At 34.5% G+C, this 72,089-nt stretch overlaps 4 protein-coding genes and 2 long non-coding RNA genes across 7 annotated transcripts; 3 read left to right on the top strand and 3 right to left on the bottom strand.

Annotated features, from left to right (window-relative positions):
- Positions 1 to 3,093: 3,093 nt before the first annotated feature.
- Positions 3,094 to 5,809, bottom strand: LOC140010980 (uncharacterized). Its single transcript, XR_011818180.1, has 3 exons — positions 5,589 to 5,809; positions 4,169 to 4,227; positions 3,094 to 3,440 (listed from the first exon to the last, which is right to left on the bottom strand). It is a non-coding gene; the product is annotated as an uncharacterized lncRNA (long non-coding RNA).
- Positions 5,810 to 16,472: 10,663 nt separating this feature from the next.
- LOC140011003 (uncharacterized) lies at positions 16,473 to 19,407 on the top strand. Its single transcript, XR_011818218.1, has 2 exons — positions 16,473 to 16,740; positions 19,138 to 19,407. It is a non-coding gene; the product is annotated as an uncharacterized lncRNA (long non-coding RNA).
- A 3,381-nt stretch (positions 19,408 to 22,788) lies between these two features.
- LOC113700882 (protein FAR1-RELATED SEQUENCE 5-like) lies at positions 22,789 to 23,829 on the bottom strand. Its single transcript, XM_027221311.1, has one exon. The coding sequence runs from the start codon at positions 23,827 to 23,829 to the stop codon at positions 22,789 to 22,791; it is 1,041 nt and encodes a 346-aa protein (XP_027077112.1).
- A 16,473-nt stretch (positions 23,830 to 40,302) lies between these two features.
- Positions 40,303 to 49,096, top strand: LOC140004174 (uncharacterized). 2 transcript variants are annotated; one of them, XM_027221552.2, is made up of 16 exons: positions 40,303 to 40,528; positions 40,625 to 40,692; positions 41,203 to 41,465; positions 42,111 to 42,235; positions 43,663 to 43,897; positions 44,465 to 44,674; positions 45,069 to 45,323; positions 45,445 to 45,693; positions 45,804 to 45,947; positions 46,072 to 46,270; positions 46,461 to 46,615; positions 47,756 to 47,963; positions 48,082 to 48,172; positions 48,367 to 48,408; positions 48,539 to 48,587; positions 48,705 to 49,096. In XM_027221552.2, exons 1-16 carry the CDS (start codon positions 40,504 to 40,506, stop codon positions 48,781 to 48,783), a joined length of 2,397 nt encoding a protein of 798 aa, XP_027077353.2. In that variant the 5' UTR covers positions 40,303 to 40,503; the 3' UTR covers positions 48,784 to 49,096. The 2 variants fall into 2 exon arrangements, with proteins under 2 accessions (XP_027077353.2, XP_027077354.2); XM_027221553.2 differs by having other exon boundaries at positions 46,075 to 46,270.
- A 2,779-nt stretch (positions 49,097 to 51,875) lies between these two features.
- LOC140011387 (cell wall / vacuolar inhibitor of fructosidase 2-like) lies at positions 51,876 to 52,469 on the top strand. Its single transcript, XM_072060176.1, has one exon. It carries the CDS (start codon positions 51,876 to 51,878, stop codon positions 52,467 to 52,469), a length of 594 nt encoding a protein of 197 aa, XP_071916277.1.
- Positions 52,470 to 53,622: 1,153 nt separating this feature from the next.
- LOC113698558 (probable pectinesterase/pectinesterase inhibitor 41) lies at positions 53,623 to 55,900 on the bottom strand. The gene is made up of 2 exons (XM_027218423.2): positions 54,744 to 55,900; positions 53,623 to 54,461 (listed from the first exon to the last, which is right to left on the bottom strand). Exons 1-2 carry the CDS (start codon positions 55,798 to 55,800, stop codon positions 53,767 to 53,769), a joined length of 1,752 nt encoding a protein of 583 aa, XP_027074224.2. The 5' UTR covers positions 55,801 to 55,900; the 3' UTR covers positions 53,623 to 53,766.
- Positions 55,901 to 72,089: the final 16,189 nt, after the last annotated feature.

Consider the following 72,089-nt stretch of genomic DNA (forward strand, 5'->3'; position numbering starts at 1 on the left):
ACTCTTTGATACTCGGGTACAAGAATCCGAAAATATGATAATTCACAACTCAAACTGGTCAGGCTCAAGAGCAAATCACCCGTATTAGAGATTCCTACCCAACATCATATCTAAGGTCCCCAACAATAGACAATTATTCCATACTTAACAAGCCAATCCCCACAGTCCGAGAACCTTTTATCGGCACGAGCTCGATAGGAGCTTTGATACCATCTGCGACGGTCCCACCTCCCCCTAGGGCGTACCCCAGGGTTTAGCAGACCGCCTACCCAACTCTTGTCAGGACTCACTCACTCATAGCTCAAGAAAAAAAAACTAATAACGTATATCTATAGAAAATAAATAACACATCCACTTCAACTTAATATATACATTGATGCTCAAATCCAGGAACGAAACTTCTACATACCAAAGTACTTCAAAGTGTTTACATTTCGAGTACAATCAACCCTAGTCGGGTACTAGGGTGAGTACAATTACAAAATTTGAAACAACTAGACTACGCTAGTTTGTGTAAGTCACAAGCCTCGCTCATACCCCCTGTAAGGAAAACAAATGACGTGGAATGAGTTAAAAGCCCAGTGAGGTTCCAAATAGCAAATTGGCTATCAAATAAAATAAAAATAGCATGATAGTGAAATAGCGAGCATGCCAAGTTTATGAAAGTGAGCAATAACACGTCTAATAGCAAATGTCAAAATGAGTTTGTTTTCCAAAAAAAAAATAATACTTCGAATAACAATCAAAGTATAAGGATACAGATGGCTCTCAGGAGCCAAATTCCCATTGCATCACCAGGAACTTGATCACGTAATAGTTGACACTCCATCAACTTTCAAGTAAAGGAACCAATCCAATAGAGCACCACTTAAACTACTCTCCGTCCACCATTCAAACCCCCTACTGGACCCAAAATCCTCAATAAACACTGGTGGTAATACTCGAGTATACCGATTAGTCAAGGAGATATCACTCCACTCGACAAAACAAAAGACCCATGGTTCGTTACCCAATCGACCAAGCCCTTGCTGGTTCGACTCGAGTAATTCGCCAAAGGATTTCTGGAATTCCAAGAAGTGCGCACCATATACACAAATATATCAAATCCATTGCAACAATAAAAGAAGTATATCTCATATTAGAGCAAGTGCGATAAAGTACACTCTTGCCCGAGCAAACTAATGACATGTCATTTAATCATATTGATCACGTATTAGAAACAAGTGTCTAGTCCAATCAGGTATTTGGAAGCACTCACCAAAAGTAGTGCCTCTAGTGATCGTGTTTGGGTTGTACTCCGGGTTTGGAGTCCAAATCTGCGATAAAACTTTGTTTAAGAACTTTAAAAATCGACTAAGGTTCGAAACGGAGACGTTTCGTTCAACAAGAATCAAGAAATGGAAATTCACTTGGAGAATATTCGTGAAACACTCGCTCGCTTTTCAAACTATATAACTTTGTAACATTTATACTTGGAAATGTCATTTGAGTCGAAAGTACAAGGAAAACGTATTCCTTAAGTCATGATTATATTTCTCAAGGGTACAAGTTCGGCCAAATCCTCACTGATGTACCTCGATAAAAGAAGACGCAAATATCCTGGATAGTTCAAATGGTAATTGCTCTTAACCCTTACTCAAGTTGCAAGTATGTCTACCTAGCCCTTGAGCGTAAATTTGGGCAGTACGCCCTTTGCACTTTCCTATTTCCAGCTATTTATGGCTTCATTCTTTTCCTCAATCAAACCCAAAGTTACAGACAAAATAATCTCATTTCAATAGCCATTCAATAGACTCAAGGTCACGCAAGTACAAAATCAAGCTAACGACATGTGCGGAAATGAAGTTTAGCAAAAGACAGATTTGACGTTGTTTTGCGTAACAGACACAACCGAAGCTATGCTTATCAGATTGGGGTGAAATTTATACCGTTTCGAAGCTAAGGCAGAGAGATACAACTTTGATGAAGACCACCTAGTCCAGTTAGTAGTGTATTTAGGTTAAAATTTTGAATTACTAAACCAGAAGCGCACAAACAGGTCAGTTAATCGTACTATGTTTAAACAACAATAACTCAGGCTACTGAAGTCCAAACGAGGTGATTCCAGGGGCGTTAGAAATCTAAAACATAGCACTAGAACTTTTGTGTTTTGGCTAAATGCTAATTCAGTACACATCAGGGTAAAAAGACACGGTTAGTGTTGTGAAATATCAAAACTGTCCGTTGGACTAAACCTATGAGAGTCAGGGGTATTTTTGTCTTTTCATGGGATACATTGCTCCGATTGAGTTGAAATTTTGTGGGAAACTATAAAACATAATTCTCTACAACTTTTATGTTTTATGCTAAGTCTAATTTGGCCTCTAGCATAATGAACTGGAAACGGCAGAACTGAAGCTACAATTTCCAGAAATCTGGAATTTTGTTATATTCAAGCTATAATTCACATTTTTATCTTAAAACTACCACTACTTTCTCCTTTACAAGATTATATACCATATATATACATCATTTAACACCTAACCCATAAGAAATATAAGTGAATCAATCAAAACCCTAACTCAAAATTCATCACTCCAACCATCAAAAGCAGTTGAAACAAGCATCACAAGCACAATTCTAACATTAATACCCAACTTAATCATGATTAATGGAGAAAGAAAGGTTGATAAGCCATTATACCTCAAGACAAGAGCTTGCAAGAAGGATCCTCCACTTCTCCTTGAAATTTTTTTTTCCTCAAACTTCCCAAGCTTCCAAACTAGTGATTAATCGGTTTAGTTTTTCTTTTTCTCACTTAAAAAGGTTGGATTCAAGGTTGGAAATGGAAAACTCTCTTCACTCTCCTCCCTCTCCTTGCTCTCGGCCAAACCAGAAAAAAATGATGAAGAATGAGCTCAAATGAAAGATAAGAAGGCAAGACAAAAGGGTTTGGTCAAAGGGCCATAGATGGCCAACAAGTGGCACCACTAAAATCCATCCAATTTTGTTTTCTTTTCCTTGCATTTTGGGTCAATAATTTCGGCTATAAGGGCTGAGGATGACGAAGATATTTTGCAACAATATCAAGGATATGTGGTGGTAGGGAAGTGGTAGTCAAGTGGTGTGTTCAATCGGTAGTGAATAGTGTGACGACCCCACCTCCCCCTAAGGCGTACCAAAGGGTTCGACGGACCGCCTGCCCAGCTCTCGCCAGGACTCACTCACTATCTCAATCGAGTCACGTACACACATTCATGAACCATAAATAACATTCCCAATTCAAGCTTATAATTTACATTAATAGAAATCGAAGTACGAAGTCTCAATACACCAAACTAGATCAAAACGAATACAATCCAAATACAACATGTTCCATCCGAGGAATAGCGTGAGTACAAGTCAAAATCAAACAGCTAGTCTATGCTAGACTTTACATATCTCACACCTCGCTCGTACCCCTGAAAGGAAAACAAATGGAGTGAAATGAGCTAAAAGCCCAGTGAGGTTCCAAATAGCAAATTGACCATTATTTATAAGTACGAGTTTTCGATATAGCAAAGTAACGAGCATAAAGTGTTCATAAATGTGAACAGTAACACGTCAAGTAGCAATCTTAAAATGAGCGAATGTAGAAAATTTTTCAAAAGAAACAATAATCCAATAAACAATAATTACTCCAAAGTATAAGGATACGGATGACTCTCAGGAGCCAAATTCCCATTACATTACCAGAAGCTTGATTCCGTAGTAGTTGACACTCCGTCAACTTTCAAGTAAGTAACCAATCCAGTAGAACACCACTTAAACGACTCTCCGTCCACCGTTCAACCCCCAGCTGGGCCCAAAATCCTCAAGAACACGGGTGGTAATACTCGAGTATACCGATTAGTCGAGGAGATATCACTCCACTCGACAATACAAGAGACCCAGGGTTCGTTACCCAATCGACCAAGCCCTTGCCGGCTCGACTAGAGTAACTCGCCACAGGGTTTCTGGAATTCCAGGAAGTGCGCGCATCATAAACAAGGATATCAAGTCAATTGCAACAATAAACAAGTATATCACGTAAGGGCAAGTGCGATAAAGTACACTCTTGCCCTTACAATTCACGTATATAACATGTAATCAGATTGGTCACGTATCAAGTTCAAGTATCAAGTTCAATTCGGTATTTGAAAGCACTCACCCAAAAGATATAGTGCTACTGGTCACTTTCAGGTTATACTCCGAGTTCGGAGTCCAAATCTGCGATAAAACTCAATTTGAGAACTTTGAAACATGACTAGAGTTCGAAACTTAGACGTTTCGTTCAATAAGAATCAAGAAATTGAAATTCACTTGGAGAATACTCGTGAGATACTCGCTCACTTTTTAAATGATAAAACTTTTTAACATTTATACTTGAAATGGTCATGCGAGTCGAAAGTACAAGGGAAAACGTACTTTGAGCAATCATTATTTCATTTCTCAAGGGTACAAGTTCGGCCAAGTCCTTACTTATATACCTCGGAACACGCAGACTCAAGTACCCTAGATGGTTCAAGCAGTAATCACTCTTAACCCATACTCGAGTTGCAAGTAGTTCTCTAGTCTTCGAGCGTAAATTTGGGCAGCATGCCCTTTGTGTTTACCTAATTTTCCAGCCATTTAGGCTTCATTATTTTTCTTCAACACCACCCAACATCATACATATCAGCAATTTATGTCAAGAGCCATTCCATAGGCTCACAATATCATAATAGTAAGATTCACATCAATAGCAAGTGCAGAAATTCCATATAGCCAAAAGACAGATTTGACGTATAAAAGAGGAAATAACTTATCTGAGGCTACGCTTATCGGATTAAGACGAAACCTATGGCGTTTCGAAGCTAAGACTCAGGGCTACAATGTTCATGAATATCACTAAGTCCAGTTTCTAATGTAACTTGGTCAAATTCGCCAATTACTAAACCAGAAACCAATTCATCGGCTGTTTAAACGTATTATGCTGTAGCGGACCTAACTCAGTGTACACAAGTCCGAATCAGGTTTTCTTTGAGGCATTTTAAAGCTACTTCAGAACACTACAACTTTCATGTTTCGGCCCAGAGCTAAATCAGAATGGATCCTGGTCAAAAATCGTGATAAACTGGACTGAACTGAAGAAACGGACTGCTGGGAAATTCTTAAAACAGTAGGGGTATTTTGGACTTTTCACGTTCTGCGTTGCTCCGATTGAGTTGAAATTTTGTAGGAACCTATAAAATACCATTCTCTACAACTTTTATTCTTTAACCTAAGGCCAAAACAGCCTCTAACATATAGATAAAAATTCGGACAGAATGTTGGGACCATATTCCAGATTTTGGAAATTTTGAGTTTCTAGTGAATCTTTCCTTAATTTCTTGGTCCAATCACTACCAAAACACCATATCACACCTCAATTGCAACATATAAACATCATACAACCATTTGGGCAGAATTTCCATAAGCCCTAGTGCATCAAATAAATTGGGGAAAACTACTAAAACATGCTCATCATCCATAATCTCACCATAAAATCAAGTTACTAGGCTTAATTTAACAAGATTAGAAGTAAAACTTGGAGAGATAAACTCTCTTACCTTGAATAGAGATCACAAAGAGTAGCCCAAGCTTCCTCCTTCCAAAGCTTACCACAAATCACCACCTAGTCACTTAGGAACAAGTTTAATCGGTTTACTTTGTTTATTTTCTCACTAAATTGTTGGATTTGAAGATGAAATGAAGAAATTTCCCTTGGTGTTTTCTTCCCTCTCCCTCTCGGCTCTTAGGCAGAAATATGAAGAGAAATGAGGCTAAGTTTATCTTATAATAAAGCCAAAAGATTAGAACTAATGATGTCCACAAATTGCCCAACACTTGGCCTAATCTTGGCCACTCATTTTTCTCTTTCTTTCCCTTGCTTATAAGCCACAAATTTCGGTCCCCTTAGCTGTAATATAAGAAGATATTTTGCTCAATTATCAATGAGCTTATACAGTAAGAAAGTGGTGGTCAAGTGGTGCGTTCAAACGGTAGTGCGCGGGACCCGCCGGTTGGCGCCGTTTTTCTTAAAACTCACGTACTAGGGTTTTTACTTCCCATTCACTAACTTTATACCATTGCTACTAATCACATATTATTTCTCACTCAAAAGTCACTTTTAATCTCCAAATTTAATCCTTACTCTGTACCGAAAATTCATCCGGCGAAAAATCGCGAAAACCCTAATTTTGCTCCAAACTTGAAACCAAAGCGTAAAACCTTATTTTCTAGGTTTATTTACACTTATCATGGAATAATTGGATAGGGGCTTTAATAAATGATAATCTTCAAATAAAAAGAAATTTTTAAGAAAACGTGAGGAATTTTCCAATTCCAGTAATTAAAATTAGGGTTTCAATTAAAATATGAGAGATTTAGGAAAACCGGTTAGTCACAAGTAAACTAGGGTTTTTGGCTACAATATTAGGGTTTCTAGTCTTTTTAAACCAAAATAAGGTTTTAAATCAACCCAAAGAAATACACTTTAATATTTTCTTCACAAACAACCTCCTAATATTCGGGATGTTACAAATAGTACCCGTCGGTTCGAGCCGTTTTTTCTTAAATCGCGTATACTAGGGTTTTAACTTATAATTCACTAACTTATTATTATCACCTCTAATCCCACACTTAATATCATCTAAAACTCACTTTTAATCATCAAATTTGATCCACACTTCGTACCGAATGGTCGCACTACGGATAAGCGTAAAACCCTAATTCGCGCTAATTTGAAAACGGAAAGTGAAACCCTACTTCCTAAGTTCATTTGCACTTATTGTGGGGTGATTGGGTAGTAGGGTTATTATAAAATAATAATTTTCAAATAAAAAGGGAATTTTTAAAAAAAATATAAAGAAATTTACGAGTCCTCACAAATTTGGTAGGCTTTACATCTACCGCACTCATAAAATCAGGTTTCACAAATGAATGAGTCGCACTAGGGTCTATTAAAACCTTAGCTAAGCGATAAAATATAGGGATCGTACCTTCTATAACCTCAGTCGAGTTAGAAATTTGTTGATAATCCGAGGCATTAATCCTAGCCGGCACTTTAGATCTACCCCTTCCTGAACTTGTTGGCTTAGTAGCAAACTTATCTGATCGTTGGGCGTTACTTCCTTTTGAAGACATGAGCGGGCAACTAGAAATCTGATACTCTGCACTTCCACAGTGAAAATACCTTTTTTCTTTCCTCCAGCAATTGCTCTCAGCATTACCTGACTTTCCACAATAACCATAGGGTGCATGAGAGATTACTCCCTGGCCTCCTTGTGAGGTATTCTTTAACTGTCCCGGACCACTTTAGCTTCTTCTCGCTAGAATCACTCTAGGTGGCTCTAACATTCTAATTCCGCCGGTCCCTCTGCTAGCCTTAGGAGGTGGCATGCTCTTATTGGTTTGCCCTAATATACCACTCGGTATATTCCTTTTTCTCACTTAAAAGGTTTTGACTTGAAGCCTCGCAATCTTAACCCTTTGAGCCTTTTCTAATATCTCGACGAAGATATCAATTCAGCTACTATTACAGCCTCCTAGATCTCCACATTTAACCCTTATACAAAATTTCTTACCTTTTTTTGCATAGTCACGACCAATTTTGGAGCAAATTTTGAAAGATTAATAATTTGAGTCTCGTACTTCGCCATAGTTAAATTGCCTTGCCGAAGTCTTATAAAGTCATCCTCTCTTTTTTCTTGAATCAAAGGAGAAAAATACTTCTCGTTAAACTCTCTCACAAAATTTGTCCAAGTCCAAGGGGTCTGATTTCTGTCCCACTTAATTCTCATAACATTCCACCAAGATCAAGTCGCTCCCTCAAATTGGAAAACGCCGAAGGACACTTGCTACTCGTCAGTGTAATTTAGGGCAGCAAAGATATCAATCATCCTTTTGAGCCAACTCTCAGCTATCTCGGGGTCAGGCCTTCCTGAGAACTTAGGTAGGAAAAATTTTTGGAATCATTCTAAAGCTTTGTCCACTCCTTCCTCAAAACCCCCAGGTTGAATCACAGGCTCTTGACCCTACCTATCCACTATCCTCTCTAAGAGGTCAGTCATCTGGTTGATGGCCAAAGCCACTTGTTCACCTACTTCGGTCCTTGGCCCACGATTTTAATCAACTGCAGATCCTTGGTTACCCCTTTGCTCTTAGGGTTGTTTACGTCTCAAACCACAACCTCGACCTTGACCATTCATGGTTTTAATACAAATCTAAACATGAATAAACAAAATTTAAATACATATACAAGCTATAACACCAATTAAAAGTAAAATAAACATTGCATTCACGATAATAAGTCATAGATATGTACATTAGACCAAAAGAGTTCATAAGATTTTCCAAATCAGGAAAAATAAGCCAGAATACACAAAATACAGTATCCAAACTCATTAAGAGCACAAAAACATAAAAAAAAAGCCTAATCTAACAACTATCCCCTATACACAAAAAGAAAGAACTTTCAAAATGTGCTATCCTAGTCCATAATAGAGCCAACAGACTCTCTCTCATGAGTAGAACTAGGTGCATCTCCCTCTCTAGAGACTCCGTCGCCTTGATCCTCCATAGGTGCATTAGCGCCAATCACCCCCTAGAGTGGTGTTCCACGCTCATCAATGATACCCCTAGCTCGGCCCTTGACCATTCTGACCACCCTAGTGAGGCGGCCATTAACTACCAACAGCTGCTCTCTAAAAGCATTCTTTCGTTCCTACTCCATCAATATATCCTCCCGGAGCTCCTGAATCCTATCAGTCAGCATCTTCATGATGCCTTTCATCCTCTGAATCTTAGTCTGAGCCCTACGATTGGCTCCAACTAACCTCCTCCTCTCATCAACTATAGCTAGGACTACTCGATCAGGAAACAAGTAGATCCTCCAACAATCGCAGGGCCGAGTCCGACGCCTAGTCCCCAATGTCGGAGAGGTCCCCCAGGTCTCTCTCGATAAGTAATGACTCAATGAGGCTTGGCTAGATCCTCATTACCATTATTCCCTGCTTTCATGTCCTACATGACGACAGAAGAAGAAACTTAGACTTACTTATCAAGTTTAACCCTAGCACTTAAAAAGTCAATACTTAATAAGTCATTCTAGCACTCCTATTACTTCATATCTGCAGGATTCCATATTCGGCGCAGATTAATTTGAAACCTAGCCTCTGATACCAACTGTGACAATCCCACCTCTCTCTAGGGTTTACCCTAAGGTATCAGCGGTCCGTCTGCCCAACTCTCATTAGGACTCATTAACAAATCTCACTCATCAAACTCATATGTCCAAACTTACCACAAGATACACTAAATACAACTAATACCTAAAGTTGTCTATCGAAGCAACTTAAAATACAAAAAAGAGTTTAAGTTTACAAATAACATTCAAAATAATAACGTAGTACTCTAATCACTTAGTCTAACTAAAACAAAAGTCAAGTACTAATCCCCAAAGCACGAACCAATCCTGCTAAGAAAAACAAAAGGAAAGGCATGAGCTTGCGTCCAGTAAAGTCTAAGAAAGACATGCCATCTAAGAAAGCAATCATTTCACATTTTCAAGTAAGTGGAAAACATAAACAAGAAGTAACATCTTCGCACATCAATAAAAAAAAAATTGATGTGCCCAACATTAAGGATATCTAGCACTGGCAAACCACTCAATCAATCATTTAATCAAGTAGTTGATACTCTGCCAACTTTCCTATCCTTGTAGAATCACCACTTCACACCACTCCATCCACCTTTCGTCCCCTACTGGACCCGTATACCACAAATTGTCAAGGATTGGTACTACTCAAGTATAACCAGTATAGTATCGATCCAACATACATATACTACCCAAGGTTCGCTAATCGAGTCGACCAAGCTCTTGCTGGCTCGACCTTGAATAACTAGCCATTGGATTTTTTTTTTAGAACTGCCACATATCGTTAATATCATATCACATTCACTTATAGCAATAATAGTTCAGTAGGATCGAGTGTTATAAAGTACATACTCGCCCATTCATAAACAAGTTGAAAAATGATAGTTCATAGTCATATCATATTTTTCAACCTCATTTGTGAGGACCCGAATTTTTCTTATTTTTATGGCTTATTTAATTAGTTATTTAGCCATTTACCCCAAATAATTTATTTCATCCGTTTCAAGTCCATTGATATGTAAAAATATCCCTTGTATAATTTTTAAAACGTTTTGTTAGTAAATTTAATTTTTCTACGGCTCGTTTAGCGAGAAATAGCGAATAAACATTTTTTTTAGGCAAATTCGATCCAAGAGTATATTAGTCTTGGATAACTAAGGATGATTAAGAATAGACTACGAAAAGTTAATTGAGGGATTAGATGTGAGTGAGTTTAAATTTAAACTTATACCGTGCACGTGTCGAAAGTTTTTCGAAAGTCGCGCCGATACAAACTAATTGGAGATTTGGAGAATTAATACATGTGAGGACTCGTGTTTTTATTTCTAAAATAGTTATTTTTATAATTATTTACTTTAGCAGTGGTTAATTATATTATCGTTATAAGAATTTCTTTTCAATTCCGCTTTAACGCACGCAAATTAGAAGTTCGCGTAAATCGAGCCGGAACGGCTAAGTGGAGATTTAAGAAACTAATACTAGACTACTTAGAGTGAATAATTATAGTGTTAAAAGAATTACATTGGAGGTTTAGTGCACAATTGAAACAAACCCGAGAGAAAACGGTGATACGAAACCCTATTGAGCACTAGTGAAGGATTGACTTTTTGCCCAACACATGCTACTATTTCATTCTTTTCCTCCAAGAAATCTAAACCACCAAACTCCCTCATCTCTCTCGGCCAGCCTCAAGACAAGAAAAGGAACAATAAAACCAAATCACAAAACCACTCCCTCACTCTCTCTCTTGGTCGGCAGCCATAGGAAGAAGAAGGAAATAGGAAAACTCCATTTCTTTGCCTTCAAGCTTGCTTGTTCTTCATCCTCCAACCATCAAACTCTTTGGATTCTTGCTCTAGATTGAAAGGAAGTGATGGGGACGGCTGGATAGGGGCTGTTTTAAGGGGTTTTCACACCAAAAGTTCTGGTTTCTTCAAGAACTAGGGAAGTAACCACAACTCTTGCTTTCATGTTGCATTTCTTGGTTTTGAAGCTTGTACCTTCCTTATTGTTTTTTATGCTTGGATTGGAATGATTGAAGTGGGCTCTATGAATTCCCACCTTGGGTATATGTGCTGATATGATGATCTAATGCTTGTTTTGAGTTGTTTAAGTGTTGATTTAGTTGATTATGGATAGAGAATCGAAGGAAAATTTCGCTTGGAAAGCTAACCGAAATCTGTCCCATTTTGCCGTGACTTTATCTCGAATTTTTTATGCTCAAATGACTTTAAAACTGATGTTTATATGTTGTGTGTGATGTGTAGAAAGTTTCTACAAAAAATTGTTTGATTTGGTTAAGTAAAAGTTGAGTTTTGGGCAAGAACAAATCTGAAAATTCGTATAGCAGAGGTTTTCTAGCAGTGTTCTTTGAATGAACATGTCTCTGCGTACGGAAGTTGGAATTGAGTGCCGTCAGCTGCATTCAAAACTAGACATCCATAGTTTTATAACGTTGTAAAATACACCTTCTAATTCGAACTGAGTCATCTGTAGTGATTGATCAAAGTCTCCTGTCCTGTTCTGCTATTCTGCTCGAATGGTAGTGTGAAGCTGCAACTTGTGGCTTGAATTTGAACTACTTGCAACCTGATTTTTATAACTCCCTTTTATGATGAGATTTAGCCTTTTGAATCTAGTTTTCAACGCCACCAACCATTCTCAATTTCAAGTTGTATTGAGTGATATATGGTTAAATTTTCAAACTACTGGAAAACCCTTCCTTTTGCTAGCCGATTGGTTTAGTTGTTTGTGAGAAGTTTTATTTCGAAATTTTGATGTCAATAAACTATCAATTGCTTGTAAAATGTTTCTTGGACCTTGGTTTCACAAATGAGCCAGATTGGAGTTGATGTCATTAGGCAAAATGTTTGAAAAAGAAAAAGGAAGCAAGAAGACAGATTTGTCTTGGAAATTTACTAAATTTTGGTAATTTTGTTAACCACCTTCCCATACAAGTTTTTATATGAAATTTGATAGGGGAGTAGTACTCATATGGAAGTTTAATTGTACCAAAATGGGTGTCAATCTAATACCATTTCGATATACAAATGATGTGCCAAAGTTGTTCTTCAAAACTGGAAAATTGACAAAACGGTGTTCATTTTTGGCCAACTTTGAGCTGCTATATCTCGACACTCGAAACTATGAATTTCATTCTGTTTTTGTATTTGAAACTTTGTTAAGAACTTGTGTTGTGTTACAAATTTCGAAGGCTAGTTCACTTTTTGTGAATTTTGCCGAATTTCCAAACTTTTTCGAAAAACATGACTAAAACTGTCTTGCCTGTTCAGATCAGCCTCTTTGAGCTGAAAAATGATTGTCTTCCGATTTGAATCTTAGAAAAGTGTCTTCTAGGAACTTTAAACAATTTGAAACAGATTCCAACGGTATAAAGTTTTTCAATTTTGGACCTACTAAGTGCAAGATCTGATTTTTCTAAGTTTGACGCGCGAAGCTGAAATTTACCGATTTCTTCGAAAATGAAATTTTGAAAACTCGTTATTCTCTCTTGATGTTAATTGATCGCTTTAAACTCGATTTCATGAAGGAAATCAGTTTTCCTTGTGTTATTTAAACCCCACTTTTTGAGTCTCGATTTACGAATAATTAAGGCTCTTTTCACAACATTTTCTTAGTATTGTACAAATGTGCAATCTTCCTTGTTAACAAGGGGATTATAAACAATAATATGTGATAGCTCATTTATTATTTGCTCAGGCATTTAAGGGGACCTTCAAGAGGAACTCAAAGCGGACACCTAAACACTTGTTTGAGCACTTACTCACTTGTTTTGAATTGATAAGTGTTCCATATAGGAGTACGTGACTTGAATAGTTTTACGACATGTTTACTCCATGGTCATTATGTGTTTAACTGTTAAGTGCTACCAATAATTGCTCCTATAAACTTTTCTACCATTTTAAGGTAAGTGTGTACTTTATCTCACTCGACCTACTAAAATGATAAATTTCTACCGTTAACCGTGAACCACTTACCGTTTACCGATTTATTTAATTACTAACCATTACCGATTTATTTGATTATTTACCGTTTACCGATTTACTTGATTACTTGCGCATGTTATAAGCTCTAAGCTGAACTGGATCCTGCCTTTGGTTACTAACCTGTTCGAACCAGGACTAGACTCGATCGGGTAGGTTAGAACTCTGGGCCACCGTTTTGGTATACTCGAGTATTACTACTGGAGGGATAAGGTGATAGCCAGACAACCGAGGGAATTACTGGAGGTATAAGGTGAAGTTGACCGAAATGGTTCCACTGGAACACCGCATCCTTCAATGTGTGTTTATTTCTATACAATGATAACTGTCTCGTTGTATATGTGCTAATGTGAAATCTTGAACCATATATGTATCATGCTTAACTTTTTTGATTTATTAGAACTGTTAGAGTGTCTTGGAGCCTCACTGGACTGTTTAGCTTATTCCATGTTTTTGTTTTCCTTAACAGGGTTCAAGACCGAGAGTGCTTGGAATAGTACTAAGTTGTTTTCTTTTGAAGACCTTAAGTTGTATTATAGCGGATGGCTGTAGTACATATTCTTTTGGATTATATTTAAGTTTGAAAGTTAACTAATTGTAAGTATGAAATATTTTGGAGTACTTTAATTATATATTGGAATTATTTGAAGTATTTCTAGCTTTTGAATTATGGATTGTAGTGAGTCTTGGCGAGAGTTGGGCAGGCGTTCCACCGATACCCTTGGTTCACCCTTGAGAGAAGTGGGGGTGTCACATCATTGACATATCAAGCATATATATAGTGCTACCATGAATTTAGAATACTCACCAAATAGCACTGAAGCATCCACAGAAGAATTGCCTGCACGTTCAGTTTACAACCCTGATAGGCAAATACAACATATAAGGAAACCTTTAGTGTTCATCAATTCAATTCACTTAAGCATGAAGACTTTGTTTTCAAATTGGTCAACTTTAGTCTTCTAAACACTTCAATCCATTTAGGCTTTCAAATCGATAATTCAGGCACAAAAAAAAGTACAACTTTCCATTAGAGCAAAAACATTTCTAAAGTTTGGACAAGGCTTTCCATCCTACAATAGTTTTCTAGCAAGCAAATCATAGCAAAAGTCCACTTTTTTCAATTACTTACATTCGTAGTTTTTGTCCCAAAATCATCTCACAAACAAGGATCAAAGTTTAACAAGATTTCTTGAATTAAACCAACCAAAACTTCATTAAAACAAGGATCCAAAGTCAAATCAGTCCATAAAGCTGTCAACCACTAAACTTTGGAGGAAATCTTACTTTCCTCCCTTAAAACTTCAAAATTTTGATCCAAAATCGTTATACATATCAAAATCAAAGTCCAATAAAACCCTTTGAGCTAGATTCCACCCAAAAAAAATTTTTAATTTTTTTTTAGCATACTTCAACCAACATACACAGAGTCAAGTAGCATCAAATTTCCTAAAAATTTTCAGTATGAGTGTACAAACAAGCCACAAATTCAAGGAAGGTAAAGCTGAAAATTTGCCCATGATAATTGGCCATCTAAACAGAAATTACACATATATATGCTCCAATTTTCACCAACAATTTACCATAAATCATACTCAAATCCTCAAAGATTTCATCAATCATTAACCATAGGATCTCAAGAGACAAGAATCCACCAAATTTTAGCCAAATATATCAAGATCTAAGCATACCAAGATCATTAAAGCATCTAGTACCAAATTTTCATGAAACTTTCAAATCCACTGTGGTTTTCCATAAATACCAAAATCCACGAAGATCTAGTCCAAAATTGTTTGAAAAGCAAAAGAATGAAGTAAAGTAGCCACTTACCTCTTCAAAGCCCCAAACTTTAGTAGGATTAACCCCAGAAGACGGCAAGATCCACTCCCTAGGAGGCTTTTCTCTCAAGATCTTCCAAAAGCTCAAGTAGATTGGTGAAAGGGAAGCTTGGATCTTCAAGAATTTCAAGAAGATTGGATTTTCTCTCTCATTCTCTCTAAATTTCGGCCAGCAAGAAAAGAAAAATGAGGTGGTTTTTGGTTGCTTTTTGAGCTAATGTAATGGCTACAAAACAAGGTTTTCAAGTCAACTAGGAATAGTGCCCTAATTAGTGTCTTCCACTTAGGTTTCTTGCTATCAACCTTTAGCTTTTCTAACTTTCTTTTAACTCTCAAAATATTTCTTCACTTCACTAATATATCAACTTATATTCTCCTAGGGTTTTGACCAAATTCACTAATAAGTCACAAAATCAACAATTTTCAAGAAATTAATCGTTTGAAGGTTAAAATAAGCAAGCAAGAGAAACTCACTTATCAATTAACAAGTAAATCAATAAATGAATACAAATTTTATAAAAATATAAGTTAAATAGAAATGCAATTAGTTGGGAAATGAGAAAATAATTTTTCTGGATCATCACACACCCTAATTTTTTTAATATGGCTCATATGTTGTAAATAAGTTTTATTAATTATGTTATGACACCCTATCTTTTACATTTTAGCCCCATATGCCGCCCTAATTTTTTCAATATGGCCTATATGTTGTAAATAAATTTTATTAATTATGTTATGACACTCTAACTCTTGTATTTTAGCCTAAATAAATTTTATTAATTATGTTATGACACCATAGCTTTTACATTTTAGCCCCATATGGCACCCTAATTTTTTAATATTTTTCATATGTTGTAAATAAATTTTATTAATTATGTTATGATATCCTAACTGTGAGAACCTGAGAAAATTATGTGTATACCTTAAAATTATTTTTATTTACTTTGATATTAGAAAAATTATACATAACCAATAAACGGTTACCTTAAATACCTAATTGGACCCCCATAAATTGAGAAGTTAGAAAAAAATAAATAAATTTAACAAGTACATGTCTAATGAGGTTTTCTTAAAGCTAAATGTGTCGAAATCAACTAAATCAACGTAAGAAAATTTTCACGAAAATACAAATGAAGTTAGGGGTCCATGCATGAAATCATAAAATTTTAGGCCTCGGTGAGCAAATAAACTACAACAAAAAGACTAAACTACCCTCAAGATTTTAGCCTAACTACCATGAAGCCAAGACATAAACTATCAAAGCTTATAACAAAACCGAGAAAGGAAGGCTTCTGTGATTAGAACCGAACGGAGGCTAGGCAATTATCTGCTAAATCCAAGCGGTGGGAAGTTAAGATGTAACTGAGCTTGGGCGGTGAATTGAGACAGCTGTCAGGAAGGAAATGTTACTAAGCCAGCTGAGTAAGCAATAACTAAATAGAGAGCAGCTTAAAAGAAACAAAAAAAAAACTGGGCGGTGACCGAAAGGAAACAATCTGTTCTCCTTAATCAATAAGGCCGAGAGAGTTGAGAAGAAAAGTTGTCTCCCTTTCTTGCTTTCTTCCTAAAGCAGACTCGAGTGAGTGAGACAGAGTGTGAGGGAAAAGAAAGTGTAAGCTTCACCATCAGCTAACTATACGAACGAAAACAGAAGGGAGGTCGAGTGAGGAGTTGTGATAGCAAACTTGAGCAGTCTGCATTATCGATTTGTAAGGGAAAAGAGGTAAGAATCTACCATAACCTTCTGCTTATTTGGCACAAATAAGTATATATACAAGCTGCATGTTAGTTTTAGCAAGGCATAATGAGTTTTAACCGAGGAGAAATCTGATAAAGGAGAAAAAGATGAGAACTGGACAGAAATGGAGGGAACCGAGAGTTGTTGTTGAGTTGCAGCCCATAAATAAAGAAAATTTTCCGTAATAACCTCTTAGTTATTCAGTACACTTGAATATTAAGGTTGCATGTTGGATTGTAGCTAAGAAAAACTAAGCTTGGTTGAAGGAAATAGTTGGAAGTTTCTGCTATGCTGGCCGAAGGAGGAAAGACAGAAATGTCCAAGTTTCTTTATATATTTTGGTTCTAAACTCCTACGTTGAGGCTTAGTTCATTGCATAATATTTTAGTTTTGGCATGCATGTTAGATTTGGGTATGAAATGAAGTAGTTAATGGAGGAATTTCTTGCTAAAAGATTGATTGCTGTCCGAAGCTTTCTATCAAGGCCGAGAGAGAGAGAGAGAGTTAAACCTCTGATCAGTTTTTCCTTCAAACTCCACTCTGTAAACTTTCACATCTGATATCTAAAGTTACTGGGTAGTTTAATACTTGTATTTGGCATGATGAGCTGGAGTTAAAATTGAAGGAGTTATGATAAAAATGTTGCATATTAAACTGCGGCACTGCTGGAAGCTTTAGTTGTCCAATGTCTTAGCTGATGTCAGATTGTTGTGCATGGCTGTTGGGTTGAATAATCTGTTGAAACTAGATGCTCTTTGTCTTGGTTTATGCTGGACTGAATGTACTTTTAATAGTTAGAGCTTTAAGCAAGTGAAAGAATAGCGTTTTCGCCGAAAGCTTGAAGTAACGTTACTAGTTTTGGTTGCTGTCCGAGAAATGAAACAGATTGTGCTTTTGACCGTCCCATTTTGGCCTTGAAAACGCAATATCTGGATGTCGATGTCTTCATAGGAAATGTAGGTCTAGGTCTTAGCTTCAAAACACTATAAAATTCACCTCAATCCGATAAGCGTAACTCCAATTACGATCAAAACACCCGAGGATGGCAAAGCTGCCTTTCCTTTTGTTCCCGAATGCACTTTGCTAAGATGCTAACCGTGAGGAACCAACTTTTAACCAACATTTCCTCTAATTTTCAACTTTGTAAGCTTTCGTAAATGATAGTTACGGTTAGTCTAAGATTTAATGGCTTTATATAGCTCCACAAGTAGAGTTAAACTAAAGCAAATGAGAGGAAAACACATGATAATTAAATTGGCTTCTAATTACTTAATACTATCTTTACAAATAATTTAAAGACTATAAAATTTGAGGGACTGGTGTACTGGAATAAAATTTAATTTACAAACAACCTAGAGTTTAATTAATTAAAAAGGGGACCAATGGAGTGCTCCTAAGCCATAATCTTAGAATCTTGAGTGGAAAATGATTTAATCCTAGAATAAATATCTTATAAATTATTAACTTGGGAAAACAGGTATAATTCTTGATTAAAATAATAAAGTAAATAAGTTTCAAAATAAAAGATAAATGAATATTGAATATATTATATTTGTACTTTAAAGTCAAACTTGATTTTAATAGTTCAAGTGATAAAGTAAGAACAATAAGTGAACATCTACAAACTATGTATTTGATTTGGAATTATTAACTTGTCCAGGAAGTAGCTGTGAACCAGAAAATCGACTCGAAACTTGAGAGTAATTTATTTGGATATTTGATGAGTGTTTTCCGAATTTATGTGTTAAACTGCTTATGTGTACCTAAGTGCAATTATATGGCAAATGTGCTTATTATGAAATATTGCTAAGTGATTCATTGGAAGTGTATCTCAATTGTCCCTCGCCTTCTAAGTCGAGGGTGTACTTTATCGCACTTGGCTTAGTTGAGTTTGAAGGTTGATAATTGATCAAGTAATATTGTAAGTGTGCATGACTGTAAGCCGTATGTGTACTTTATCACGCCGGCTGAACTGGGCCCCAAAACCCTCTGTTCAACGGACTATTCGAGCCAGCAAAGGGCTTGGTCGGGTAGGACGGTAGCTTTGGGTAAGTGTTTTGGTATGCTCGAGTATTATCACGGAGTAGCAGATTACTGATACTGATGTGGCCATCCAAGTGGGGGAAGTGTTTATTATTTTGGAGGTTATAAGGAGGAGTTCGGCGGAGTGTGTAGTGCATTGAAGTGGCTTCTAATGCGAGCACCGTATTCTTTTAAAAGTGATTGTTCAGTGAAGTGTTTCCTCAATTGCTAATGAAAGTGATTGTACAGTGAAATGTGCACTACTTGTTTATTTGTATTGATTCATGTGATTATTAAATGTTACTTGCATGGAAACCTCACGGGCGTAAACTCACCCTTTTAGTTTTGTTTTCCTTACAGGAGTTGGAGATTGAAAAGTGATTGGATGGAATTAGAAAGTTGCTTTGGGAAATTCCATCACTATGTGTATATATTGGAGTCACGTTTTCTTTCGTATTTTAAGATGGTTGAATCTTTTGTTTTGAGTTGATGTAATATTAAGAATGGATATTTAGAACATGTATTTTATTTCTTTTAGTGGTCAAATCTATGTTTCAAGCTGATTGGAGTGGTACTTAAGAGTGAATGTTCAGTTGTTCAATGATAATGTTATCTCTGAAGTTAATGTAAGTGAGTGAGTCCTGGCGAGAGCCAGGCAGGCGATCCGCTAACTTCTAGGGTGGGCCCTAAGAGAAGGTGGGTCGTGACACTAACTTTTACATTTTAATCCCGCATGTGGTAAACTAATCTCATTAATTCTACCATGGCACCTTATCTTTTACAATTTAGTCTCATATGTGATAAACCGGTTTCATTAATTCTATTATGGCACCCTATGTTTTACACTTTATGCTGTGTTTATCATTGGCAAAATGAGGAAGGTTGTGACAAACCTACCTCCCCCTAGGGTGTACCCAAGGGTTTGGCGGATTGTCTGCCCATCTCTCGCCAGAAATCACTCACTCACTCAATCAACTCTCAAGATTAATCATTCAAGCCTCCAAAATAACATTTAAGTTCTACAATTCAATCAAAATGCAAACTTATTTACAACCCAAAAATCAAATATATGATACAACGTCAAATGTCAAAATACATCCTATCAACCAAGAGTACAAGTACAAGATGATTATACACTCTAGTTCACACTTAATTGTTTCGGATCTCCATTCCTGTAAGGAAAACAAAAACTAAAGGAATGAGCTAAAACTCCGGTGAGGTTTCCAAACAAGCAATCAGGTAGAGAAACCATGAAAGTATGGTATTTAACAGTTTGAACACTTTGCACAATAATAAACAGTCATTCAAGAAATAAACATACATTCATTGGAAGGATACATACTCACTTGGAGCCATTCATTCAGTTATTCAGTCGCCAACCATTTCCCTTATTCCTCCATCATTTGAAAACATTTAATAGTGAAAACTCTTTCAATATTCATTGGCATTCATTCATTGATTTCATTACATTCAATTCAATGGTCAGTTCTCCACTAGACTTTGTGGTAATACTCACGTATACCAAACATTGTCCCAGGGTTAACAGCCGCCCGACCAAGTCCGTTTCTGGCTTAAGTTGACTAGCAATGAAGGGCAAGGGCCTAGTTCAGCCAAAAGGCTTACATTCATACACAAGTAGCATTCAATCATTGAAAATTTACTTTTGCTTGGGTAGAGTGCGATAAAGTACACACTCGCCCATCGAAAATCCATTTAGCAATCATTGGAAATCATTTAACTTTCTAGCACCATTCACAACATTTCACATAGTCATTTAAAGCATACAAATGCAAGGAACACTCACCTTTTAAAGTAGACCAAAGCTAAATGTTCGATTTCGGGTCGTGCTCGTTCCCACCGTTAAATCCTAAAAGCAACCAAGACAAGATGTCATGGTTCGGTCATTCAAAACTTAGGTTAATAAGGTGGTCACTTTAGCCTTAATCATCAGCCATACGCCTATCTAAAATCGGCCCCTCAAAACACAAAATTCAAAGACAAACTTGAAAACCAATCAAAGAATGTCCAAGTGCATTCTAGCGATATGAAGTACACTTGTAATAATTCAGCAAGGCATCGTAACAAAATAATAATAATTTGTAAAGGCTAATTGCTATATGATACATCTAACCATTCTAAGTGCCATCAACGAGCAATATGGATGTTATTTACGATTGCAACTGAATGCTGGACAATGGTATATATATCACGATAGTCATTTGTTATGGTATTCTATGAAAAATACCATAATTAGAAAGAAGCACGTTCAATTGTATTGAAAAAATATTACTCTAATTTTCAGTCAACTTTATAATTTCTTAACAACTTTATACAACCCATTACAGAATAATTGATGACATTAACACTGGACATGATTATAAATATTCTACCCACTTGTCTAAATTTGAACACAGTGAAACATTGAAGGTGCCTGTATAGGCACATGAATAACTTGTAACATCTTATTAACTGCTTGTAACGTAGATATGCAGCATTCCCAACTAGGCCGACATGGAGGTCCAATAACAACTGAGCCTTCAAAAACACCGCAAATCTCGTTCAAGACATGCACTAATTCATTTCCAGATTGTCCATCAAAAGAAACTCACTATAGCGAAGCGATTGAAACTGAACAATATCTTCAACAGAGAAGTACTAACACTAATAAATGAGGTCAACTTGGTGAACGGATAATCAGAATTCAATAGTTTGGTCAATCAATTAATGTGTCGTTAAAAAATTAGAGGTATACATCATTCATCAACCTGCCTCTGAGGGGAGGCGACGTCAACAGTTAGTTGCAATCTCTGGGTGTTGTTTCTTTCCTGAAATGCGTAACGATGGCAAATCAGCTAATACACCTAATGGTACATATGGTTAATAATATACGATGTTCAAGTATCCAAGTATCCAATTAACAATACTACATAAATATGTGATGTAACGATAAAAGTTTGTCACCTGCAGTGATAGTGAAAATACATGATATACATCAATATTATAGCGTGTTGAAATTGCCGTATGCTCCTCCTACATGATATAAAATAACTATTCAACTGTCAATAAATCATTACCAGTGCCTATATTGCTCGGTTCAAAAGCTAAATTGGAGTAGACATTATAACAAAAATGATATATTAAAACATGAATATATCTCTGATGGAGTTATATTTGGAAAAAATAAAAAATTTGAGGTACATCCATTCTGTAGGTACTATTATAGGAGACTCCTGATTAGCTAACCGGTGGACCTTCGGATAATACAAAACATTATGTTATAGAATCGAGCATACGTTAACTACATAATATATATGTTTTGAAGCGTTCAGGTGCCAACCATTACAACACTCCGAAAGGAATTGTACGATACGAACAACAAAGTTTTATTTTTCCTACTAAATGTATGCATACCATTTCACTTTCCTCGATTTCGGGAGCAACAACGTTTGGAGGGCCATTCACTGACTGGCTTCTTGAATACGTCTACGAGTTTTGAAGGGCCAAATAATTGTATAAGACGGACAAAATAGGTATATCCGAGAGGATGACAGGCGTAACAAAATTATCACATAATATAACATCCATGTAACTAATTTTGTTGTTAGAAACATTTAAATAAAAACTAAAGCCTTGACCATTTTATACTAACCGAAACTGATTCAATAAATGAACGGCATCCCATAAATATGTGTTCATCAAATTCAACCGATGTCGGCTCCAATTCTGAGACCTGTATTATTGACACGACAATAATGTTATTTCACAATGAATGGTACCTAAACTTTACTTAACGGTAATATAATAAAAATATTTTTGCATAAATGTTTACCATCATAAAAATTGGATCTATACCATAGTCTGTGCAGTTCTTGACAATCTAGATTTTTTTTTTACTCTATCAAATTTATCGACCCAACTTCGCATCACTCTACTTCTCTTCCCACCGGCTCGTTTTTTAATGCCTCTTGCGACTACTGCCTCTCCCATTTTATTTACAATTTCAATTTTATCTCATTCCTCCACATTCAGATTTTTATGATTTTGCGAAGGTTGCTCTTCACTTTCTGAGAGGAGGAACTCAACTCTCTTTGCCAAATCAAATATGACGGTGATTACTACTTTGCTGGTGTTCTCCAACATTGATGTTCGAGTTGCGACCTTAATCATGGATGGAGCGAGCTCCCGAAAACAAGTTGAAATGATTACTTTTGGATCAGCCACAATTTCTCGTTCTCGCCGATCAAAACAGTTCCCAGCCCGAGCTCTTTTTGTCCATCGCTTCTTAATGTATTCAGGAAGAATTGTCTTTATGTCCATGGTATCAAACACTTTCAAAGCGTGCCCACACAAAATTCTTTCATTCTCGTATTTTTTGCAACTATAGCGTACATTTAGATCATTCCGATTGAATACCACTATTCTTTCAAGTCCTCCATCATACTTCATCACCGCAAATTCCACAAACATCCCCGCATCTTGTTGTCTCAATATAACCATAGCTGTTGACTCGACATATTCATTTTGAAATGCAACAAATATGGTTGGTGAATACGTTTCTGCTACATGCACAAGCATAGGTGTTTGCCTCAACCCTACCATAGGGAGATTTTGCCTCATTTCATATTTTGCGATGAGTTCATTATGTCTCTTATCATCAACCACCCTATTGAAATGTCTAAAGGACTGCACAAGGTCATGATCCAGTTTTAAATGATTTTTTATTGCTGCATTTAGGCTTTCGCTAAGTTGGGTGCTTCGCATTCCCGCAGTCCATTTTTCTTTCATCATGCACATTGCCCATTTATTACGAATTCGATACAGCCTGAAAAGCCATTCATTATTTTCAAGATTATGTTTCTTCACCATCGCCTCCCACACCCTGTTGAATTGTTCCACTTCTTCAATCTCATACATGCAGGCACCAAACATGTATGGAAGGTCACTATTTTTCTTGTAGTGATTGCCAAGATATTTCATAAAATTACACCTTATGTGAAATGTACATAGACCGTGAAACTTTTGGGGCATGACAAGTGAAGCAGCAGTTGCCATGACGTGATCTTGGTCGATTAGTATGGTACTTAGATGCTTTCCACACATTGCTTCTAAAAATGTACCAAAAATCCATTTGAAAGAATCTATCGTCTCATCATACATAAGGGCAACATTGAATATCACAATTTGCCTATGTTGGTTAAAATCCACAAATACTCCAAGTAGGCAATATTTTTTATTTGTTTTGTAGGTTGTATCGAATGTGATTACGTCTCCAAAAAAGTTATAGTCAATTAACATTCGTACATCAGCCCAAAAGATATTTGTTATCTACTCTTCACAGTCCAGCTATACGGCATGAAAAAATGATGGATTCTCGAGTGTTTGCTCTTGAAAATAATTCAGCATGCTACCTACTTCGCCATATTTCAAGCTCATTTCCTATCTCGTTTGAAAATATCGTTTAACATCATCCCGAGTATATCCCACATTACCCATCCCACCTGTCTCCTTTCCCATAAGCTCATGGCTCTGTTTCAATGAAAACCTAGCATCCTCGCTTATTTCAGCTTGGAATCCTTGAGCCTAACTCACTTTTCTTTGTGATGGCATCATGTGCGAACATTGCATAATATGCAACTCATGGTTATGCTCTAAGACAAGGTTATGCACATGGTACTTCATTGTTCCTCTAAGCAACACGATAACCATTTTAGTTTCACACCCTGTTTTCGTCGGCACTCGTGTCCTCTTTAGCATCACATCACCTTTTTACTTGCGCTTCACACCTTCCTTGAAGCAACTATATTTTCTTGACGTGGTCACACCGTCTTTGTCTTTATTTACAGTCTTTGCATACACTAAAATTCATTTTAAAGGCATATTTGTTGTAAAACTTGTACGCATCTTCTTCACTGTTGAACTCCATTCCTAATTCAGGGATCCAATCTTCTGCTAATTTACTGCAATCCATTACTTCTACTCCTACCAATTATGCATCAAACACCCTAATTTGCAACACTTCATGAATAGTATTTACATAAACGATAGCATACATGTATATTACAATTCATAATGTGTTATGAATCATACAGTACTGGTATGACAAATTCTATTATTATGCTTATCAATATGATTAATGATTCACATCACTTTACTTTTACTCTAAGACAACAGCATTATCTATGTACAAATACAACTACATGTACACTAAGTTATACGGACTGTAATGTGTTGGTCACTTGATATAAGTCTATTTTCACTGTATGTACATCCACTCTGGTAATTATATTTAGGTTATAGGTTCCTTAACTCACTCGACCTTATATCATTCATTAATGACATAGGCCTTAGCCAACTCCGTATTTTCTACCATTTCTATATTTTGAGGACCAAATAAGTATTTTCTACTCATTGTAATATATTTTTTATCTCATGTAATTTACTTACAACACCAGGTACACCCATTTATTATTCACATAGCTCGGTCTTTTCCTCTGCTTGATCTCATTCGACTCTACACCTCCATTTTATACCCTACATGGTTAGGAGAAGGGCAAACTAAGATTGCATTATGAGCATGGACCAATTACTGAATGCACAATGATTTATATCAATTGTAATACGGTGACTATAACATGTAACTAATTTATAACAGCATGTACATTCATTCACTTGTTAAATGTGGCTTTGTTTCTCTCATCTTTCTCTAATTTCGTTCGACGGTTTACTTGAATACATACCCCTGGGTATTCCAATCACTACTATCCCATTATAGTCCATCACTGAAAAAACGTGAATGCTCACACACACACAAATACGGTACACACACACAGATATGGTACAACTTCACTATTCTTCTAATCATCTTCATATTATGTCTTTAGTGACTCTAATTTCATCCTTCATTTAACAGATGTGGATTTGGGTGACAAATGATTAGCCACAGTTACTGACATGGTTCAGTCACGTTACCTTGATTTGCTAATAGGCTTCACATTTCGCCGAACTCAGAGAGCGCAACTGCTTCTGCTGTTAAGTTGAAGGACAAAATCTCTCCTCAGGGATGCTGAATTTCGTCTATTTACTTCTACCTTGTCACCTGCCTTGCACGCATTCAAAATGGATACAATAGTCTCAACCCAGCACCTAACTCGAAGAGTTTGCTGCTTCTACTATTAAGTTTTAAAGACAAAATCTGGCTTCATCTTTGTTTGGTTCTACCTTGCCGCCTGTCTCTTTACCCAGTTTTCTGTCAATTGCTACCTTCAGCAACACACCAAGACTCTTCCCTCGATTTTGTTTTCTACTACTAATTCAAAATTTCAACTTCCATTTGCTCCGTCTGATCCCGTTTGGAAGTCAATATTTCTTCATTTTGAACGGCGTCATTTTTACCCCTGCTTAAGCCTTGCTGACTTGGATAATTTCTCGCCTCACGTTTTTTATTGTGAGGAGACCGTTTAGGAGCGGTCCCCGTATCCATTCTCCACATGCTTCAATACAATCTCGATAGACTTGATGTGATCTAGGCTAATGCCAAACTTATCAAGGTTAGGCTGAAGTGCATCAATGATTATCACAGGAAAAATCTACTCTAATGCCACATGTTATGGTGGCGGAAGCGTAGGAAGCAAATGGGATACACGAACTTTTGACCCAAAAAAATGGGATACACGAATACCCTCCATATGATAATCATTATAAGAGCGAAACCCTGGCATGAATTTGAGATTCATAGAAACGAGAGAAAACTTTCAACAATTGGAATATCCAATCAAGTTTGATATAATATTTGATAAAGAATGATTACAAAAGACCCTAGATATGATTATTATAGGCTCTTTCTTATACATTCACTTTTCTTTTCTAATTTTTAAATTTTTTAAAAGCCAAAATAATCCAAAATCTAGAATCTACCTATGAGTAACTTTAGCTCTAGTTTTTTCTCTATAATCACGTTTTATAATTAGCTTTTGCAAATTTTACAACAAAGGAGAGCAAACACAGAATCAATTAGCACCCAAAAAAAAAAGTACGTTAGAATTGGTTGCACTGTTTATACCTTTCATTGTAGTGGAGAAATGTACATTTCTTCTTTATCAATGTCATCATTGTTTTGTCTCGTTTTTATTGGTGGCGCCATGGAGGTCCATGAGAAAACAGAAGGAAGCCATATATGTGAGGACTCGTAAAATTTCTTATATTTTTCTTAAAAATCCCCTTTCATTTGGAAATTATTACTTTATAATAGCCCTACTACCCAATCACCCTACAATAAGTGCAAATGAATCTAAAAAGTAGGGTTTCACTTTTCATTTTTTAAGTTAGCGTGAATTAGGGTTTTACGCCTAGCCGTGGTGTGACTATCCGGTACGGAGTGTGAATCAAATTTGGTGATTAAGAGCGAGTTTTAGATGATATTAAGTGTGTGATTAGAAGTGATAATAATAAATTAGTGAATTATAAGTTAAACCCCTAGTAGATGCGATTTAAGGAAAATCGGCTCAAATCGACGGATACCGTTTGTTACCGAATGAGTGCACCACTTGAACACCACTTTGTTACCTTAATCCCCTTGTTATTAATTGAACAAAATTAGCCCTAAATATCTTCTCCTTTCAGCCGAAAATGTGGACCAAAAAAACAAGAGAGAAAAGAAAATTTTGACTTCCAATTAAATTGTGACACTTGTCAAACCTTTGACCAAATTAACTCCAATCTTCTTATCTTTTCTAGAGCTTTGTTTCTTCTTCATTTCTGCATATTGCTGGCCGAAACTTGAGAGGGGGAAAGGGAGAGAAAACTTCATTTTTGCACTTCAATTTCAAGCCTCAATCTTGAGTTTCAACCGATAATCTTGCAAATTCCTCCACAAAAGTTGATCTCCAAGGAAGTTTAAGGGTTTTGGTGGAGTGATTTGGGAAGAGGAAGGTCTTGGCAGCTTCTTGACATAGGGATTAAGGTGAATTTGGTAAGAAACTTCCCTCTACTTCTTATATATGTAAGCTAGAAGCTTAAAGTTGTAATTTTGATGGATTTATGGGGAAAATTTCGTGGGTTAAATGATATGTTGGGATATTTTGTTAGGGTTTATATTTTAAGTCTTGATTATGGTTATCTATCTCTTAATTGATATTATTGAGCTAGTAATTGGTGAGTTTGATGATAGAGCACTTGTTAGATATGAATTTCTAGAGTAAATATGCAAATTCCAGAAATTGAAAACCAAGTTGCTCTGTTCTGTCTGGTTCTGTTTGACCTTGATAGAGGCCGAGTTAAACTTAGCACAAAACATGAAAGTTGTATAGAATGATATTTTATAGGTGCCTGTAAAATTTCAACTCAATCCGTGCACTGTAGCATGTGAAAAGACAAACATACCCCTGACTGCCATAGAAAGAACTTTAGAGACAGTTTTGACATTTCACCAATCTGACCGCGTCTGTTCACCCTGATGCGTACTGAATTAGCATTTAGCCAAAACATAAAAGTCTTAGTGCTATGTCTTAGCTTTCCAACGCCCCTAAAATCGTCTCGATTGGACTTCGGTAGCCTGAGTTATTGTCATTTAAGTATAGCGCGGTTAACTGACCTGTTTGTGAGATTCTGGTTCTGTAAATTGGGAATATGACTTGGATACACTAGAAACTGGACTAAGTGATTCTTATCAAAATTGTAGCCCTCTGTCTTAGCTTCGAAATGGTATAAGTTGTACCTCAATCCGATAAGCGTAGCCTCGGTTGTGTCCATTACGTAAAACAACGTCAAATCTGTCTTTTATTTTTTGACGCAAACTTCATTTCCGCACATGTTCCTAACTTGGTTTGGTACTTGTATGCTGTTGAGCCTATTGAACGGCTATGGAAATGAGATGATTTTGTGTATAAATTTGGGTCTGACTGAGGAAAACTTGAAGCCATAAATGGCTGAAAAATAGGTAAATACAAAGGGCGTGCTACCCAAATTTACGCTCGAGGGCTAAACAGCTATACTTGTGACTCGAGTAAGGTTTGAGAGCGAATATCACGTGAACCATTTAGGATATTTGCATCTTCTTTTATCGAGAAATATAAGTGAGAACTTAGCCGAAACTTGTACCCTTGGAAAAATAAACTTAACGACTAATAGAAATACTTTTTCTTTGTCATTTCGACTCAAATGGAGATTTTAAAGTTTTACGAGTAAGTATAAGTTTTACAAATATTTTACTTATGCCTTTTGGTTTAAATGCACTCTTTTCACTACCAAAATCATATTTATACTTTGTACTAGTACGTATTCGAATTTTCTTTGAACCACTTAAATCTTTGATGGTTGAAGCATAATGTGTTCTTTTGATTATATTAGGGTTCATCGGTGACTAACGGTATTATCCGAAAGGATATTTTGGATATTATTTTGAGTAAATAGGTGAGTGTTCCTTGTTTGTTATATTTTCATTGACTATATGGCTTGTTCTTGACTATATGGCTTGTTGGGGATGCATGATTACATGTTCCATGTTATCAATGACTGTTAAAATGAATTTTACTAAGCGAGTATGTACTTTATCGCACTCGACCTAAATAAATGTGAAATTTTCAATGATTAAATGCTAGTTGCGCATGAATGTAAGCCGTTTGGCTAAACTGGAACCTTGCCCTTTGTTACCTGTCGACTCGAGCCAGAAGCGGACTCGGTCGGGCGATTTGGTTACCCTGGGTGAAAGTTTGGTATACTCGAGTATTACCTTGTAGTCTGGTGGAGCCTGACCAATGTCCAGGAGGGGGTGAATGAAATGAATGAACGAATGTCAATGCAAAAGAGGGGTTTTACTTACAAAAATGCATTTTCAAATGATTGGAGGAATAAGGGAATGAAAGGAGAATGATTGAACGAATGAATGAATGGCTCCCTGTGAGTACGTATCCTTTTAATGAATGTGTTATTATCGCTTTCCATTGTCAATGTCTCTTAAATTATTGGTTATCTATGGTTAATGCATTTGGCTTTACTGTTTGATTATATGTTCGGAACCTCACTGAGCTTTTAACTCATCCCTTTAGTTGTTTTCCTTAACAGGGGAAGGCGAGCCAGAACGGGAGCTTTGGGTAGACTAGCTTAGTCTAGATCTCTGAATTTTGTAATGGTTCTCGCCCTAGTGTCTGGCACGGGCTGGATGTATGACGAATTGAGAACCTTTGTATATTCAATATTTGTGCTCCCTTTTGAGATAGAAATGTATATAAGTTTCGCTTTAAGTTTTGGATTGTTGCTATATTTACTCCTGTGGTTTTATTTCGATTTTAATTGAGGATTGAAGTGAACGATGGAGTCCCGGCGAGAGCTGGACAGGCGGTCCGCCAAACCCTTTGGTTCGCCTTAGGGTAAGGTGGGGCTGTCACAATATATACCCATTTGAATGAGGTGTTTGAAAATTTGTCACAAAATTACTAAGTCCAAGGCGTAATTAAAATTAAGTATTTTTTGTGATTTAATTTAGAAAAATATAGTTACAACTAACCCCTATCTCATCCCTTTTTTTTGGGTTCATTTTATGGGTGGAGTTCCAAGAAAGTAAGGAAATGACTTTGATAAATTCATGCATAGCTAAAAATATTTTATTTCATATTTTTAGACTTCCTTACTTACTTCAAATTTATTATTTCGAATTAATTACAGTAACCCCATACTTTGGAAGTACTGCACTTTGCCTCCTCCTACTTCATCAAAATATCCTCAGAAATTAGCAACTTTTTACATCATCCTCTACTCATTTTTTTGTATCTGGCCTTGTTGATTCTCCTCCTACCGTTCATTTTTTTCCTATCCTTTTTTATTTACCTATACTCTTCACTTTCCTTTAAAGCACGGTGACTTGTAAATTGTAGACAAATTACCTTGTTTGGATTGTAATTTTTCTCCAAAACATTTTTAAGTTTTTCATGAACATATTTTTCAATCACCTCTTTACTTCACATACATCAAATCGATACAATACATTTTTCTACAAAAATTTCAGAAAATAGCAATTGAAACGAGTTCGAATTTGCTTTTCAGGTTGTGTGGATGATTTTAAATACTATGTCACAATAAAACACCATTGGCATTGTCGATTTTTGTTTTTCCAATAAAGCAACAAGACGCAAAAGTAACCCCAGAAATACTAATGTATCTTAAGACTAAAGTTACAAGAAAAAGAATTTAACGATATTGGAGCAGGTAAACTTAAGGTGTGTTTGATAAAATTGAAATCTAAAAACTAAAATTTGAAGTCTGAAATCTGAAATCTGAATTTATTAAATTAGTGAATTTTTAAGTACTAAATTTCATTTGATTGTATATCATATTAAGTAATAAGTAAATAGTTTATCACTTATTTTCTGCAGTAAATTTTGGCTAAAAAATTCAGTGCCACTTAATGAATTCAAATATTCTAATTTTGGTTATCAAATGTGTCTGAATATGTTAAGATCTATATCCATTAGATTTAAGTATTGAATTGGATTATCAAACAAAATCTTAGATTTGGTCCGATTAATTATGGTTATTGTATTATTTTTCCCACAATTTGCTATATCCTTAAAAACATGACTGTATTTATGTATTGAATTGAAAAGAATGAATAATATTTATAAAAACAACGAAATTAAATAACCATACACCAATTTATGTCAAAATTACAACAATCAAACAAATGTAAAATCCCAATAGTACCTGAACTGGTCCGCATTTATAACACTTCCTATTCAAATGATTATTAGGTCCACATTTAGAGAAGGACTAAATACTCCAATAGATCTTGCTATAGTTGATAATTGAATAAAAAATAGAGAGGAAGCAACCCTTGGTATTTTTAGAGGAATCCTTAAATATCAAAACTAATTTTTTATATTTATCCAAAAAAATTTTATAATAAATAAATGGAGCATTTTCTTCAATTATAACTACATATGCAGAAAAAATCCAAAGGCAGTAATGAATTATTTAAATTGAAAAATATGCTTACTTGAAAGCAGTCGAATAAAGTCCAGCAATAAAGCAATCAAAACTTCATGCAGGATGAGGAAACACAAAAACAACACGTGTTCGACTTGTACCAAGGAGAAAAAAGAAGATAAGGACAACGCATAAAACAGTCAAAGTATGGAATAAGATGTAAACACTTACGTCACTTTCCGAATCCAAAATATTTTGTTCAAATCCACGGAATTGAAGTAAGTTGAAATCTGTGAAAAGAATCAATTTAAGACCGGTATTAAAGTCCACCAACCTCTATAAATAGATAGATGGCTTGTAGAAAAGGGTATTCATTGAGGCCACGAAGAAGCAACCTTGCCTTGTAAAATTTTCTCTCATGTTCATGTTTAGTTAATAAGGAGAGAGAGAGAGAGAGAGAGAGAGTAATGTGTCAAACCTATCTTATGCTACAATTTTTTCATTAATAAAAGAAGAAGTTATTTTCATAGCCGTTCATCCTTTGCATCTGAGTACGCTTAGATGTAGGAAATGAAACTAAACTGTGCTGCAAAACGTTGAAGCATACCTTAAAGGAAGTCACCCTTGTGGTTGGAGGCTGAAACACCCAAGTAAGAAGTTCTCGGGGAGGTAGCCGGAGTTTTGTCGGTCAAAAATCAGATATAAAGGTATAGAAGTATGATGGACTCTTTTCTTTCGTTAATAAGAAATTGTTAGTCTTGATATGGTATGCACTCTATTTTCTTAAAAAAAATTTATGAAAACTTCTACAAACTCATTTAGTACCTTATCAATAAATATAATACATCCTGAATATACTTTACAAATAAAAATATCATTTATATCAAGAATCATAAATATAAATATCTTTTTGGTTGGTATCAGAGCCTAGAAATGATCTACATATTCCCTTAAATAATAACAATGATTATATTTCTAATGATTAAATAATATAAATATGATGTAACAGTTCCTATTAGATATTTTGATAATGGAATAGAATTTTATGATTCTGATCGGCACTATCCTTCTTATTAAAATGGAAGAATGTGAAATATTTCATTCAATGTTATTTCTTATTAAAGAATATGTATATCAGTTACAACAATTAAATGAAAGAATTACATATTATCAAGAGAGGTGGCTTCATGTTACTTTAAATAATTGTCATCCCATTACCTGTCATGATAGATACCATGATAACAATGGGGTTGGAGGCGTTGATGATCAAGTTCATGGTTCGAGTAATGATCAAGTTCCTGTTCCAGTGGGACCAATTACTAGAGCTCGTGCCAGCCAAGAAACTTAAAGAGCAACTCAACACATTAGTTCATGTTGTTCGTGAATCAATTGAAGGTTTGAAGATGGTTGAAGATATTAATTAAGAAGAACATTCAATTGTTACATTGCTTCAAGTGATCTAGCAAGCTAGCCGCTAGAGTCATTTGTTTAGTCGTCATTTAAGTATTGCATTCGGCTAGCTTTTGTCTTAGATGCATGCCGAATTATTTAGTTGCTGTTTTGAGTTATTTTTCATGACTTTTCTAGTCATTTTTTAGGTTATTAGGGTCAGCCAGCTTAGGGAAGACTTAGGGGGCCAAATGGTCAACCAGTTTCCTAGTTGGAGTTGGTTAAGTGTCTTGTAAACTCTATAAAAAGAGTTAAAATCATTTTTTCCACGAAAATTGAGAGGTTCTCTCTTGGCTTTTCGTGAGCTCCTTTTGAATACTTTAGAGGTTCTCTTGAGCGTTCATCTTGGCTTATCAATCAAGAATCGCACTTGATTGTGGCGCCGTTCTACCAAAATCTTGGTTCGCTAACTCATTAGGTTGTAGGTTGAGATAATATCAAGAAGTTCGCACCTTGGGGTTAGATTGGGTTGTAGATTTTTCGCTGCCAAGCTTTCACTGTCCCGATCCGGGCTTGTTGATCATGAGTTTCGTATGCAATGGAAATCGTATCATACTAGGCATTAAGAGAAGCAGAACATGAAAAATATTTAATAACTAATAAATATGCACAAATAAACAAAGAACTTATAGCCCACTATAGAAATGAACACTTAGGTAAAAAATGAATAACCCAAAAGAATAACATATTGCCAAGAATGTCAAAAATACATTAGTAGAGATTTAGCAAAAAAAGCTAAAATAAATAGAGTAAAAAATTAAGAGAAGAATATAATCCTGAAATTAAAGATACTCTAGGAAAAAGAATATTTCATACGTTAGATAAATTAAGTAAACGGTGTAAAGAATCCATACTTTTTAGAAAGACACGTGAATTAAAATATCAATTAAGACTATATTGTGATAATATTAATATGCTTACCCAAATAGGATGCGACACTCCATATTATTATCATAAGAAGAACAATAGATATAAAAAGTGAATGTATTTTAAAAGAAAATATATTAAAAGAAGAAAGACTAAATATTACAAACATAGAGAAAATTTTCTAAAAAAGAAAAAGATATATAGAAGGAATAAGAAAAAGAGAAATATAACAAATTGTCAATATTATTTTTGTAAAGAAAAAGGACACCTAGCAAATCAATGTCCTAAAAAATTTAATAAAAAGACACTTGAAGTGGATGATAATATTGAAGACTTGATTAATAATGATGAATTAATAGAACTAAATAGATTTGCAGAAATAGAGAAAATTTCTTCCGATGAAAGTATACTTATCTTTATAAATACCAAATAGGAAATAAGCAATGAAGATGAGTGAGATGAAAGAAGAGAAAAATAATTCTACCGAAATAATAAATATTCATTCAAAAAAGTTAGGTGAATATAGCCAGAAAGCACTTATAGATAGAAAAATATTAGCAAAGATTCAAAAAAGTAATTTTTCAATAAACTCTTAGAGTGGATTTAATGTACCTGAAGATAAAATTTTATTTAAAAAAACACCATATGTTCTATGGATTAAATCTCAAAGAAAAAGCGCTAAAAGATAGCCTTACTACCAATAAAATATTGATCCCATTAATATATAAAAAGGATATTTATGAAAAATTAGAAAAAATACCAAAGAAAATAAGAGAATCCATAGGATGGATTCATATAGGTTCTATTCAAATGATTATTAGGTCCACATTTAGAGAAGGACTAAATACTCCAATAAATCTTGCTATAGTTGATAATCGAATAAAAAATAGGGAAGAAGTAACCCTTGGTATTCTTAGAAGAAACCTTAAATATCAAAAATTAATTTTTAATATATAATCAAAAATCTCTTATGATATACAAGATAAAGATTTTAATAAGACACTTTTCTTAATACAAGATTTCAAAAGAAAGGATTTTTTTTTTCAATGAAAATAGACCATACTCTATTACATATATGATTTCTTATACTGTATCAAATACTCATCATGCTGAGAACTTTTCAAATACTGAATTCATAAATCTCTCTCAATTATTTTCCGAAGTAGGAAAAATATATTCTCCAGAAATTACTAATATAGAATTAGATGAGAAATTCAATTTAGATATAAGTAAAAAATCCCTACTAGATAAGCCAAATACATTGTTACCCAGATTATCCTACACAAGAAATATAGTTAGAAGTAGTTCACATCATTTTCCAAATATGAATACCAATCAAAAAATAACGACAAGTTATAAAATAGAAACTAAATATTGGAATGGAAAAAATATGAAAAACTGTAATATTTTAATAGATACAGATGTTAATGAAAATTATATATCTCATAGATTGGTTGAGAACTTATCTATTTATCCATTACAAGATCCTTATCAATATATAAATTTTAATGGAGAAACCCATGAAATAAAGGAGACTATAGAAATAGAAATTGAATTAGCTGATAATCGAATTCCTATTCGACTTCTAGTTGAAAATAAAGGATTCAACGATACTCTTGAAATAATATTAGGAACAAACATTTTATATTCAGTATCCCCCTATAATATAACTACTAGTGGAATAGTTATTACCCATATTTACTGAAAGAAAATGATGAGTCAATATAGTAGTTATATATCTATTGGAATAACCTATAATGATTATAAAACTGAATACTTGGCAGCATAAATTGATAGTGGATCAGAAACATGTTTATATAAACCTACATCTTTTCTACCACAATATCATGAAATCTTACCTGATCGAACAGGTATTGATATTTCTAATAACACTATTACTTTAAATTATGGAATAACTAAGTCACAAATATTACTTGGTTCATTCGTTGTTAAATATCCTCCATTTTATTTTTTTGATACACGACTAGATATACTCTTAGGAAATAATTTTCTCCAACTATTTCATAAAGTTTTATTCGATACTTTACAATTTCAAATACATTTTAAAACTCCTTGTGGCCACTAAATCGTCGTTTCCTGCCTTAAACATGCTTATGCCCGTAAATTTCTTATAACTTTTCATCCTTGCACAAGTTAGCGTAGTGACATTGGACATTCAGAAAAATCAAAAATACCTAAAGGAAGCCCTATGTAAAAATTTGAAAAACAATTACATTTAAAACAACAACAATTAAAAACCATATCTACTACCTTAGAAGATATAAAAGAAAAGTTATGATTAAATTATACAGAAAATCCTCTAAAATTTTGGGACAAAAACCAAGATTATACTGAAATAAAATTCAAAGATGAAATAAAATAATTAGGATAAAGCCTATGTGGTATAATCCAATTGATCAAGATGAATTCAAAAAATAAATTAAAAAATTCTTAGAAATACCTTTAATAAGAGAAAGTAATTCTCCCCTCTTTACCTGCTTTTATGGTAAGAAACCATGCTAAAATAATAAGAAATAAACCTAGAATAGTTGTTAACCATAAACAGTTAAATAATGAAACCATATTCGATGGATTTTTTTACCACATAAAGAAACTCTCATAAACATGAGTAAAAGAAAGAAAATATATTCTTAATTCGATTGCAAGAGTGGGTTTTGACAAATAAAAATGCATCTTGATAGTGTTAAATACTAAATACACAGCATTTAGTACTCCTCAAGAACAATATGAATGATTAGTTATGCTGCTTGGATTAAAAAATGCCCCCCAAATATATCAACAAAAAATGGATAAATCTTTAAGGATTAGCCTTTCTTATATGTGTATGTTGGTGATATCTTAATAGCATCAGATTCAATAGAGAAGCATTTAGAGCATTTAAATATATTTTCTGATCTATATCTAAAACATCAAATTGGATTATCAGATAAGAGAGCAAAAATAAGATTAAAAGAAATTGATTTTTAAGATTTAGAAAAAATGGTGAAGGAATAAAAATACAATCACATATTTTGGAAAAAATACAAGCATTTTCTGATAAACTAGAAGATAAAAAATAATTACAAATATTTTTGAAAACATTAAATTATGCATCAAATTTTATCTCCAATTTAGCGAAAAAAAAAGAACTACAAAAATTATTGAAGAAAAATAATAAATTTGAATTCTCTGAAAATCATATAACTCTAGTAAAGAAAATAAAAGACCAATGTAAAAATTTATCATTTTTAACCCTACCATCTAATGAAGATAATCTTATATTAGAAATTGATACTTTCGAGAAAGTATAGAGTGCAGTTTTAAGAACAGAATAATCTATTATGTAAATATGTATTAGGAATGTTTTTCAAGTAAGAGCATTTATTAAAAATAATATTAAACCTCTACCTCAAAATAAAAGATTAATTAGATGGCAAATGGCATTGTTTAAGTTCATGATTGAAATTGAGCTAATAAAATCTGATGAAAATTGTCTTGCAGATTTTCTCACTAAAGATGGAAGGTCTAATGAATAAGCAAACAATCCTCTTGGATAAAATTTTGGAGTTATCTGAGCAAATTTCTCAATTGCAAACGTCATTCAATGATATAATGAATATTGTGAATTATCATGAAATGAATAAAGAAATTTCTGAACTTTTTAGCAAACATGCCAATAAGACCAAAATACAGTTAGCCTTTACAACAAGGTTGAAACATTACTATATGACCTATTCAAAAAGGGTAAAATGGAAAATCTTCCCCCTTCAATGGGATAAGAAGATTGTCAACATATTGAGAGATCTAAAATAAATTCTCTCAATGATAGAATATCCTTGAGATCGGATTTTAGCCGGAACCAGACATCTCAAAGGATACTTATACTCAATAATGTAATTAATCAGCATCCGCTCATTTCTAAATACAATTCTCTTATGAGAGAATTATATGGTTTACAAAATATGAAAATATATTACATGAATTTCACAGAAATTTATTTTTGGATGAATTGTGTGCAGGGATGTGATAGCAATTTTATTCAAAAGTGGTATAATATTGGAGTAATCAACGCTATATACTTAACTATTCCTAATTTTTCTGAAATTTTCAAACTCTCTCGGTGGATTCAAGAAGGAGTGAAGCATATTTATCAAAATAATTCTACATATGGTCTCAAGGATATTTTAATGCTCAAGATTATTTCAACTGGAACAGATTTTGAAGATTCAAATAGATATGATACCTTTCATTATATCAAAGTTATGAAATATGATGAGTTGGACATAAAAATTTACTCTCAACGGAAGGAATATGAATACTTTTATGAGGATAAGATGCATTATCGAAGAACTCTTGGAATAAGAATTGTTTTGTAAAATCCTGAAAATACACCCAAACAAAGTTTTCGTACATGCGGAGGAAATGAAGCATTTTCTTCAATTATAACTACATATGCAGGAAAAACCTCAGCGGCAGTAATGAATTATCTAAATTGGAAAATACACTTACTTGAAAGCAGTCGAATAAAGTCCAGCAACAAAGTGATCAAAACTTTATGCAGAATGAGGAAACACAAAAATAACACATGTTCGGCTTGTATCAAGGAGAAAAAAAGAAGATAAGCACACCGCATCAAGCAGTCAAAATATGGAATAAGAAGTAAGCACTTACGTCATTTCCAAAATCCAAAATATTTTGTTCAAGTCCGCGGGATTGAAGTAAGTTGAAGTTCGTGGAAAGAATCAATTCAAATCCAGCATTAAAGTCCACCAACCTTTATAAATAGATGGATGGCTTGTAGAAAAGGGCATTCATTGAGCCCACGAAGAAGCAACTTTACCTTATAAAATTTTCTCTCATGTTCATGTTTAGTTAATAGAGAGAGAGTAATGTGTCAAACCTATCTTGTACTACAATTTCTTCATTAATAAAATAAGTTTTCTTCATAACTTTTTATCTTTTGCATTTGAGTACTCTTAGAGGTAGAAAACATAAATCTACATATTTTTCACCACAATATCATGAAATTTTAACAGGTATTGAAATTTCTAATAATCCTATTACTTTAAATTCTGAAATAACTAAACCACCTCAAGGTCTCAAAGTCCCAAACCAAGGTCCTTTTGGCAGGCCTTTTGAGTCTGCGGCTATAACCACAAAGGTCAAACCAAAGCTGCGATTGATGTGGCTCAATTCTTAGGGATAATTTCAGAAACCTCCCTTAAGATTTCTAGTAATTTCAGACAGCTCCTCTCACATTTTGAAAATTACACATATCTCTCCTAGAACATAAGTTTAGGTTTCACCTTGATGATGTAAGACCAAAAAATTATATAAATGCCCAAAATTGCCCTCATCTAAATTTCCTTAATATGAATAATCATTAAAAATTTTTAAAAGTCAAGAATGCACTTGTATAATACCAAAATTATGAGTTTTATTGTTTAGCTAATGTCTTGATATTTTCCATCCCCATGATTTCTATATCCACCCAAACTTTCAAACTCTTATCACTTCTTCTTCTGAACAAATTCTTTGTCTTAGATGCCAAAATCCACTGTCGTAATTCTTAATTTACAATCTTTATCTCGCTAAAGGTTTTTTTTTTTTTTTCATATATTGCTTACCAAACCGTTGGTTATACAACTCACAATCCTTACCTTTTTCCCACTCAAATGGCCAAGTCCTCAGTTACAAAATTCTTTTAACCTCTTCTCTCAACATTTGGATTGGTCATCCTAAATAAACCCACATTTTTTTTTCTCTAAATTGACACAATTTTATTGAGAGCAAGTTTGATGTCTATTAAGAGGAATCAGACAAAATATCAAAAAAGTGCAAGTTTGGGGTAGTAGTTTTAGTACAATCTATCAAATTATACTTTCCCGTAATCCAATAGCTTTTTTATGTTCAATGATATGAACAATTGTGTTGTTGGTAGAGATAATTGCTTCCATCATCACCAACAACAATGACATATTTGAGTGATAGAAAGAAGGAAACATCTTTCTTGATTAGCATATTTGAGAAATAAAAGGTTACAATTTAATGGTCATAGTAGAAATAATTTGGTTATAATATATGGTCTGGTCAAGAAAAATTGTTTTCCTTTTTTCCTTTTCCTTGTCCTTTTCCTTTTTCCTGTTATCTTTTCCTTTTTTTTTATTAATGGCTTATCTTTTGAAAAATTATGAAGGTTATTATACATTGTTTATCGTCAAGGGAGGCAAGTGTAATATTGAAAACCTCAAGGGAGCTCAGTGAAATTGTCAGAAACCTCAGTGGAGGTTTCTGAAATTATCCCCAATTCTAATTTTAAACTTTGGTGTTTGAGCGGCCCAAATTGAATCACATAACCCCGAGTCCCCGATCCTTCCCGCCCAGCAGCTTTTGCTAATTCCCCCGGTCCTTTCATCTGCCCGAGGATAAATACAACTGCTTCTGATTACTGCTTAATCAAGAACATCAACTAATCAACAGTTCTATGTTACTACTATGCAAGAACAAATGACATTCTGGGGTTTGATTCTTTATCCCTTTTCGTTATTCTATTTGTTCATTAGCAAAAATTTATGGACCCAATGAGAATGCAAGTTTGGTGTTTGTTTTGTTGCAGGCGCTTATGTGACTTTGAATGAGCCTTACATCCTGAACTCAGATGGCAAACGGCTTCGAATTACACAGGTTCTTGATATCTATGTACTAATTCATTTTCTTGGACAGACATACTGGTATAGTTACGGTGTTTGTGTAAAGGTTTTTCACATAGTTTTCTTGACTGATGATAGCTCATCTTGATTTATTTATGCTGTTGAAAGATACAAGCATCTTTATATGTACTTTTAGTGTCCTTTCAATTTGTGACTGCGGGATTGACTATTTTCATTCCTTATAGTACTATCCAAATTTCCCTTGTACCATAGTTCGATGCTTGGCATGTGCTGATTCAACACTCGAAAATATCCCTTATTTTTATTACTGTCATTTTGCTGATATGTAAGTTTGATTGGAGCAAAAAGGAGGACAAGAAACCAAATTAGTACTAATCTTATGAGCTATACTTTTAGTACTGTTAATTTTGAGTTAATGAAGCAGAAGTTTTGATGCGATATTGGCCATTGGACAGAATTGTGCTCCACTGAATAGTGATATACTTCATGTACGAATGACCAATCAATGGTTGAAATGTTGCAGGCTACGTTAGAGCCACAGAAGGATGGTTCTTTAACAAGAGCAAGGTCGATTCTTCAATGTACAGTGGGGAGTAAACCTCCTGTTTCCATATGTTCATTATCAAAGGAGTTTACCTTCACTCAGTTAGATCTTGAGCTTGAGGAGTCTGAGCAAGTCATCTTCGCAGTCAAAGGTCCTCAAATAATTCATCTTTCTGGTTATTATGTTCCTTCACAAGCTGTTTCTAAGAGGGAAGCCAGTACTAGCACCGATGATCTCATAATGTATCCTTAGGCAAACCTATACTGTTTTTCCTTATTTTCTTTTAAAGAAATTAACAGTATGCAATTTGATGGATTTCAATTATCATTGTTGTTGTGCTAGCTAATTGAAACTGCTGCAACACAAGTAGATTCTACTATTTCAGTCTAGGATGGATGTGAGCACCCAAAATCTTGCTTTAGTTATGCTCAAAGTGAAGGTTCTTTTTTGTTAACCTTACTCCGTCCTATTGGATATTTTTGCGTCAAGTCTCCTTTCTATGCTTAATGTTTTTCCCTTGATAGGCTCTTCAACAATCTTCCTGGAACAATGATTTGTTTCTAATGAGCATTTTCTCCGTGCTTTTAAATGTTAATGGGCATGGACAGGTGATTTAAAAGAGACTAAATGGTGAAAAGGAACATAAGTTTCTGAAGCAAATTATTAATGTCTGAATTTACTGAAAAAATTAGTTGCGATGAAGCTTATATCTGTCATCAACTTGAGTATTCAACCAAGTTTCTGGACTTCCTTAGGCATCTCGGGACAAGTCTTCTACTGTGGGTTTCTTGCAACAAAATACCGTTAGTGATTATTTTATGTCTCTAGAAAAACTTGAACTGTTTTGGATTGTGTGCAGTTGATCTTCCTTTACTTTTTGCAATCAGAGATTGCAATGGTGAAGCAGATAAAGTTATGGCAGAAAATCGTGAAGAGAGAAAGCTGACTGCAGTGGAGAGAGATATTGCTAACACTTTTAGCATGCTTGACTGTCGTCGAGATGACACCCCAGGTAGTGACTATGACCTCAGAGATGCGTTGATGAATGACAAAGATCATTTAGTCAATGCAGACATGCATGAGGATGGTATATATCATGCTAGAGTTATTTGCATCTCATTTTATTTTTGAGGAATGAAAATCATTTTCATCCATTTATGGTCTAATGAGTTCGCTAACATCTGCGGCTTCTACACTTTTGACATGATAGTTTACTAAAATAAAAGTTTTACTCTATATTCAAGAAAAATTTAGTATCTGTGTCTAATATGCAAATTCCTGGATATTGTAAATGACCACATTGGAATTTATGCTATATAGCCTGTACCTGACTCAAGCTCTTTCATGTTTTTGACAAGATGGGTGATCACATCTTCAGATTTCTGAATTTGTTGCAGTCTATAGCTCCTTTTTACATGACCTAGAAAACACGACTAAATAGTTTCAGGTCTTTACTTTCTGCAAATTCCATGCCTTACTCATAGACGTCACATAGAGTTTGCAAGTATTGTAGGTAAGTAGAAAATCCCATTATTTATTTCAACTTCATTTTACTTGCCACATAAGGCTTAAATTTGGAAACAGAATTGAAAACTTTTTGTGTGTTGGTGTGTACCTTGATTCAATCACTTAGCAATTGCAACTTCATTATGATAGCATTCAAATTTGGGCAGAATTTCTGTCATATTAACCAATATTAGAAAATACTAGGGTCCTGATTTCATTTTATGGCATAAAGAATTACCGATCAAAAGAGATGCCTGATTTTTCTTCTTAAATTTATTTCACAAGAATGCTGTACTTTACATTGCAAAAGACTGTTTCAAGCACATGAAGACCTCTTCAGTGATGATTAGCTATTTCTGTCTGTTCATGCTCTAGAATACTGTAACCATGCACAAACCTATTTCCTCTCTGCCCACCAAAGGGCAAATTACTATCGGCAGAATCAAGACTGTTCTGAATGTGAAACTTTTGTGGTCTGTGTCCTGTACTTTGGATGTGAACAACTACTGCTGCATCATCAATTAATAGAATTCATTTGCATGCTATTTTTCCTTCGAGTGACTAAATTTATCTGCCAGCATATCTCCATTTTGAAGGCACTGCAGTGTGTGGTGTAGCATCCACAGATTAACTCCATTTTGTGAAAAGGCCCTTCATTGACGATATTCTTATTAAGTAAATAGCATGGATGCGATGAAAATTGCCCATGTTTAAATTACAACATCAACCAAGGCTTCTAAAGTCAATAGTATATTATATATGCATGAATGGAAAAAGTGCAATAAAGCCTAATTCTGGAAGTGTTCATAATTTAATGTTAGTCGCAAATAGAGTAAAACGTCAAATGGGGCCACAAAGTGCATGACTAGCAGTGGCATTAAATTTTTGTTGAGATGTTTTAATTTATGGAGTTTGATGATTCTTATTGAGTAGCTGATGAGGAGATGGTAAATGAGAAAGTACAACTCCACGCTCCTGAGAGTATACTGGATGGCGAAGATGAGGATTATGTTCCATGTATGAGGAAGAGTGCAGCAACTGCAAAGAAAATGCTAAAGAAAGGTGGAGAGGATGCTGACAAGGTAATAGTTCAGGCAAGTAAATTGTTGAAAGCTGTTGACTGCATAAAAGAGGAAACAGCTGTCAGTAGACCAAGTCAACAAGAAAGGTGATGTAGTTCACAAATAAAGGCTTGTGTTTCCTGCATGACTCTCTACCAAGTTCTCCTTTTCTCCATAAAAATATAGACAACATGCGGTTGCATGAATGTAAGAGAAATTTCCCTTCATTTGTTAAACTTTTACTAAGATGTATTGCTTGTAATGCTTTTGTCAATTTTCTTATCTCAACAAGGAGTAACCAAAAGAAAAAAACGAGTTACTTTACATGCATCCTCTTTACTCCCTTGACTGATTGATTGACTTGGGGTTTAAATCTTTTTGGTCCAACTATGAATGTTGGGAGCCACTTTTCTAGAGCAAATTTTCACATAGTATCATTTTAGTTCATTGCATTGTGTTTTCTAGTGTTTCATAGGTAGGTAAAGAATGCAAAACTAGCTCGGAAAAGACCAGTTGACCATAAAACTGAAGTTGCAACTTTAGTGCTTGCATTGACGAGGCACTATTATGTACCAAACTTAGTCTTGCTCGGAGGATGATTTTGTGTGTCCTGTCCACAGACTGTTTGCACTATATGTAGTATGGGTGCATGATTATGTCTAAATGCACTTCAGGGAGGAAAGCCTGATGAATAACTTGCACCTTGCTTCCAATGAGGTTGGCATGGAGAAATGCATAGAGCCAGAAAAGATATCAGTTGAACCTTTCTGCAAAGAAGATGCTTCTCACAGTAATACTCTTTCGTGTTGGATTGCCAATTTTACTTGTATTTTCAACACTCAGCTGGCAAAGATTGGAGAAGCCCGTGAGCAGGCCCTTGATGGGTAATTAATCTTCCCTGCCATCCCCTGTGTCTAATTCGTGCTCGATTATTACCATTGACTAAGTGATATTACTTGCACCACATTGTTAGTAATAATATTCTTATATTTTTGTTCAGGAGGCTATTTTTTGCATGCCTTTCTCCCCTGATTTTAGTTTTCTAAATCTTTCATTCCACAGAGATGCCTGTCTTAGTCAATTCTTAAATATACTGATGCCTGATTTGCTATCCGTGTTTTGGCTGCACACTTGTAATACAGTAATTTGGTCATCTCTACCAGGAATTGCACGGATGAACATGGGAAAATATGACCTACAAATATTTTTTGATCATTGACAAGAGATATGGTGAAAAAATTCATAATATAGATTCTTTTATCTTTGGTAAATTTGCAGTGACATTGGTGGTTCTCCTCCCTTGCCATCTATGTTTGTGCTGCCTTCTTGTGAACTAGACTTGCAAAAGAGTTTGAGGAAAGAGAAGAAAAGAATAGATGGATCTGGAAATGAAAAGAAAACCACTGGAGGTGACACTGAATACCAGAAGAATGCTATAAAAGAGAATGAAGTGCAGCAAGCTCACAAAGAAAGTGATGATTTGTACCAAGGTTGTGCTGGGAGTCAACATCGTTGGAAATCATTCACATCAATGTATGAATAGTTTGTTTAGTCATTTGCTAGATTTAGTCAACGGAATCTATCGCATGCTTGAATTTTTCTCTTGCCTTTTTTGGCCCCTAACTTAGCTGATTGATACTGTTGAATTTGGCAGTGAAAGCAGTGGTTCTTTTCACTCGCCATCTAAGGCTGGGCTGCCTTGTCAATTTGACAGGCTAAACAATGGGAAGAAAAAAAAGAAAAGAAAAGAAGGATGTGACGAGCTGAAAACTATTGAAGCTATTGTTTACCACCGCAGGAATGCTCTGAAAGAGAATAAAGTAAACCAATCTCACACAGAAAGTGACAACACGTGCCAAGGTCGTGCAGGGAACCGACATGATCAGATATTAGCAAAGAATATGTATGGTAAACTTGTCTCAGGAATGTGCTATATTAGCAGTGGAGCTATTATAGGCATTGTCTTGTCTCTCTTCTTTATAACTGATACATTTTAATATTTGTTGAAGCTAGTGGTGAAATGGGTGAATCAAGTTCTTCGCTGCCTCGAGATGAAGTCCATGATGCAGTTGATCAGAAACCTAAAGAGAGACTGACAAATGGGAATGTCCAAGTTTGGCCTAAGACAAATGATGACGCGAAACGAAGAATTGATAAGTAAGAACGTTTATTGATGTTCTTTCTTTTCCCGTAACTTCTGCTTTGAGATTTTTCTACAAATGCATGAATAGATAACTGCTTTCTAATGACAATTTTTTTTTTCTCCTAATATTTATTCCAGCAGGTTGACCTTCTTTTGTGGGGAAAGTAAGTGTCCTAATGGCTCAATTCCTCTTCCTGCTGAAGATAGATCTAAAAATGGTCAGAAATCAAAAAAGAGAAAGAAACACTGGGCTTTGGACCAAAACTATGTTAACGGAGATGGAGATGCCTTTCAAAAGGAAATCTTTAGTAACATTGTGGCTGACATGGGGAGCATGGTAAATTTTTTGCCTGCAAAATTTGAAGAACTTGTGCTATCAAATGTTAAGTTAGCATCTTCTTTCATGTTTTTCCCATGTGGATATATGCATGCATACGGTAGTGTTATATTATTATCTTTTCATCTTTTTTGAAGTTTGATAGTTGAATTTGGTTGCTCTTGATGTTGGATTGTCTTTAATGTGACAGAGGAATCACGGAGATTTGATACACGAATCTTGTAAATGCAACACCAAAAATCTTTTGACAGAAGCCAAGTTCAAGCAAAACATACAAGGCACTGAGAATATGGAAATTGTTCTCCCAACAAATATTAAGCATCAGATGCCAATGGATGATACCAAGTAACTTCTTTCATCTCTAACACTTCTCTCAAAAGCTTAAGTCATGACATCTTCTTGACTGTTTTAACAGGAAGAAAATGTTCTAGATAGATGATACCAAGTAATTTTGTTCATCTCTTGTGCTTCTCTCAATTATTTTATGGTCCTATAGAGAAAGCTTTGACTGAAGTGTATAAAATTGTGCTGCCTAAACTAATTCTTTGAACTAAGTGGGCAGTAGTTAGGAGAAGTGCGCAAGTGGTGAGAAGAGGCATTTTGGAATTTCTTCCATAGTTTAAACAATGAAAATAGCTGAGATTATGAGGGCACTAGCTACTTTAAGACTGTTTCAATTGGTAGAAAATCTTCCTGGCCTCCTTCCAGTTCTTCTGCCCATTATGTGGAATCTCAGTAATGAAGCTTCCATTGCCTGTAATTTAACATCTTATGTTTCTGATATCCAAGACAATGGCTGTAACGACCTGACTGCTGTGGAAACCTTGTTGCTAAAGAATTGAAGTATGAACATTTTCAGGAAACAAGTATTTACAACCCTGTTTAGGTATAAAATGCAGACAGAACAGCTCAACCGTTTTTTGAACTTTGACTGGTTAATACACATGCGAAAGACCAGTTAAATTCATAATCAAAATCACCTCATGGAATCAATACAGAAGAAAATTTTTTTTATGTCAGTAGAGAAGAAAAATTACAAGAACGCTGAATAAGAAAGTTAGGGTCCTCTACCCAGTCTGCCAATTATAGCATTTCTGGACATCTCTAATACACTGCTACTATCCAAGAAGAAAAGGCAAGTGGTGTTATTATGAAGTCCTAGTTTATCACTCGTGCTCAACCGGTGTAAACAGCCTGGTGCAAGGCATATTTCAAAATTTCAGCTTGAAATAACGTAGCTTCTTCTTCCTTTTTGAACCCATATTCATTTGTTGGATACATTAGGTTTGTCATGCCTTTTCGAGTAGCATAAAATCTTAGGTTATAAAAATATGAGATACTTTAGAATTATCTAGTTTCTTTTTTATGTCCATTTATGTCCCAACTGACAGTTGTCGATTGAAGCCTGATAGCAAATGTCTAGAAAAATTTTAAATCTGTATTGAACAAGCTGTACTGATGCAGCAAAGCCACATGTACTTGCAGGAATCATGAAAGCTGTCCTGACTTAGTAGAGGATGGATACCAATCTTATAAAGAATTCAAAAAGAAGAAACAGCTGAAGATCAAAGCCAAACAAAACGGCAATGATTTGTGTTCCACTTCTAAAGCGAGGACCATCTCAAATGAAATAATTATAGAGGATCTGGCAGCAGGTGAATCTGGCGGGAAAGTAGCTGCTCCGGGAAGAAAGGTACAATGACAAGTTGTCAATCGGAAAATGGCATAATGGTTAATAGTTATATGCAATTCTGATATATTAACTGATACTTCTGCTATCACTGATTCATTTATGTCATTGTTTGGTTTAGATCAAAGTATTTTACACTGTCAGGTCGAGGGAGACTGGAAGTTTACTTGAGTCAAATCTTGGGGAAGAAAAGCCCTTCAAGTTCCGCTTGGGTACTAAACTTGCTATGAATCCCTCCATTTCTGTTTCAAATTGACTCATTTATTCATTTTGAAGTACTTTTTATTTCTTTCTATGTTTAGCAGTATTACGCACAACTAAGCCTGGAGGAATGAACAGATCTGCATTTTCCTAGTTTATGTAATCTACCTGCTTACTACTTTACATGCTTTTGGTGTTAAATCAGGTGACAAAAAGGTAATCCAGGGTTGGAATCTCGGCATTAACGGTAAGTGCTGTCAGAGTAAGAAAGATTTCTGTTGAATTGAACTTCTTTTTGTTCTCCATTTATCCGTTTTACATTTTTATGCTTGTAGCTTGATGTATGCTGTTGTAACTATAAGTTATGGCATTACTAGGTATGCGTACTGGAGACAGGAGGAGACTGATCATCCCACCATCAATGGTGTATGTCATCATATGCTGGAGGCCTCCATGTTTATATTGTCTTCCATTTTCATGTTTGCACATTTTAGGCACTTTAATGATCCTTTCTTAATTTCATTTAACTTCTACTGGATGCAGATATGGTGAAAGAGCTCCAGATGTTATTCCCTCAGATTCATGGCTGGTGTATGATGTTGAATTGGTTTCTGTGCGTTGATTGCTTAAAGTCCAGCAAAATCTAATGAAGCAAGATTCAAGTGTTTTGATGTTAAGTACCAGCAAAATCTAGAGAAGCAGAACTCAAAAGTGTTTTAAAATATTTCGTAGTGCTTTGAACATAAAGTTCATATGACTATAGGTACAGTAGAGCTGGAACAACAGCTCTTTTTGGTGATTTACTGAAGGCTTGTTTTCTTTTTTGTTTGCCTAGTGTACTTGTGGAAGACTCTTAGCAAGGCTATTACAAGCAACTGCTAATGCATAAGTCCATGTGAGTAGTCTGTTCTATTTATTGGCACAACTCATTTCTATATTGCTTTTTCCCTTCTAAAATGCTTTAATAAGATGCATGGCCAAATGTCAAAAAAAATTAAAAATTCTAATTTGATATTTGAGTTGGTTTGGCACTAAACTGATGTGCAACCATAGACGGAATTAGAGTTGACAACGTGTTTAGTTTTATTGTTTTAAAGAATCTATATCATGCTCTTAGAGATGGTAATTTGTTTCAAGTCCTAAGAGGCTACTCATGCCCAAAGGAATTTTTGGCGGGATGGATATTCTAATTTTAACATTGGGTTTAAAATGGGACTAATTTCATTTATACCAATCAATTGATGGGAATTTTTGGAAAATACTTGGATACTCATTAGGGCTCGGAAATCTTATAAAAAATTTATCCCATCAATTGTTGTATATCTTTCAATGACTCAAGTGAACCATTTTTATTCTTCCAGTTGGGTCCTTCAGTTTTTTCCTTGTAATTATGCTTAAAACCTTTATCTAGTTTCCTGAACTCTTTTGTCCATTAGAAATCAATTTTTTTTAAATTTTTCCCCTTTTTTTGTAAAAATTTTGTTGCTGATCTCAATTTAAAGTGCTTTTTGAAAAATGTCAAAAGAAACTTCTTGGTGAGGCTTCTTTTAGGCTTGTAAATGGTTTTGAACTCCTTTTGCTGGTAGAATACTTATCAAAATAAATATTGGGAGTAATATGGAAGTCATATGTAATCTTATTAGAAAATATATTGTTCAGTTTTGGTAGTTTCATGATGGCTCATAGTTCCAAACGCCATTTCTTTATACTCAGAAATATAAGTTCTTTTAAGTTTTTATAAGACTTTGTTTTCCTCAACTAAAATTTAGCAACATTGGAATTCAAAGATTAAAAAAAAACATATGCATAGAAAATAAATAAAAAAATTCTGAGGGAAAAAAGAATTCAAGAAAATATAAATTCACAATAAGACTAAAAGAAATTTAATAAATCAAAAATATTAAAGTTATATAAAAAAATAAAAAAGAATTAAAGAAAAATAGAATATAGGAAATTAATTTGGGTATTAGGTGGAATCAAATCTAAACCCATCTTAAAATGATCTCGCCCAAATTAGTCTCGAACCATATACATATAAGATTGGATCTAAACCCATATTACTCGATCCCATCTCAAACCCAAGCCCATATTGCCTCCTCTACATGCTCTTCATCTCTAATTCTACGTAATTTGCACCTAAACAAAGGTTCTAGCTCTCTATTCTATTTCATTTCACTTAATTATTGGTTTCTCTAACTAAGGTCTAAGGATCACTTACCTTTTCACATCATGTTCGTGTAGCTTCGCTTTTCTTTCCATTGGCCACCAGTTGGAGTGCTATTTTTTTGGCTGTACTATAATTCCATACCAACAATAGTCAGTTCCCCAGATATTAATTCAATTAGTAAACGTTGATCTTAACATTGCCTACTTGGAGCAGATTATTTATGCACAATGTTGGAACGTTATTCCAAGGCAAAGTATGCATCGAATATTACTTACAAGCCTTCTTTTTTTTTTTGGTTATGCCCTTTTGATACTAAATTCTTTACTGAACTAGTTCTTAACACATTCCTTGAACGGGAGTGATAAAATAAATTGTTGGAAGATTTTATAAATTTGAAATTTACTTTTTTTGTTATAATAAAATCAGAGTAAACATTTTGTTTTTGCAGATGCAAAAAAACTTTAGTTTGAAGATGTAAAAAAAAAAAAAAAAAAATTGGAGTACACATCTTGTGCAATAGAGTTGTAAAAATATTAACAGACATTGATGATTCATGTACACTCAAATTCATAGAATGGCTTATACACTCAAATTCATTAAAAAATTGCTATAACTAAGAAAGTGAAAATGGAAGCTAATTAATTGCTAAAAAAAGAATGCAAAATTAAGATATAAATAAAGAAGTAATGAATTATAGGAAAAATAAAAATTGTCCAAATTTTAGAATTAGTAACTTCTAACATGTAATCAAGCTAAGTATTGTACTATAATAAGAAACAAACCATGATTGAAGAGAAATGTGTGTGTATAAAGAAAAACTATAGGTTGATTGATATAAAGATTTACTAAGATATAATTCATCTACAAGATAGAAATTAATAAATCGATTGGAAGTTACTACAAATAAGGTAGTGGAAAAAAGGAAAGAATTGTTGCCAAAAAAACAAAGAATAATTAAAAAATTAATAAAAACACGAACATTAAAGAAGTCCATAAGATAATCTACTTGGTTAATAGTTAGGATAGGCAATTCAGCAACTTTCCAAAACCGAACTGAACGTATATTAATTGGATAATATTCAGTGCTTCCTTCTTTGGAAAACATGCCACACAAGCAACCTTAATTACGGAAAAATATTTGGAGTCAAAATATCAGGCTTCAAATTTTCTATAGACAAATCAATCATTTACTCTAGTAGATAATTGAGAAAAATTTGCAATTTGGAATTTGGAATCTCCCTAAGCTTACCCCTTTTCATGTGGAGACCATAAAATGCTGAAAGGTATTGAAACCTGATGGAAGAATTAGTCATGTTATTGGGTGGCCAAGCGTATCTTTCTGAGAAATGACTGATCATGTCAACTTTTCAGGCTAAATTCCTTCATTCAACACCAATTCCCTTCAACCAGTCAATTGTTGACATGCTTCACAAATCAAGCAAAGCCAATGAGTGCAACCACAAGCCATCACCTTGATTCCGAAGTTAGAAACCACCAAGTATAAAACGAGATGGATGATCACCATAGAGTTTAACCACCAAACAAGGATGTCTCCATTTTCTCTGTCGTTCCTCTTGTTGCCTCTGGCCTTGTTCTTGGTTCTCGGGGCTCACCCGATCGCTGCTCAGGCACCTGCCCCTTCCCCATCTTCTAATGCCAATGCTCTAATTTCCACGGCCTGCGAGCAAGCCAACCACAAAGATTTCTGCATTCATGTTCTAAAATCTGATCGAAACAGCCCAACTGCAGACATCAAAGGCCTTGCCTACATTGTGCTACGGCTTGCTGAGAAGAACGCCACGGCCACATCCCTGTTTATCAAGCAAAAGCTCAATTCATTGGGTCAGATAAAATCAGATCTAATACAGCAATCCCTCATGGATTGTGCTGATCATTATATAACAGCCTCAGAGCTCGTGGAAGATGCAATAAGTTCTTTGGTGTCTGGTATTTATAACGATGCTTCGCAGCTTGCCAAAGCGGCTGTGGCTGATCTGGATAGCTGTGATGCAGGTATTAAGGAATACAAGGATAGTAGTCCCAATGCATTGGAGGTGGTTAACAAGAACCAACTAATTCGCCAGTTGATTAACACCGGCTTGACCATTGCGCATGTTGCTGCCACAGCCAAGGCACATTAAAAGACACATTCATGGGGGCATTCTAATTTGTTGTGTCTAACTATTTTATCCTTTAACGGGTGAATTAATTTACCCATTCGACTGTATCATAAGCCTTTGCATACATCTGTAATTTCGATTACCTTCTGTGGCTAATGACAATCAAAAGATTTTCGTCCCGTTTGAAGATTTTAATTTTTTTTTATTGGATATAACACATCGTAATTTCATTGATGAAATCTGCACTAGTAACGAACATTACATCAGACAGTTTAATTGTTAACTGTAACATAAATGTTAGAATACTTAGTACCTGCAATTGTGCTTCTGGTGATCAGGTTAATGACATTTAGTTGGCACAAGAATTGCTTCGTTTTCTGCTGACTGCTATGCCAAAGGCAATATTTAATTTACAATTTGAGGTGAAGCGCAAACCAAAACAAGAAGCTGGATCCTCGCTAACCAGTAACCATCTCTGCGTTTCCAAAATCCCATGGAGGCTGCATTAAGCCACCCACAGGGACAAGAAAAAAGAACAATTAATTGAAGCTGCTTGCAGCAAGATATTGCATTGCACTTGAGGTCTCATGCAGACGCAGGTAGTATGGTTTATAAGAAGATAAAAAAAAATTTCCTTCGTGCGATGCTAGTAGCTCATATGGGCCAATGATTTCAATAACAGATATGTGCATAAGAAAGAAATAATAGAAAATAGAATAGAACAAGAAAAACTTGAAAGAAGCTTCAACCCACAAATAACAGTGGATCCAAGGCTTTTTTTTTGTTAAGTACCAACACAACAGAATAGACACTGACAGAGAAAATGTGGACGCTAAATAAAGTAATAACATGCAAAAGTAGAACAGATTTTATTATTTTTTGCAAGTTGTGTCTCTCAATCAAGTTCATCAATCCAAATTGAAATTAAACAGATTTGGTCTTTGGATTGTAACATGCAATTACCAGGTAATAGTATAGTTAAGCAATCCAATGCTGATTTCTTGATTTGTTCGAGCGCGTTTGTTAGTCGGTAGCATGATAAGCATAAGAGTGCGTTCCATGCAATTCCGTTCCTTCTCGTGTGCTTTAGGAAGTTGACTACGCAAGAGGACAGCCTCATGTATGTGTATCTGATAAATAAATAAATTCTGAAGTACAAAATTAATGTCAACAATTAAAAGAATTGGTTTTTAACAATTGATTTCAAGCTGCTCCTAGGAAGCCTCGAGGCTTCATGTTACATGCTTATTTAATCTGGTAAAATAATTGAAACAATCAGTATAACAACGTCTAAAGAACGGAAGAAAAAAAATTGAACTTAAGATAGCAAGCCACTGGTGTATGGAACACCGGTCTGCCATACCCAACCATCTCCAAGCAGGAAGTTTGATACCGTAAAATTCGCAGCATCTGTAGCATTGATGATGTAGAAACCAGGCCAAGTCACTCTGCCACTTTTATTTGATCCAGGTCCTGTATTGCTAAACTCAGCATAGTATGAGGTGTTGAGCGCAAAATCTCCAATCCATTCATGCCAACCTAATGGATCTATGATACTATCTAGGAAAGAATACATATAAACGGTCCTTGAGTACTGCTTCCATGGCCTCCCCAAATATGTCTGGACACTACTGTTGCTTGAAGCCAGATCATCAGCGGCTCTAACAGTACAATTTTGGATAGAAATTCCAGTGTTCTGGTTTGGATCAGTCCTGCCTTGTGCGGTAATTACATTGAACTGAAAGTTCAGTGGCAGTCGCGGATACATATTGCAGTTTTGAAACACAGCTGCTGCATTACCAAATATGAAGTCCACAGTACCATAAATATCACATTCTCTATAGAATTGCCTGAGAGAATGTGCGTACAATGTATCTTGATATCCTTCGAAGCTGCAACTATAGAACGTAGACAAATCTGCACCATTTCTCACTGCTACCGCCTGGTGCTTGATTGCCCCTGCTGTGTTGCGGAAAGTTAGGTTGACCGCGACAAATCCTTGTCCGACCACAGCTGCAGGGTTGTCATTTACGGCAGAAATTATGATCAGCGGAAATAATATATAGTAGCAAATTAGCAATAACTTTCAAGAAATTTAATTAAAACAGTTACAGAAGTCCAAAGTTCGAATCCTCGACTGTGGGAGGGTGGAGTGGGGCAGGGGAAAAAAAAAGTAGTTTAAAAAGGGAAGTTTTGCTAGCTGTGTCTCCTTTTTCGCTTATCTGTCTTCAATTTGGAATAATAAAAGTTAGCAGTAATATACTCTTAGGTAGTAGTGCATATCGTGTTGCATACCAAAAGTTGAAGAATTGAAAGTAGTCCACCCGTCAACGAAGCTATGGTTTCCGGTGATGATAGTCCGGTTAATGCCATCTCCAATCATCATCACATATTTCTGGTTTTTGGAAATGGTGACATACTCCGCATATACACCGGCGGTGATATAAATCAAAAAGTAGCCGGTGCTTCCGTCAGTATTGTTTGGTGCTACAGCCACAGCATCATTGATGGTGGTAAAATTCCCGCTACCGTCCTGGCTCACAATCACGATATCATTGATCATAACTTGATCTTCACCATCATCTGTTGTCTGCCGAAGATTTCTCCTGCTCACTGACTCGAAAACTGCCCGGTGTTGCTCCGACATTTTCAATGGCAAGGTGCCATTACCAACGGGGAGCTGCTTTCTGGTGGGATGTGAAGGAATCTTTCTCTTCTTAGGAACCCATGCTGTAAAGAGAGCGAGGGAAACACTGAAGAGCCTTGTGTCATTGGCAAGCGGGGCAATTAGGCCATTCCTGACGCTCCATGTGGAAGCAGTTGCCTGGAGGCCGTCCAAACAAGTCTGGGTGTTGGTTAAAATGGCACTCAGCAAAGTCTGCACATCTTCAGCTTCCAATGTAGGGAGGATTTTAGACGTTCCATTCACAACTTTGAAGGAATCTAAAAGAAAATCCATGTTACATTCAGCCAAGAACTGGCAATCCTGGATCGCACGGACCGCAGTGATGGTTAAATCTTTCGAATGGCGAAGATACTTTTCGATCAAGGACAGGAACTTGCGAGCAGCAGACAAGGACTTCCGGACAGAATAGCGGCCGTAATCATATACATTGGCGGAGGAATTGTTGTTGGGAAGAACAGATTTGCAGAAAGAAGGGTCTGGAGTGTGTCTACAGGCATTGGAGCTGGAGATAGGTGCCACGGGACTACTCACAGGACTACCCACGGCCACGGGAGGTGGCACATCGGGAGGTGGCACATCTGCAAATGATTGATGAGACAAGAAGAATAGAATGAGAATGCAAGATGCGGCCACCTGACACAGATAAAGCTTGTGATATTGAATCATGGTTTCAAGACAGAAAATTTAATCAAGGTGAAGAAATGAAGGGATTTTAGAATTTGAAATGAAGGAACTGGATTGGATTGATTTGGTTTCTTGACCTGGAATTCTTTATATAAGAAGCTGGCTAGCTAGCTAGGAAGAAGAGAAGGAAAGGAAAACATGTGGGCCAGATAGTTCTGCAGCATTGAGCCAAAAAGAGGTGGAAAGTCAACATGCATGGCTTCTTCGAAAACGCGTTTCTTGATCTCTATGTACTATATTATATAGTACTCAATCAGTTGTATTACTATAGGCTCCCACGTGAATGTGCTGGTGGTTGGCGCCTCTTCCTCGAAACCGTTAGGTCCTGGGGTCGAACCTCCGCAACAAAATCAGTTCGCCGTGCATTTAACGTGCTAGGTCCGGTTGGAGCGCTGGGCCGAGCCGAAGTGGGGATTAGTCGGGCCGCCTTTACGGACTTGACCCGGACACCCCACTCCGTCGACAAAAAAAAAAAATCAGTTGTATTACTATAGAGTGGTAGCATCTTTAAACAGGAGTTTATAGCTACTAATTAATACGTAATAATTAATAGATTCAGTATAAATGTTCATTACCCCAAATACATACAAATGCAATAGGTTTTTGCTACATTGTCATTGCTACCGTCTCGTCTTTTATCAATGATGGTCAACGACGGGGCACATGGCAACTGGCGAGGTTTACATGTTTGTTAGTCAAATTAATTCATCGTAATCTTACTGTCATATCATGTGGCTTAACGGGTCAGAAAGAAATTCTAAGTCATTGTGGGATTGTTTATGGGTTAATTACATTTACCTCCCCTGAGGTTTGACCATATTATCAATCAATCCCTGTAATTTGTCCAAATAACGGTCTCACCCTTTGAATGATCAAACATTTAACAAAAACCCCCTTAATGTCGAAAATGCCCTTATTGAGGCCATGTTGCATTAAAAAAAACATATTTTTATTTTATTAACCCTGAAGCAATCCAAAAAAATAGAAAAAAGTTTTTGCTTATTATTTTATAAAAACCATATCTTTGCTTCCATAAATAGTTTTGAATCAATAATTATTTTAAATCTTAAAAATGAATATTAAAAATTAGATAAATTGAAAGAAAAATAATAAAAGAAGAAATTATTTTAATTCCTGGAGTATGGTTCAAATTGAGGAAAACATGCTTTGTGCTCTCCGCAACATGCCTTGAACCACAAATTCGAACCATACTTGAGGATTTAAAATAATTGCTTCTTTTTTATTTTTCTTTCAATTTATCTAATTTTTAATATTCATTTTTAAGATTTAAAATAATTATTGATTCAAAACTATTTATGGAAGCAAAGATATGATTTTTATAAAATAATAAGCAAAAACTTTTTTCTATTTTTTTGGATTGCTTCAGGGTTAATAAAATAAAAATAAGTTCTTTTTTTAATGCAACATGGCCTCAATAAGGGCATTTTCGGTATTAAGGGGGTTTTTGTTAAATGTTTGATCATTCAAAGGGTGAGACCGTTATTTGGACAAATTACAGGGATTGATTGGTAATATGGTCAAACCTCAGGGGAGGTAAATGTAATTAACCTATTGTTTATTTTTCGTTGCCCCACGTTGTTCTTTTAGATCATTAGCCTGCTTGGACTGCTATTATTTAAAATTTTTGTAGAAAAATATACTATAACTATTTGATATATGTGAAATAAAAAAAAAAGATTGAAAAACTTATTTATGAAAAAAAGTAAGAATTTTTTTTAAAAAACGTAAGAATTTGACAATCCAAACAATTTGCATTTAGATTGCGAGTTTTCTACGAGATAGTTTTAAAACAATATTCTCTTGACATATTTTTTAATTTTTTTTACTTCATATATATCATTATAATTACACTTTTTTTTAAAATAAAACTTTCGATCCAAATGGCAAAAGGGTTCTTGTGATAAATTTTGTGTAGATATTGTATACATTAACGAGTTGGAATGCATAATAATTAATTAATTTGAATTTAAATTAAACTTCAATTTTGACAAGATACCTCTGGTAATAAGTTTATATTGCATATAAATATTGAGTCATGAGTCTCCCCTCGCTTTCTTCCTATCAGCGAGAGAATTAGCAGGCAAAGTCATCGCCCTTCTGGTAATAAGTTTATATTGCATATAAATATTGAGTCATGAGTCTCCCCTCGCTTTCTTCCTATCAGCGAGAGAATTAGCAGGCAAAGTCATTGCCCTTCCCGTGAATGCTGGTTTCTATACGTCTCGTGAATTTATTGGTACACTACTAGCAAAGGCTTAACAATCTTCCCTTGAAAGTTAAACTTCTTAGGAGGTTTATGGTTCGTGTTCTCGAATTAGAATCAGAATCCAAGGCATAAACTTTACTATAAGCATGGGTTTTGGTTATTTACCATTACAAGTTTGGTTTGGAAGTGAAACATTTGAAAGTGGAATTTGTGATTCACGAGTTAATCAATTTGAAAATCAAATTATAAGTGAGGAATAATAGAGTTCTGCATCTAATACTTTGGTACCCTTTAAATGATTCGCATAGTGGTGTATTCAAAATAATAACTATGGGTACTACCAACTTCGATACCAATTCCTATTCTTCATAATATTTTACCGGGATAATTTCAAAAACCTCCCCTCAGGTTTTTAACAATTTCACTCACCTCCCTTTAGGTTTGAATAATTACACTAACCTCCCTTCATATGGTAAAATGACTATAATATCCTTCACTTATAAATAATTCCTACAAAAAAAAAAACCCTACAACTCCAATTGGCCTTTCATTCTAAAGCAATGGTTATCATACAAACTAAATTCTTATTCTCTCTTTCTGACTCTTTCTCCTACCTTCTTTCTCCTACATCTCATAACCCATTATTTTTTCACAATTGCCTACACAATCATTTAATACATCTTGAATCCTCATTATTATGGAAATAGATCCTCTCTCTCTCTCTCTCTCTCTCTCTCTCTCTCTCTCTCTCTCTTTTTGTTTTCCTTTTTCTGTAGGTATTATTGAATTGAAATTGTCAAATGACAAGTTGCCAGATTAGATTTGTTGTCAAACTAAATGAAGGTGAAAAGGATGGCGGTGATACAGAGTACAGACGAGAAAATAAAAGAGATAGCTAGAAAGGGAACATAAATTGAGAAAAGTTACGTTATTATGCCAATTGTGTAAAAAAGAATTTTGGAATAAAAAAACTGCAATCAAATTTGCCTAAAGACATGGAATCCGGTCTCTAGTGTTGCTTTTGGTTATTCCGTATTAATATTCTTGGTGTAGATTATTTTAGCATAAACAGAGTTGCAGCCATTTAGATTGAGTTTGAAAAGTGACATTGGTCAATTCAAATATTGAATTTAGACAGAAAAAAATGGGCTAAAGATTAGGTTGAATGCAAATTTTAATTGTCATAGTTGATTTGCATGGGAAGTTTTGGGGCAACAATAGTAAGCTATCAAAATTGTGAGAATATGGAGATTAAGTTGAAGTGGTTTATTGAATTCGTTAAAATGATGGTTATGTCGTTTACAATATTTGCAATGTGGAAGAAATTTATTAGTGAGCTTTTCACCCTTCTAAGTAATGAAGGGATATTTTAGGATTTTTTAGGACAAATTTAGCATATTGGATCTATATTGTTATTGAAATGCTAATCATAGGGGAGGTAAGTGTAATTTTTTAAACTAAAGGGGAGCTTCCTGAAATAGATAGAAATTTCAGGGGAGGTTTCTGAAATTATCCCTATTTTACAATTTCTTTAGTTCGTTAAGTACTTCAAATCATGAAGAGCTCCATTTATTGAATTTCAGGATAATTTCAGAAACCTCCCTTGAGGTTTTTAACAATTTCATTTAGCTTCCTCGAGTTTTTAAAAATTACACATACCTCCCTTGTCATTTAAAATGATAATATTAACCTTAAATATTTTAATGAAATTCCCTTGTTTGGTATGTTTATACTTAGAATGGCTTTTAAAATTATGTTTTCATTCTTTTTTCTTCTTATTCATTTTTTTTTATTTTTTTGCCAATAAAATTGTAGAACTACTACTATTCCCTCTAATTTATATTGTAACCAAATGTCGAACTGGTGATTTTTTTTGATGAGTTAACTTATATGTAATACAATGTTTTTACTGATCTTTTTTTTTCTATTTTTTGGTATTAAAATTAACAATAAATAAAAAAATAGCCCAAAATTACTACTAAATTATGATAATTTCACTATTTAAAAAATTCATAAACTTTAAATGAATTATCTCAACATTTTCTTTTTTATCTTATAAATCGAAATTCATAATAAAATATCATAAAAAATATCCTATCATGGTGATAAAATTATTATTAGAAAAAGTCTTATATACACTGAAAGTGTATATACTATCACAATTGAATGCGCAACACATATGCAAAATTCGGGTTTTAAATTCAAATTCGGATTATGTGTCATGCATTTAACGGTAAAAGTGTATACACTGTCAGTATATAGAAGATTGATTCTTATTGTTATATTTATTTATTAAATAGTAGGTATGGACATGAAAAATTTGGCACATTTTTCTTATAATTATACTAGGTAATCTTATAATTATATAGGAAAATAAATTAAAACTTGTTACACAAAGGCATTTTTGGGTATTCATTTAACAATTTGACCAAGTTAATATTATTTTAAGGTTTTGTTACTAAAACTATCAAATCAAGGGAGGTAAGTGTAATTTTTCAAAACTCAGGGGAACTCAGTAAAATTATCAGAAACCTCACAGGAGGTATATGAAATTATCCCTTGAATTTCAACTGTTTCGTACATATCTACCTAATTCATTTTGTGAATTTAATTTGGTGGCACGCTAGCAAATGCTATATGTATACCATTGTCTCCCAAAACGCAGTATAACTTTTTATTTTCTATCAAGAATTTGAGATTTAAGAAACAAAGACGAAAGAAATTGGGGATAATTTTACAAACCTCCCCTATGGTTTTTAATAATTTCACTCGGTTTCCTTCAGGTTGAAAAAATTACACTAACCTCCCTTGGTGTGATAATATCACTATAATGTCCTTCATTTAATAGATAATTCACAACATGATACAAGGGTTAAATAAAATCAAGAAAAAAAAATCATACCTCTTCTATTCTCTACCAAGAACCATTCCTTCTTTCTTCTTTTCTCTCACTCTTGTAAACAACAATTCTTTTTTCGTTTATCTTATTGTCTCTTTACCTTTCCTTTCCTCTTACTTTTTCTCTATATCCACATCTCTATTTATCTTAATGATGACCCACCATACCATAACCATCTCTGTTTACTTAATGAATATGACACTATTTTACTTACAAAAGTAGATTTCATTGTCAACTAAAGAGCAATGAATATTCTTGTAGTGATAATAAAGAAATAAATAATGCAAATTGATAACTAAGAAGCATGGAAGAGGAGGGATTAGTGAAAAAATTGCTGGGTTGATTATTACCCTGAAAACTTGTATAGAATATTAATAAATGCATTTGATTTTCTTTACTTGATTAATATTGTTGGTTCTGGTTTTGTTATGGATGGTTTTACTCTGTTTTATAATGTTAATATATATTTTTGTGGAGGTCAATGTATTGTTCTACTGGTAGTGGTAAGTTAAATTATTATTTGTTTTGCGACAATGCTAGGTATTGAATTGAAGTTTAGAGTGTGAGTTTGGTTGTTGATTGTCAAGAGAGAATTGATTTTTAAAAAATATTTAGGTTCAGATGATATCACAAGACAGATGTTGGGATTTTTGGAACTGCTGAAATTCTTGAACTGTTCAAACTGTTTGCTTAGTAGGTTTGTCGCATGTTTGGAAATAATTTGATTTGACATTGGAGTTTGAAGTGTTTGCTTGATGGTGGTGTTGTTGCAAATTTGAAAAAAAAAAAGTGTTGAGGAAACTAGTTTTCTTTTAGTTTTTATAGAACAAGGGTAATATAGGATATTTGAGAAAAAATCTAGCCTGGTGGGTTTATCTTGTTACCTAAATAGTAAGAGTAAAGGAACCAGGTGTAATTTCTAAAACTTGAGAGGAGCTCTCTGCAATTGTGAGATACTTCAAGGGAGGTTGTGAAATTATCCCAAGAAATTGAGTCTAGAATTTTCGATTTCTGGAGTATCAATTCTATTCACTACGCCAAGTCCTTCCGTACACCTAAACATATAGCCTTGAGGATCTTTGACTACTTCAAAATATAGAGCTCCATTTCTCGGATTATGTTATTTCCTTTAATTTTGAGACCATAAATGCATGGTCGGATCTGAATGGATTCGAAGGCACTTGACAAATGACCTTGGCGTTTCGTATTTCTGGGTTTGAAATGCCAAGCCCGGTCAACACGGCACAGTAGGTAAGGTTTCAGAGTTAAGTTTATTTTTTTCAACAGCCTGAATCAGACTTTTGTTGTTTTATAACAGAGTTAAGTTTATTAAGTACGGCAATTGTGAGCTCAATTAGACAACACATAAAGTAAGTAATGGGCAAGGCTGATTGGCTAGCATGTTGATTGGAGTTGTACATTGAGCAGAAATAGGCAAATAGCACGTTCTGGTTACGTTGTTAATATCGGTTCTATGTGAAAATTAAATACTAGTAAGCTATTGAGTTAAGCTTGAAGTTGGGGGAGAGATTTAAATTGTGCTCTTTCGAAGCCTCGTGAGCAAGTAAAACCAGCGGATTGAACGGCCGGTTTGATAGGTTGGACCGCAAATCAACCATAAATTCAGTATGGTTAAATATTTAAATCAGGAAATCAAATGAACCGGTTAAACATAGTACCGGTCGGACCGGTCAATATCAAAATCAACCTTTAAAACAAAATTTCACTAAATATTTATTTTCTTTATATATATATATATATATTAATTTTATTGAAGTAATTTAAATATCAAAATAATTAAAAATTATGAAATAATTGAATTATAGTTGAACCGATCAAACTGATTGAATCATGAACTAGGAGCTCATCCGATCACTTGCCGGTTTGGGTTTCAAAACAGGAGAAAGATTTAAATTGCATTTTTTTTAATGATGGATCCAAAGCATAGTTATTAAGCTTGGTTGGCTTGAAGGTTTAATTAATTAATCTAGTGAATTGGTCACTTATTCGGTAGACTCAAACGTTTAATCGATCAATCTACTGAACCAATCACTTAATTGAGCTGAGTTGATAGTTCAACTAAATAAGGAAGATATCTATTTAAAAAAAAAAATCAAAGACCTACCAGTTTAATCCACAAAAATAAAAAAGTTTACATCTAGTGGGATTTGAACGTAGCAATCAATGGACCACAAAGCATTGCTAAGTTTAGTGAACCACTTTATTTACTTCACAGTAATTTGACTAATATAAATGTATTATTATATTTTGTCTCAGTCAACTAAATCGCTCCGCGGTTAAACCACTAACCCACTCGACCAATCTCCTTGGTTCGATGTGGAGTATGCTTTAATAACCATGATTATGATGATGCGACAATTAACTCACCGAATGTGCTGATAAAACTGGATTTGCTAGTCATATAATGCTGATATATATGCATATGGGCCTAATTTCTGCAATTCCATCTATTGTTCCATCCAGTTTTTTTTTTCAAGGTAGAAGTCTATTATTACATCTACACTTGCTATGAGTGATTAGGAAATTATTTAGATAAACCCATTTTATAAATTATTTCGTGTGGCATATATTAATGTGTAAGAGTTACATTTCTACCAAAATAAAATTTAACAGTCACGTGATTATGAAAATATAGGATTATACCAGAAAATTAGTGGTGATTGTCAGTTGATGATGACTAAAAATCCGGGGATGGTAACAAAATGTTTGGAATTATATTTTGTATTCTCCTGTAAATCACTATTTTCTTTGTCTGTATAAATGCCTGTCATGAAATTCATCATAAGTGTCATTCTAATATATAATGTAATAAGAAATGTGCCACTAAAAAACGGAGTTTATATTAGTTATCAAGCATCTAATAATGATAATGTATACACTGTTAGTGTATATAAAATTAATTCAAAAAAAAAGTAATGTAACATTAAAATTTGTACAAAATATCCCAAAAGTATGCATTGTCATTAAAAAACTGTATATACTATCAATATATATAATATTTACTCTTAGAATATGGATTGATTGAGATTCAAATTTGAATTATATATCACGCATCTAATAATTTCGGTATATAGAAATCAATGCATATCCTAATTAGACCATGGTGGGCTGGCATTGAATTGCCTAACACTGCCAAAACTTTCGACCTTTTTACGACAGTCTGGATTCTTTTGAGATGAAAATAGTGTCGCGTTAAATCATAGTATTAAAAGTTAAGCTTAGAGGGGTGACAAAGTTGGACTTTGGAGCTTTCTTTTAAAGTATGAACAAGTACTTCACAGGCTGGCGATGATTAGTTGAGCCCTCGAGCCTTGAGCGGGTTTAATTTTTCGATCCTTCCTATACACGGTCTGACCACCGACGCTTGTTCCCTTAATTGTTTGCCTCGTAAGGCAATTCGACAGTGAATTTCGTAGACATGCCCGCATTTACCTTCCCAGTCCTTTCTTTTTAAAATAAAAAAGTTTGAGTGAGTTCGATTCATATTACTATCATGAATCAGGATATGATTCCGAAATCATAGACCATTTAAAAGAAATCATATCAACCACTTACTAAAGTTCTCATCAATCGGGACATATTTTCAAAATTATATGTTTCTTACAGGAATTGTTATAGAATACTCATCAACACAGCACTCATATTAATAATAGGATTCGAACGTATAATTATTTGTAAGAAATTAATCTGTCTTTATCAATCGAACGTTCTTCTACGTCTGCATTGGCTCTTTTCCAATCCAACCATACAACTTTCCCGCTAATCGAGGCCAAAGACTCAATATAATAATAATACTTTCCCGGTCCTTACAAGTATATTATAGTGTCATTGACCTCGAAGCCTGCTTCATTTGCTTTCTAGCACTAACCGTGTTTGTGTTTGGATAGAGTATTATTTGAAATAATTACCGTAACACTTTTTATGATGTGATATATGTAAGATAAAAAATAGTTAAAAATATAAAAAGATAAATTGAAAAATGTGTTTACGATACAAGCGAAATATTATTTAGAATAATTTGGCAATCCAAACACATATTGCACGAAAATAGTGGTACTAATAATAGTAAAATTTCGCATGTTTCAAAGCCTTTTGCGGCTTTGCTGCTGCAAAAAATTTTCCTTACTTTCTCTTTCATTGTTGTGAATAGAATAAATGCTTCCTTTGTACAGGTTCGTATGAAAGTTCCTCAGTTGACCTCAGCTGGACTAAGATGGAGGATACCAAGTAAAGGTAACGCAGTGCCTAGGGGAGTCTCTTGACCTCTTCTGCTGGATGATTAGAGGGATTCTCTTGACCTTGAATTCCAATCTCAAAAGCCCCCTCATGAGGTTTCTATCCATGTTACTTAGCATATTTCCAGGGAAAAATAATTGGAAAAAAAAAAACCATGGATGCAATGTGCAAACAATGTGCACCAACTTGGCGACAATTACATTATCCTATTACGCGGAATGAATCTGTGAAATCTTTAGAAAAGTACATGAAAAAACAAGACTTAGGCTGTCAATTAAATATTTGGACTGGGTTTCACTGAGTCCGAGCTTAGGTCCAGAATGGTAAAGTGATACTTGGGCCTACACCTAACTTTATAAGCTTTAATTCGTATTGCCCTGGGCTTAAAAGGGATTTGACCCAAATTAAAAAATTTCACACTTTTTTACACTAAGTCCCCCTTAGCGTTATTCTTATTACGCTGTACCCCTTCTGTTAAGTCACAAAAGCTTTTTCCGTCAAAAATTGTCAAAAGTTTCAATTTTGTCCTTATTTTTAACTTATTCCATTCTTCTTCACACTGCCCAAGCGTCTCCATTACGAATATTTTTAGTGGTGCAAAATTTTTTTTCTAGGAAATCAAGAACTAAATTCCCAAAATATTTCACTTTTATTTTATAAAATTACCAAATTAAGTAAACTCAAAACTTTGTTACTATCCAAAAAAACTTGACAGCAATTTTCTTTTAAACATTACATAGTAATCGTTTTTGGTAATCAATCTTATTAGTTTTTAATATTTGAAATAATTTTATGTTATATTTACAATAGATTTCAAATGCATGTAGATTTTTCAAGTGGTTGGAACCCATTTTTAACAATATTTTCCTCGAAAAAATGACCGATTCTTCATATCAAGTGTTATTTCTACTAATTAGTATTTTAAGGTCATTTATATCCTTTTACTAAATCGTTAGTGTTGAGTGCTAGTCAAGGGGAGGGAAAAGTGTAATAAAAGTAATGTTAAGCAAGAAACTGCAAATGGCACTAGATCTTACGGGAGCTCAGTGCACGTAACCCTATTCTTTAAAAGCTAATATTTTACTAAAAATATAATATTTCAATTAAAAAACTAAAGGTTTAGATAATTAATATAAGAGTAATTTTACTTACTATCAAACATTACTTATGAAGGCTAATTTTCACATAATGAGTAAGATATGACATAAGTACTAATATAATGATCAAGCATGTGATTTGCTAAAACTAAATTCAAAGGAAAGTGAATCGGGCTCATATCATGTTTACTCTTGTGTCAGCCAAGCGAAGCCCAATTTAATTTCTAACGTATATTTGAGGCTAATGCCCATCCAAATCCATTTGTCTGACATGTTTCACCCATCCAAGTTCGTTTCCACTAATCACTAGCCTTTGGGCCCATGGCCACCACTAAGCCATTAAAGTCTTGGTGGGTTGCCTCCCTCCAATTACCACATTAAGTGATCTCTTAAAAAATTTAAACGGGTGTATAGTACATCCGTCTGCTCCGGCGGTGGTTCAATCCCCATCGCTCCCCTAGACTCAGTTGGACCTCCCCCTTAGATTAGGATAGTGTAGGATATTATAGATAAGACGACAAATGACAAAAGAAAAAAGTTCGGTTCCAACTTTCCTTAAAGTAAGATAGAGTAGCAATAACACCACCGTTACCATAGGGGTAAAAAAATGTTCTACAACTTCTTAACAAGGCAAGAGATCAATTTACTTGTAAGATGTATCAGGTGATCAGGGAAACTACCAGCAGGGATTAATCTTCGATGGCAGCAATAGTACTGCTAGTCACATTAGATCCAATGGTCGCATTGTATTGCAGTGTTTTAGTGCTTGCGATCAAGTAATTATGATTTTGTGATTAACAATTTCCATTTGCAAATATGCGTCTGGTTGTATAACGCAAGAATCCAAATCAATGAAGTAGAACATATGCAGAGAACAATGTTATAATGTACCGTTCAAAGTGTTCCATATAGCTCAAGTGAGATTCATTCGGTGGAAAAACTTCTTAAGCATCATCATCTCCATTTCTTATTGCAGACTGGAAGAATTTGGATTAATCCATGTAACACTGCTTGCTTTACTGCAAGAGCTTAACACATTCAATTAGGTGCACTTCGTGGATTAATTAACGAAACTGCCTGCAAGAATGTAGTTAAATTAAGTTTCTGTGGTGTTAACATGTTGGTTATGCAAAGTTTTCACAGTTGCTAAGGACACAATTAAGCCTGTGGACAATCCATCTTGTGTGATTAACACATAATGGTCTCAGGTTTATTTCCCCAAAAAGAAAAAAAGTTGCAGATTTCCATATTGAATTTTCACTTATTTCACATTCTGAAGCCATTAGAGTTCAAGTCTGCAGCAAACTGCTTGTAGCAAGCAATTCATTTGTTGTTCAGTATGACAGATAAGTAATGCTTCAACCAATGGTCCTCCACTTATCTTGTGCAAGGTGTTAGACATAAAAGCAGGATTTTAGTTTAGACATGTAAATCATAAACAATAATTTGAGGCATACCTTATGATCATCGCAACTCCATAAGTGAGTAATTGTAAGTACGCATTATTAATATGGCTTCTAGGTACGACATCCTCGCGGAAGAATCATATAGCTTCTAATTACAAGGGTACCTGACCTGAAGCTCTCTAGCCTGCTATCTAACTTTCTCTCACCTACTCTGCTATTATGTTATTTTGTGATTGGTAAAATAACGTATATCAAAGTGGTGAGAGGGACCAGGAGGCCTAAAGTATTTATAGAGTCACAATCCCTCCTAGCATGGAATAATGATTGAGTTTAATATTCTTATCATATTTTATTTGTTAAACATAATGATAAAATACATATTAATAATCATTATAATTATTAGATAAAGTACCACAATAAATATCAGTAATACGTTCACTTACAACGAATATGGGACTTCCTACTTCCTCCAATTGTTCAGTTGTATTAGGATTCTGTAATTAGTTATTCATATTCATTTATATAGTTATTTATTCTTCTAATTAACAAGAATTATCTTACTAATATTATATGTGGTCATGTTCGCCGCATAAATATTCTAACATAAGGGACTACAAATGGTAACTTCAATTGATAATTGAGAGTAAAATGCTACTGATGCAATAAAAAAATTGCAATTAATCAGTTACAGATTGAGTAATCCAAGGACCTAATATCCTTTGCACTATTCTGAAGATTTGTTTGTCGGCAACTTTTCCATTTATATTACTAGTGACCACATAATGTCATTATTACTCTGCCATTTTATCTTTTTCGAACTTAGGAAATAACCAAAATTTTGCTGAGTTATGGACTCTATTGGGACATGGTCTATGCCAGACTCCAACAAAATATATTCAGCATGCTCTCGATTGTCAATTAGAGCAAGAAACAAAGACCCTTCAATTTTGCCATCAGAAACATGTCTGGAGCTTTACCTAATGGCGGCCAGCTCATAAACTTCTTCCCCCCAAACATTTTATTTGCTCTTTCGGCTTTTTTGGCAGATTGCTGCATGCAAGGTATACCCATCTCTCTCTATTTAACTAGCTCATTTGTTCTACTCTGCAGTTTATTATTACATGCTTTCTAGTCACGCTTTTTTTCAGTAGCATAGAGAGGCAAATCTTGATTCTTCATCTCCTTTGTAGCAGGGCGGAGCCAGCTTGATATGAGGGTGGGCAATTGCTCCCCCCCTCACCCAACATCCAACTTTGCAAAAATTACAAAATAGGCTTGAAAAATTTATAGAAATTTTGGGTTCTCTCACAATTGGTTCCCTCAATTTTAAAAAATACCCTTATCTCTTGGCATTGCCCCTGTGAAATTTGATAAATAGTCATCTCTAAATAACCAATTTCTTTCTTTTATCTCTTTTAAGATCCAATTGTTTTAAAGCTATTAATTGAGACATATTTGATTACTACTTGAAAGAGAAAAATTATAGGAAAAGTAGAACAAAAGTCCCATAAAAAATTAACTTTTATTTCATTTTAAGTGTACAATCTTGCCTCCATTAAGCCTAGGTCCTGGCTTCGCTTATGCATCTGTAACAAGGTATACAACTTAGTAATGCTTACTAGATCCTTTTTCCTTTTTTTTTTTTCTTTTTGGAAGAAGCTCTAGAAAGATTGATAAAATATATCTTCTTTCTTGTTAAAACAGAAAAGTGGAAAAGGATACTATTGCTAATTCAAGTACTTATGTAGCTAGTGAACTTTTATGTCAATGACTTTGGAGCATTTGCTTAAATCAACAATCAGACCTTCAACTTCAACCCCCATGTGCAAATATATTTCACTAGGATACCTTGTGAACCCCTCAAAGATTAGAATTACACTACTTTTTGATGCCTGACACTACGCATCAGGTTGCCCGGATTTAGCAGATATTTACTGTTTGGTCTTACGTTTGCGAAGCAACTTAAACTTTTAAAACTTCAACAAAATTCCATCGAAAAAAAAATACAATGAATGTGTTATATAGATGTAAAATTTTCAGTAGACATGTAGATGTGGCAAAATGGGCGGGATGGGCGGGATTTGCTTAGGTTCGAAATGAAACCGAATCATATGGGTTTGGGTCTAACCTTATCCATATGTGTTTTGGAACTAACTTGGGCGAGATCACTTTGGGATGGGTTTAGATTGATCCCGTCTAATATCCAAATCTATTTTCTATATTTTTTTCCTTTAATTATTTTTTATTTTTTATATAACTTTAATATTTTTATTTATTAAATTTCTTTTGATCTTATTGTGAATTTATATTTTCCTGAATTCATTTACACTCTAGAACGATCAACAGTTACTTTTAAAAGACATAACATTTTGATACGAATGAACATATCTTCTCCCTGGATTAAACCAAAAATTGGATTAACAAATAAAGGAAAAGATAGATATACAACCATATTCCAACCTTACCCCATAATGTTGTCTGACACAAGGACTAGGAACAAGATTTTTTAACACCAAATTCATTCTTACTGACATTCTTAAAATTTTCAAAATTTGATACAAAATAAATTCACATTAAATGCTGAATAAAGCTAGCACAGAAACGAAGAAGCTGATTAAAAATTGATAATAATGTTGCATATAGAAATCTATGTAGATAGTTCAACAATTAGCATAAAATCAACATAAAGGGTGCCAACAGTAGTTAGTAAAGCATTGATTCTTGTAGACACCAAAATTTTACCAATTCATTTTATTTTTATTGTTATCTTTATTTTTTTAAAGTTGTTTAAATGAAATCATTTTTACTTAACTGGTTTTCTTTTGTAGGAAAGTGAAGAAAGGAAAAGAAAGAAAATGGAAGTGAAAAAAAATCAGATTTTTGCAAAAAAAAAAAAAAATCAAAGATGAATTTTTGGATAAATGAATTTTTTTGGGAAGATATTTGGGTCCAATGGGTATCCAAGTATTTCCCAACATTTCCCATCAAATAATGGGTACAATTGGGATGCATCCTATTTTAAACCCAATATCAAATTATAATACCCATCCTACCCAAGGTCCTTTTGGGTATGGGTAGCCCATTGGGGCTTGGGACAAATTGCCACCTCTAATAATGAGGCTATAATGAGCACACTATTTGGGGCAGTTGCAGCTGGAGTAGATGTAGGTTATACATAACTGTGACGAACAAATTGAAATTAAGGCAAATGATGTGTAGAATTCTGATCAGCTGCCATCTCCCTATCTTGCATAATACATCCTGTAAAAGTTTCAGTAACCCTTGTCAAATCTATAGGACCAGCCTCAGTACTCCTTTCATAAGTCTGATTTGGGAGATGGTGCAAGGGAGGCATAAATGTGGAAATCCCAGAAGTTGAGGAGGGATAGTTTTGTACGATTAAATTGACATTTACATATACAATATGCAAAGCTCAAGAAATTAGGCTTCAAAACCTGTTTATAATTTATCAGGCGAATCTAAACAGATGATAATAGATTATTTTTTCGTTCAATAATCAACTCTGAATCAAAGAACAATTCGAATGCATATGAATGCTGTACATATTAGAATAGATAAGAACGCAGATGTAACACAATCAAATAAGAGAACACATGCAAATAAAAGTACCATGTTCAACTTCAGTCCTCCAATTTAATACCATCAAAGGTTTCCTATGCTTTGTCAATCTTCTACATATTTTATGAAAATTCTAATGCTGCAGTTATTCCAAGTTGTCAACAGCAACCAAGTAAAGGTAACCTTTAAGCACCACAGATCACTTGACATTCTACTGGTTGAATTACCAATTCCAGTTCACCCATATGTTATTGAGAATAGCTTCACAATTTGAACCATTCACCATTCTTGCATAACATTGTTCATTTGCTGCAGAATCAATTTGCACTGAAATCTTGCTTAATATCATTGAAATGCTTCACAAATGTTTAATATCTCAATTCCAAGGGAACAGGCAAAATAAATACGAAAACAGGAAAAGGGATTCAAATGCAATATGAATATAAGTTTGCTTTGCATAAACAAGTAGGGATTGGAAAAAAAATTAACGGCTTGCTTGCTCTAGGACCTCTACTATCTCTTGTAAGGAGAAGACAACTACATTAAATTGCATGACCTCATGCATAAACCTGAATTCTAGAGTAACTAAGCCATAAAGTTAGAGTTAGCAACCCATTCCATTAAGATGAGTGGAAGGAATAAGCCATTAGTACTAAATAAGAAGAAAAGCATGATAAAAACATTGAACGTTCAACTTGTTACCAGTTCAGATAAAGAGATGTCTCGACATGCGTGATAACAAGGAATATCACAGCACAAGAAAATAACACATCAAAAAATAAACAAATCAATGGAGGAACATAAAA

The sequence above is a fragment of the Coffea arabica genome, chromosome 7e, assembly GCF_036785885.1.
Source record: "Coffea arabica cultivar ET-39 chromosome 7e, Coffea Arabica ET-39 HiFi, whole genome shotgun sequence".
Lineage (NCBI taxonomy): Eukaryota > Viridiplantae > Streptophyta > Magnoliopsida > Gentianales > Rubiaceae > Coffea > Coffea arabica.

Bases quoted from the DNA above. Each gene is read 5' to 3' on its own strand.
- LOC113700882 (XM_027221311.1), bottom strand. From the start codon at position 23,829: ATGGCAACTGCTGCTTCACTTGTCATGCCCCAAAAGTTTCACGGTCTA.
- LOC140004174 (XM_027221552.2), top strand. From the start codon at position 40,504: ATGCAAGAACAAATGACATTCTGGG. The intron at 42,236-43,662 runs GTAGTGACTATG...CTTATTGAGTAG, and splicing joins TCGTCGAGATGACACCCCAG to CTGATGAGGAGATGGTAAAT. The intron at 46,616-47,755 runs GTAACTTCTTTC...ATGTACTTGCAG, and splicing joins ATGCCAATGGATGATACCAA to GAATCATGAAAGCTGTCCTG.
- LOC140011387 (XM_072060176.1), top strand. From the start codon at position 51,876: ATGTCTCCATTTTCTCTGTCGTTCCTCTTGTTGCCTCTGGCCTTGTTC.
- LOC113698558 (XM_027218423.2), bottom strand. From the start codon at position 55,800: ATGATTCAATATCACAAGCTTTATCTGTGTCAGGTGGCCGCATCTTGC. The intron at 54,462-54,743 runs GTATGCAACACG...ACAACCCTGCAG, and splicing joins TTTCAATTCTTCAACTTTTG to CTGTGGTCGGACAAGGATTT.